We start from the raw sequence: 67,535 nt of genomic DNA, 5'->3' as shown, positions 1-67,535 counted from the left end.
ATGCATTTAGGATCTAGTGGAGTGCTAACACCCTTGAAAATGTTTTTGTGAAAATATGCTAACACATATGCACAAAGGTGATACACATTGTGTTTAGCACTTCGGAGCAAGGGTTCAAAACTTCACCGGCGGAGTGTCCGACGGTGCCACCAGCGCCCTGTACAGAAAATACAGGGTTTCACAGAGTGGACCGGACGCTGGCCTCAACTGGACCGACGCATCCGATCAATGGAAGCAGTGAAGACGCTGGTGTCGGTCTTCGACTGGACGCTGGGTCACTTCATGACCAGACGTGGAGTGGGTGCGTCCGGTCCCGCTGACATGGCAGCGCAGAGAAGAGGAGAAGGATCGGACGCTGTTGCTGCGTCCGATCATGACCGATCGGACGCGTCCAGTCGTAGTTGAGCAGCTTTGGGAGCTCTCTGGACTCGATCGAACGCTGCCCCTCCTATGTCCAATCATGATCGAACTGACGCATCCAGTCATGAGTGGTACCTTACTAGAAGTGACCGGACACTGGGATCCTGTGTCCGGTCCTACACTATAGAGCGTCCAGACATAACTTAAATGTACTGATGACCGTTGAGATTAGACGATCAGCATTTGAAGCAGGGGCCACATGTCGTGCATCGCGTGACTGAATGCTGGGGTCCTACATTTGGTCAATCTGACAGGTGCGTCTGGTTGCCCTGACTTTTCAGAGAACAGAGAGCCAACGACTCTATTCGTGGGGGCTCTCTATTTAAGCCCCATGGCTGGCTCAAGCTCACTCTCTTGATCATTTGCATTGACATAGAAACCTTGTGAGCTTAGCCAAAGTCCTCCCACTCATCTCCATCATTGATTCATCATCTTTGTGAGATTGGGAGAGAATCCAAGTGCATTGCTTGAGTGATTGCATCTAGAGGCACTTGGTGTTCGTGTTTCGCTGCCGGATTCGCTTGTTGCTCTTGGTGGTTACCACCACCTAGACGGCTTGGTGCAGTGAGGAGGATTGACACGAGTTGGTGATTGTTTGTGGCCATCTCCCAGTGATTGTGAGGGGACTTGTACCTTCCCCGGTGAAGCGCCGAAAGGTAACCCTAATGGATTGCTTGTGTCATTGAGTTACCTCACTTGTGGGTAGGTTCTTACGGTGTCCAATTGTGTGAAGGAGGTTCGTGCAACACCTCTTAGCTGCCAAACCACCAAGTGTTGATCGACACAATAGGGACGTAGCGTCTTGGCAAGCACGTAAACCTTGGGAGAAAATTGGTTGTCTCTTGCCCTTTGGTATTCTCCTAGAGATTGAGTTAGTATTCATCTTGTGATTGGTTCACTCCTCTACGTGGTAGTATAATCACTTTACTTACTCATTTACATACCCACAAACAACTAGTTGTAGTAAGCTCTTTAGTGTAGCTAGAATTGAGAGCTTGCTTTGTAGCTTAAGTTCATCTAGTGTAGCTCTTTAATGTAGCAAGTGTGAGAGCTCTTAGTGAGCAGTGACTTAGTAAATTGTGTGTCTAGTGATTATAGTAACTAGAATTGTTGGATAGGTGGCTTGCAACCATTGTAGAGCTAGAGTAAGTTTGTTTTTCGCTATTTGTCATACTAATCAAATTGCTTTAGTTGGTTTGTAGAATTTTAAATAGGCTATTCACCCCCCTCTAGCCATATTAGGACCTTTCACCTCCACGTCAGTGGTCGCCGTAGCCATTGACTACCCCTGCCACGCTGCCATGCATGGCTTGGCAGCGTGAATTAGCCACGCCGTGCAAACAGGTGCGTCAAAATTGTTAGTTTTGAAAAAAAATAATGTCAGTTTTAAAAATAGTTTTAAAAAGGGAGAATTGTCTGTTGGACATCCAGAGTGATGGTCCTTTACTGGTGGACACCCACTTTGGAGTATTTTGCCATAGAACACTCTGATTTGTTGAAACTAGGCCACATGACACCACAGCCCGGTTACAGCCGGTTGAGGAGAGAGAAAACTTTATTTTGGACATCCGGTGCCCCTAAACCACTCTTAGGTCCATGCCCAACCTGGTCTGGTTGGACCCATAAGAACTAGCCCTGACCCAGCCATTAGGGTTAGGTCACGCGCCGTCCCTAATCCCACACTCCATTCCTCGCCGCCCACTCGACTCCTGTGCTCATCGCGCCGTCGTCCACCCCAGTGTCCACCGCCACTGACACCTCCAGCCTCGGCCATCAACTGCTACCATGTGGGGCTGAGGATCTGGAGCACCTCCATGACCTAAAGATGAAGTCCCCCAGCAGGAAGAACGTAGAGTGCCCTGGTTCTCCACCTAGGGTTCCTCAATTGAAATGGATTCCAAAAGGGTGAGCTTTTTTGAACCCATACTCTTTGGATTTGTATGCCTGTGGATGCATTAGAAAGGTTGTGGTTTGAAATCGTTTAGTTTGGTTCTTTTTCCTTTGTTTTAATTTAGGATGGATCCGATGGTCGCGTGTAGGTTGGCGATTAGAGTACCTGCCTATGTAGAGCAAAGAACAGATGGGCTCGATGATTATCATGTAACTGCTAACTACATGCATGTGGTGGACAAGGATCTCTTCAATTGGATGGGTTTTCATGTGTTGCTTTGTCAGGAGATAGTTCATGGTTAGGATCAAGAACTACATGTTACTTTCTTTAACAAAACCAAGGATGAGAAAGTGCGCATAGATTCTGATTCTACTCTGTTACATGCATTTGATGTGTATTGGGACTATAGGAAGCTGCCACTGACTGTACAAGTTGTTGACATTGGTCCTCGTTTGTTACTGTCTCAGTTTTCCAGTGCCAATGCCTCTGTTGATAGTCAGTCTCTTATTAGCACACAACAGAGTTAGGTCAATTGTCTGCCACTAGCTATGATTTTGCCTAATGATATTCTAGTGCCTAATCCAGTAGATGATCATAATGCTGAAGTTGTTCATATTCCAGTGCCTAATCTAGTAGATGATCATAATGCTGAAGCTGTTCATATTCCAGAATGTGTTAGTAACCCTGATGTTGCTGCTAATATTGAGGTTGATAATCCTGATGTGGCTGCTAATTCTGATGTGGCTACTAATCTTGATGGAGATGGTAATCCTGAGGTTGATGCTAATCCTAAAGGTGATGATAATAATGAGGATGATACTAATGTTGATGATGACTAGGGAGAGTCTGATGAAATTGAGTATGTAGGAGTAGATGATGAGAAAGAGAAGTACAAGTATATGCTAAATGATGATGGTGATGATGACTGTGATTACTATCCTGACACTGACCTAGAAGATAATGACCCACTAGTCGTGGATGATGAGAGGGGCTATGAGGGTGTGGTGCATGTGACTGACATAGATAACCCTAAGATACCTGTTGGTATTACTTTTGAAGATGGTTTATGTTTTAAGAGGTGTATTAGGCAATATGTTGTGCTTAATGAAGTTGAACTTGTAGTTCCTTATAGTGAGTCACGGCGGTACAGAGCACATTGTAAGGCCAAGAGGTGTAGGTGGAGGATTCATGCATCTCAATGTCAAGATGGGAAGACATGGCAGGTATGTGTTGATTTCAGAGTTTGATTTAGTGTTTGATTCAGATCTTAATGAAGTTGTATACTCACTGTTCATATTGTTTCCTTGTTTTACTGAGGGGTGTAGATTAAGAAGTTATCACACAAGCATAACTATGCCAGCACACGTAAAGTCCAAAGGAATTGTATGGCTACCGATCACTGGGTCAAGGACAGAGTTATAAACTAGCTCAGGGAGGATCCAACTCTTAGGGCTAAAGTTTTGAAGGAGAAGTTGGAGAAGTATTGCATCCAATTGAGCTACTACATTGTTTGGGACGGCCGGCAAATGGCCTTAGATGAGGTAATGGGTGGCTAGGAGGATAGCTTTATACATGTGTTTTCTTGGAAGAGAGAGATTGAGAAGAGGAGTCCTAGCAGTGTTGTAGAGATTGAGTGAGAGGTTGTGGATAAGAAGAGAAGATTCAGTAGGATGTTTGTAGCACTGAAGCCATGCATTGATGGCTTCCTCCAAGGTTGTAGACCTTATCTAGGAATTGATTCCATAGTTTTGACAGCAAAGTGAAAGGGGCAGTTAGCAGCTATAGTAGGGATTGATGGCCACAACTAGATGTTCCCAGTGGCCTATGGGGTATTTGGCAGTGAGACCAACGAGAATTGGGAATGGTTCATGAAGATGTTGCACAAGGCTATTGGATCCCCACCTAGTCTTATTATTTCAACTGCAGGTATGTTTCCTTCATTATTTGATGCAGTGTTACATTCAGTGTTTCATCCTATGCAGCCTAAAATTGTTTCCTTTGTTACTAATTGTAGGTAAAGGAATAGACAAGGCTATTACCAAAGTCTTTAGAAATGGTGTTAAGCATAGAGAATGCATGAGGCATCTTGTCAAGAATTTCTAGAAGAGATTTAGGGGAGAAGTGTTTGAAAGAAACTTGTGGCCTGCATCAAGGTGCTATAGATAGACAACCCATGATAGACACTAGAATGAGATGCTCAAAGCATACCCAAAGGCAACAACATGGCTGTTGGAAAATCACAAACAACTATGGACAAGGTCCAAGTTTAGCACAACAAGCAAATGTGATTATGTCACCAACAACATAGCTGAGACCTTCAACTCATGGACAAGATAAGGCAGTTGATCATGGAGAGGTTTTGCACAAGGAGGCAGCTGGCCTCAAAGTTGTATGGGTTCAAGATTTTACCTCATGTCATGAAGGAACTGCACAACAAGAGTAGAAATCTGAAGTACACCATTCACAAGAGTGGCCCAATGGTGGAAGAAGTAGGAGTGAATAAGGACCTAGTCCCATGGAGGTTCATTGTTGATCTGGACAAGAAAGAGTACACTTGTAGAGGTTGGCAGTTAACTGGTCTGCCTTGTGTGCATGCCATAGCTTTCATTGGCACAAGAAGAGTTGAATTGGAGGACTTTGTTGACCATTACTACTCTGTAGAAATGTTCGAAGCAACTTATGCAACTGTTGTGCCTCCTATGCCAGGCAAGGAAAAATGGGAAAAGGTGGAAATTGTCTTCAAACTCCTTCCTCCTAAATGCAATAGAGCAGCAGGAAGGCCAAGGAAGAGAAAGATGGTTGGAGTTGAAGAGGGTGGGTCAACCAGCAAGGGCAAGAGAAGGTGTAAAAGGTGTGGTGGACTTGGCCACCTCCAGAAAACCTGCAATGAAACTGTCCTAGACCCTAATGCACCACCACCTGCACCACCAAAGAAGAAGAAAAGAACTTACAAGCCAAAAGTGGTTGAGATTATAGAAACCAGAGATGCTCCATCTAAGAAGAGGAAACTATGCAGTAAGAAGAAGAAGACAACTCAAACTGAGCCTACACCTCCTGATCAAACTATGCAGTAAGTGGTCCATCTCTTGGCACTATTTTCAGTTAGTTTAAAGGCATGACTAGTTTAAAACATGTTAACCACATGTTTTATCTTGCAGGGTTCCAAACTCCCCGGTCACTAGGAGTTAGGCTACCTCAACGCTGACATCCAATCCAAGCACATGCACTAGGAGCAAGAGGGCCCTGATGGATGTCTAGGCACTGCAAGCAACACAGGAAGAGAAGAAAGCTTTTGAATTCTGTGCTTTTGTGTGCTTTTAAGTCACCTGTGCCATATGAACTTGGCAGAACTTGGTATTGTAATGTATTAAATATGGTATTGTAATATGGCATGTGGACTTGGTAATGTAGTGAACTTGGTAATGTATTCTTGTGAACTTTAAGGCTTGGTAATATAGTGAATTCAAGGCTGTTGTTACTTGTTGTATATTGCTGACCTTATTCAAGTTGGTCATGTTGAAAATTTATTAACCTGGGCAATGTCTCATAACTGCATTTCTTTCATTTCACAAACATTACAAAAGCTAAGTTCATGCTTGGTTATACAATAACATGCACATGGCAACAAAGCATACAACTCCTATAAACACACTGGCCATATTCATCCACCTAAGAACTCTCTGCTCTCCAGCTATTCTACTCACATCAGTCCTCAGAGCTACTACAACATTGTTCAGGTTCAACATATAATTCTCCAAAGCCTTCAAGCCGGCCATCACTGCTGCAACATCCACGCCATCTCCTGCGCTCATTGGCTTCCACATGAAGAAACTGCACTACGCGTTGCCCTGATCACGCCGAAGAACACAACATTGGGATGAACCCTAGATCCGATTTGAAAATGCCAAAATGGACCAGCAAGAAATGCAAATAACTCACCCAGTCACGATTCCTGCAAGTGTAGAACTGCTTGTCTGGGTTGTTTTGGGTTCTAGACGTCCGCTCCACAACCATCGCCGTCCTGCAGAAAGGGCACTGCGGCTTAGCCTCTCTCGCTCCACGTGAACTTGTCGAGGATGAAGCGCCCGAGCTTGTCGCCATCTTCAACCGGCCTCTGCTTGCTTTTTCCTGTCGATGATGCTAGCTCGCCGCCGCCGCGCCCACGCGCCCGCCCGCCGCCGCCGCCGCTGCCTTTATCGTGGAGACGGGGAAGGAGAGTGAGACAGTTAACGGTCGGATAATGGACGGGTTCTTATGTTGGGGGCGGACCCAAGTATGGTTCAGGGGCACCGGATGTCCAAAGTGAAGTTTTCTATCTCCTTAACCGGCTGAAACAGGATCGCGGTGTCCGGTGGCCTAATTTCAACGAATCAGAGTGTCCTATGACAAAAATGCTCTAAAGTAGGCAGCGTTATCCTAAACGCTAAACGGTAAATAGTCGGTCACCTACCGTTTAGCCCATTATTCGAGCAAAACAGGTGTTTAAACAAAAAAAACGGCCATTTAAACGATCAAAACAACCGATTAAATAGAAATGATGTACCACCGTGTAGTATTTAAACGGTGTGTAAATGGGCTAAACAGCCGTTTAGCGAAGCAGTAGGAGGTCAGCAAAGAACCATCACTCTGTATGTATTAACGGACAGTTCTCCCTTTTAAAAAAGTGTAAAAAAAATGCTCGGAGGCAAGCCCAAAGGGGCCGGAACCCGGAAAGCTTGCAGCCGAAGGCGCGGCATTGCGTTGAGCCTCGGAAGGATCCTTAGCCGGCGGCCATGGCGCCGGGGGTGGTGGTAGCTGAGGAGGGGAACCAGCAGCAGGAGGATGCGCCGCCGCGGCCGCGGCCGCCGCTCGCCGTGGAGGCGCTTCGCGACAAGATCGTCGAGAAGGTGAAGGCGAACCGCGTCACGCTGATCGTGGGCGACACCGGATGCGGTAACTGCCGGGGTTTCCCTTCTCCCATTACCTTCTCGATCGGTTCTACTGTGTGTGTGCTCTGTGCTGTGATGAAGCCTTTTTACGCATTTGGGGTTTTGTTGAGGCCAGGAGATGGATTTTTTTCCTTACGATTTTACTTAGGTAAGTTTCATGGAATTTGTGTTGCTTTAGTCTTGTGCGATTTTCTTCTACTCGCTGTAATTTTAGGTCTGATTGGGTTTTGGACGCGGTTTCTGTTGGATTGGGAAGGAACTCGAAGGGTTTTAGCATGACGAACTTTCATTCAGTTGTCTCCTCTGTGCTCTCCTTATTGCAAGGGTTTCAGGGGAAGTGTAAATTGCAAGGGGGAGGTTCTACCTTTTAGTGCGGAAATGGGAAATTCACCATTTGAGATTCGCATTTCAGATTCCCAGAATGTCTTTGCCTGATGTACTTTTTGTGCGGAAATACACCCTATGGATTCACATTTCAGATTCCCGAATTTGTTGTTGCCTTACCGGATGCGCAGTGGAGCAAGATGCAATTTTCTTGAAACTCATTGGTTTTATTATATATTTAAAATTGCCACCCTATTCAGTTCTCTTTCCTTGCAGGGAAGAGTTCTCTGGTTCCCCAGTTCCTCGTAGAGGAAAATATGGAACCTATCCTGTGCACACAGCCTAGAAGGTTCGCAGTGGTAGCCATTGCTCGTGCGATAGCTGAATCTCGCAATTGGCAGCTTGGCGAGGAGGTTGGATATCATATAGGTCACTCAAATGTGTCGGATCTCAACTCTAAAAGGTACCTAACTCTGTTATGTGTTATCTAATGCCATTGTTTTAAGGGAAATTCGACTGCTCTCAGTTATCACACAATACTTAGCTTGTATATGCAGCTTTATTGAGTGGATTTATCCTTTTTTTGTGATCGTTCTGACTCGAGTAATTACCTGGAGTACCTTATTCTGCTGATGTGTCAGGGGCAAAAATGGTGTTCCAGAGTGCATTTTGCTTCTCTAGTTATCATCATGCTTGACAAATGCTTTCTTATCAGGCATGCATTAGCTTTGTCATAGTTTGTGCTCTGTTTGTTGGACCTGTGCACTTTGCTCCAAGACGCCATGCTGTTACACTGCTTTTAAAGTTCCATTAGGGAGCATACCCTGCACTTAAGCGTTTTGAATTAGTACCGGGTGCTTTGGTTGTGCATCATCCCGTAGGGATCATCCCTCAAGTGTCTTTCATGAATGCAAACTTGATTGAAGTCTTGTGGCTATGATTACAATCATTCCATTTTACCCTCCTATCCTTGTCAAGTGTTAAAAATTGTTCCTTGCTAGAACCCTGATCCTGAGAACCTTACATTTTGGGCTCACCAATTCTATGCCCAAGACTCTCCGAGTCGATCCCTATCTGCATGCCTCTCCTTGATTCCTTCGATTAGTCTTTTTGCAGCTTCTAATAGTATTTTTCCAATACCACAAATGGAACCCTATGTTTCCAAAATACCACCGAGCTATGTCAAAGATAAGTTCTTGGTCACACATGTGTTGAAACACTGGGTGCTATTTCTACAATTTGCAATTTCAGCGTCTATTATCTATGATTATTCTTGACATATCATTTTGTCAATGTGGATTCCACGTACACATTCACTAGTTTTACACAACATTGAACACCGCTATTCCTAGCTTCATTACTCTGAATCTCCAGTTATTTGCCTTATTATTCTCTTGGGTATTCGATTTACCTAAAGCTTACGGTCCATTTTTACCTACCTTTGATTCTGTCTTAAGTCCTGTTATGCTACATAATTTACTTTCTAAACTTATTTGACATGTGAATCAGGTCAAAAATTGTGTTCAAAACAGCCGGTGTAGTATTGGAGCAAATGTGTGATAGAGGAATTGCTGCATTGAGGTATAAGGTCATTATTCTTGATGAGGTACATGAAAGATCCGTGGAATCTGATCTTGTCCTTGCTAGTATCAAGCAGTTTTTGATGAAAAAGAGTGACTTAAGGTAAGCAATAGAGTAATGTCCACTAGTATGGTACACCATGTTTGTCTTTTAGCAGTAATTGTTCCCATCTTATCTTGTATAAATAAATAATTGTCTACCTGCTGTTGGTATGTCACCGTGTCACTCTTGGCAGGTTGGTTTTGATGTCTGCCACTGCTGACATTACTATTTATAAAGAATATTTTAGAGATCTAGGAAGAGGCGAAAGGGTTGAAGTGATTGCCATTCCCTGCAGTCCACGTACAAGCATTTTTCAGCGCAAAGTCTTATACCTGGAGCAGGTGAATATTTTGTTTAACTGCTTACTATATTTGTCCATCATATATTATTGAACTTACAATGAACCAATTTGCATGATGTGTCTTCAAATCTTTTATATGTCTGGTTGCACCACAGGATGTTGTTTGTTTGTGTATTTACAATTAATCATATTGCTGATCCAATGTAAAAGTAACCATTTCCACAAATTATATTGACCCACTAATTAAACATGTTCATTTATTCATGTTTGTGTAATTAATACCAGTTTCATTACTTTGACAACTTCATTAATGTTGCCACGGCACATTGGTTTCTGTTCCATCTCCCTGTTTGTGATTTTTAAATGGTACTATATATGCATCTCCTTAAGCTTTCTTCATCATGGTTAATCATTACATGTTGCAACAATGCTTTTCAGATTGTTGATATTCTCAAGATAAATTCCCAATCGCTTTCAACAAAATATTGCTCTGGTCTGGATGCTTCTGCTGATGCTGAAATAAACTATGATGTTTATGAACTTATCCACAAGTTATTGTTGCATATACACCAAAATGAACCAGACGTTAGCAAGAGTATTTTGGTTTTCCTCCCTACATACTATGCATTGGAGCAGCAATGGATCCGTCTATTTCCTTTTAGTTCAACCTTTAAGGTACATATTCTTCACCGGAGTATTGACACTGATGAAGCACTTCAGACTATGAAGATCTCAAAGTCTTGCCGAAAGGTACACACCCCTATATTTCTATCATACCATACGTTATTCTTTTTTCTTACCAATACTTGGTTCTATTTCTAGCTATGTGGTGCCAGTAGCGAGAAATAATGATAACAGTAATACATTGGATTATTTTATGGAATTTTTGTTTATGCTCCCTCCTCTTTTTATAAGGCACACACAGATATCAATATTCAAAATTAATGAACTTTGACAAAAAAAAATGCCCAAGAGTCTGTATATGGTGAGATATAAATTTAGAAATTCTATTCATATCTCCATTACTAAATATGATGTCGATTTTATGGTCATTGGCTTATATCACATAAAGAGAGATTAATGGTGAAAGTGTATCGTTGGAGACAAGAGACAACACTGGCTCAAATCACACCATACATTTTGAAATGGATGAAGTGTGGTTGTATCATTATTTTCTAATTGCAATAGCATGGTTGCTGAAATATCAAGCAGAAATACCTCTCTTTCTTGATCTCATTTATGCCTCAGTTACATGTCATTCCTGATTAGCTGTTGATGTTTCTTGTATATGTTAATTTATGCATCAGCATGATATGTGTTTCTTATCGCTGTATGAGTTATGGGGAATTACACTTCACCAAATATAAGATCATCAACAATTTCAAGGCTTCTTTTTTAGGAAAATACAGTAGGGAACACGCAAACTCTATTCATCAAGACACCTTTTATGCCATTTGAATTGCCTATTCAATAAAGTAAAAACCCCAACTACCTTAGTTATTACAACTATTGAGAGGTATCATAGCCATTGTACCATGCACCTTAATCACCATGAGTGCAAATGGATTTATATTTGAGATGTGAAGGGCTGCCTTTTAAAAAGGGGAATTAGTTCTGTGACTGGACTACTAGGATACCCCGTAACACTTGAAGGGATGTAACGTAATTAGTTGTAACAAATAACAATACATATGAACTTAGTTTGGGAGCGTTTTATATTTAGATTGTTGAAATGATCTGTTACCAATAAAGCACAATGGAAGTTTCTTTTTCCCTGCAGGTGATACTGGCTACAAACATTGCTGAATCATCAGTTACTATACCAGGAGTTGCATATGTTATTGATTCTTGTAGATCATTGCAAGTCTACTGGGACCCAATTAGGAAAACAGACGCAGCTGGGCTTGTTTGGATTTCCAAGTCTCAGGTAACTAAATCACAGATGTCCTAATCCTTTTCTTGTTCAAGTATACTTTTTAGCTTGAAACTTTTGTAACTATTCTTTAATCTTTTCCTAGGCTGAGCAGCGTAAAGGCAGGACAGGTCGAACCTGTGATGGTCAAATTTATCGTTTGGTAACTGGAACATTTTATAGCAGTTTAAATGATCATGAATATCCCGCCATTTTGAGATTATCCTTAAGGGAGCAAGTGCTCATGGTTTGTTGTGCAGAGCCCAGATTGATAAATGACCCTAGCGGTAATTCTTTTTCTCTGCAGCTCAGCCACCCTTAATCCTTAATTCATGCTTGTTTTGTGATTTATTTATGTTATACTCTCGTTCATTGTTTTTAATTGGAAGCAATCTATGATTGTCCCTGGTGAGTTTGTCGCTGTCCTCTTTTTTTTTTTTGACACCTTCAAAGTGCAAACCTTGACACTTAAATTTCATAATTCTATATTTTTTTTATCAAATTACACAAAAGATTTCACACAATGGAGGTACTTTTTTATGAAGAATACGTCGATACTATATTCATCACACAAGATATCACACAATGGAGGTACTTTTTTATGAAAAATACATCAATAGTATATTCATGTGATTAGTTCAAAAACTTATGTATATATTTGTGGTCAAGTTTTTTGCTACCTAGTTAGTTAGGTTAAGATAAACCTCTTACTATGTTTTTTCTTCAGCACTTCTGCAAAGAGTTCTTAATCCACCAGATCCAGATGCTATTGAAGACGCACTAGAATCACTTGTTCAAATTCATGCGTTGGAGATTACAAATTCTGGACGCTATGAGCCCACTTTTTATGGCTGTTTGCTCAATAGTTTGCCATTGTCATTTGATTCTTCTGTTCTTGCCCTTAAATTTTGTGAGCTTGGCGCTGTCCATGAAGGAATTCTAATAAGCATCATGTTGGACATCCAGCCACTTCCTATCGTGCAACCTTTTGGCTATCAAGCACTGGTATGTGGTATGTTTTAGTTGGGTTATGGACGATCCTTCATCTCCAGCTCCAAGTGTTGTGGTAGTTATTCCCTGTTATCTGTTTTACAGCGCCAGAAGTACAGAGATAATTATTTCAAGGGAAATGGCAGTGTACAAATTGGCAAAAAGGAAGCTACCACCATGGGAAATCTTTGTGCATTTCAATTTTGGGAGCGTGTTTTTAAGGTATATCCTATGTGTACTAATCCCTGTGCATACATTGGACATTTGATAGTTTTGTTTTGCAACATTGATAATTTGAAGTCTTAAACCATGACATGCCAACATTATTAGAACAAGGTTTTTGCTTCAGTTTTAAAATGCCCTTGAACTTTTTATTGTCTGCAATTCGGGATTAAATTCACCCTGTATTTCAGGACAAGCACCGTCTGGAATATCTAAAAGATGTGGCGAAAACTCAAGAACCAGAAGAATCACATACCTTCCTTACTAAACCTGAAGAGGAGTGGTGTGCAGTTCACAATCTCGTCCCTGCAGCGTTTAAGAACATCTCTGAAATTTGTATGTCCTCTGCCTGTACTCTTGCGATTTATGAGAGTATACGTACTCCTAGTACGTTACCCTAGAGTAGTGGCTTAGTACCATTGTTTTTGTCATGCATTTTTCCAATATATATTGGAAAACTGTGCAGGAGATATTTGAAAAAGGTAGCCTTCTTGGTCTGTGTAGAAGTAGCTTGGGTTCAAACAAGGCTTACTTGGTGTTAGGATCTACTCGTAGAAGTGCAAGATATTTTCATACAATTTGAGTAACACTTGTCAGCAGCTAACTCGTTCTTTTGACTAGATGATGATGTTATGATGCAACTGCACCGTTTTAGGCCAAGTTTTCTTGTCAAAATCAATCCTCCAAAGTTTCTTCAGCCTTCTGAATTCAACCACACGTGTCTCTTTCATAAAATACTGGATCTAGAGGTGGATATGGATCCACTCTCGTTAGAGGCCGAGAATTGTCACAGCGATTCACAGAAGCGATGTGCTGCAACTCCATATGTTTCGCCAACTGATTTTGGGACCAGTACCATTGTTGAATTGCTGAAGACACTTGTCAAGGAGGTGCGCTCTAGTCGATGAACTTAATGAGTATCTATGTTAAATGCAGTCCGATTAATTATCTGTGCTACCCATAATGATTCTTATTTGGTCCACAGATGAAAACACAACATGCTGTGGAGAAGACCCTTTCTTATAAGGGACAACTTGGTTCTCATGTGAAGCCAACCTTGGGAACTGAGGCGTGTGTGTTTTTTGCTAATGGATCATGCAATCTTGGGGCTGCATGCCGCTTTTCTCATTCATCCCTTGCTCCTAAACCAGTATGCAAGTTCTATCTCACACTACAGGTATGATTTTTCATATTTTATTTTATTTTATGTTATTGGTTGATCTTTCACATTTTGTTGGCTCATGTCTCCATTCAAGTTTGTAGCCCAAGCTGTTAATTTAGGCTGTTTTCCTGTGCTTCTAGTAGCAAGAATTTTTATTCATAATATTTCTGTATGGCCAAATTCAATGCAATACAATGAATAAATTACAAATGATGCTGTTTCACCTTGCATAGATTTTGTATTTTCTGAAATGCATGGGTACTGAGTTACCCCTCACATCTCTCTGTTTTGGTCTCTGATGTTATGTTCTCTCCAATCAGGGTTGTCGAAGTGGTAACTCTTGTCCATACTCACATGATTTTGGCTCCTTGGTTTCTGCACCTGTCACATCTGGAGTATGCTCTCAAGAAGGCGGAGCCACCTCATTGTGCTGTACAAGGTTGCTTCCTGCTGATGGAGATGGGTATATTCTTGTCATGAATGATAAAACCCTGGAGTTCTCTAGTAAGCTTAGCCAGTTTTATGATGCCTGTAAGATTGTTGCTGGTACACCTGGTCTTCAGTCTGCTGCATCTTATTCGGTTCCAAAGGGCCTCAAGATACTCGAAAAATTGCCTGATCCATCTAGTCTAATCACTGGGCTTGAGCATAAATTACCAGTTCCTTGGACACAACTTAAGCGAGTTTTTTGGTTCGCTGACTTTGATAATGATGAGTCAGACAGTGAGCAGGCTCTCTTGCATAAGTTCTTCGCGGATATTGCCATCAAGATTTTGTCAGAAAGGCTGTCTGACCTGCATGTCATCTTGATCATGAAAAACACAAGATATATTCAGTTACAGGTAAGCCATACCTCAAGGCTCATTTCAAATTCAATATCCAACACTTGACATTGTGCTCAACTTTGAAATAGCACTTGCGGCTGTTTTTTCAGGTGGAAAGATTGGCGAGAGAATGCTACTTTTTCCTCAGCGAATCGTTTATGTTTGATGAAGCAACTCTAGGATGGTTCTCAGATATCTCCAGGCACCCAAGAGGGATGCAAGTGGCAGCACCAGTCACCTACGTCTTCAACATGCATCATCCCTCCACTACTCAGTTTGGGGATTATCCAGCGGAACTTCGGGAGGCTTTACGCAGGGATTAGTTAGGCCAGGTTATCCACGTGAATAGCTAGTGTCCTCTGAATTTCTTAGTAGTGAAACTTGTTCGTGGTATTGGCACTGAAGCCCTTTCTGTTTGCGACTTGTGATCTTGCTCACACTGTCACACGTTTTAAGTTAGACACACGGGAATATTGCATAACTCCATTCAGGTGGTGTCGACTGTCATCTCTAGGACTGGTTATTGGGCTACTGCTTAGTGTAACAAACCGGTTTTTCGGAGAAGTCAAAAATACGAACTTTTTAAAAATTTTTCAGCAATGTGTGAAGCATGTAGATGCTAGGTCAAACTAAGCATGCATATAGAATTACTTGTAGGAGAAGCAAATCCTTTTGATCCCTTCTAGAATATCTTAAGAACCTCTTTTCATCTCTCTCAATTCACCTTCTTGCTTTTGAACCTCATTCGAATCCCTTATCTAATTCATAAAGTCAATCGACCTTCATTGTAAATCAATGCCCATCGATGCCAACCCTTGACATGGACCCCACTAACCCATAGATAACCCCTAAAGGACCCCACTAGGAGCTGTCCAGGTTGGCAACACATGTATACCAATTTAGGAGCTTTTGGAAGTAAATATAATAGAGGAATAAATAGATAAGGAATTAGAAAAGGGGAGAGGAAAATAGGGAAGCCAAACAGCCCAAAGCGCCAGCTCGCTCGTCCTCGGCCTCGGCCCAGCCTGCCCCGCCAACCCGCTCGCCCTCGGCCCGCTCGCGCGCCAATCTCTTCTCCTGGCCGCGTGGCCCAACCATCAACCGGCCGGCCCAGCATGGCCATAAGCCCAGTGGCGCTCGTAGGCCTCCTACGCAGCCGGCCCGCGTCGCCCCCGCACCAAACTGCCTTGGCCCAACCGCAAGCCGGCGCCCCACTCCAACCCTAGGCGGGAGCAGACGCTCCCAGCAGCCGCCGCCGCCCCACAAAGGCAAACCGGGAGCCGCCTCTGCACCAGCGCCCTCACCTGCTCCCTCTCGGCGTCCGTGCCGTTTGATGCGCGCCGCATGCCCCTTCTCCGCACGGAAGCCGAGGATTGCCGTCCACAGCGCCTGGAGCCCTAGCTGGCGCGCTATAAGTACCCCCGACGCCGCCCGCTCTGGAGCTTCCCCCCTGTAGCCGCCGCCGCTCCATCCCTCTCCCTCCCTCCTTGCTCCGCCCTGCCCTGCTGCACAGCCACGCCGGTCAGCCGTCGCTGGCCGTGGCCCTCCACTGCCTCCGCCGCAGCCTGGGCGCTTCGCCACTCCTCCAAGCCACCGTCGTCCTCGCCGGGGCGTCACCGCGATGCCGCAGCCATGGTCTGGCCATCCCAAGCCGTCCGAGATGCCACACTTCTCCGGACTCTGTCGCCGCCTCGACCCTGTCCACGACCTCGCCGTGCCCGAAGCCTTCTGTGCCACGACCGGCAACGGCCGCACGACCACGCCACCACCACACCAGAGGCCGGGACGCCGGAGCACACCGCGACGCCGCCACGGGGAGCCACCTCGCCAACAGCCGAAGCCACCACGGGAATGCCTTCTGCCACGCACTGACCACGGCCTCGTCAAACACCATGCCAGTGCACTGCCTGCACCAAGCCCTTCCGGCACCACGCCTTCTGCTGTCGTCAAGCCCTCCGGTGAGGACCTCAGCCTCAAAGCCTCACTTTTTGTGCGCTACCTGGCTGCCTGCCTGTGCGGCCTTCGAGCCGCGTCCACGGTCATGGGAGCATGCACCGCGGACACCACACGCACGCAGACACCGGTCCCAAGAAGACCATGGTGCGGCCTTTCATGGCCGCCCGTCGTCGTGACGACGCACCTGCACGAACCATCGCATGATGCCCTGGCACTAACGACGTCCTGGCCATGCACAGGCCCAAGCTTCCACCTTTCAGCCCTATTGACGCCGCCGCTGCTGATCATGAACTATCGCACGTGCCTCGGCCCGGCACCTGCACACACACATGCACGACGCAGCATGGCGCCCCGCGTGCCCGTGTTGCTCGCGCCAGCCATCGCCTTGCCGACCACCCAAGCCCTGGTCTTCCGTCGTCTAGCCGAATGGCCACGCCGCGGTTACCGATAGACTCGTCCGGTATCGCACCGAACACATAGCGGTCGCCCCTCTGCCCTCGCCTTCAGGGGACACAGAAGCCCAAGGTGCCGGCTTTCGAAGCCGCTTGCCGTCCTTCACCTTACACAGGCACGCCGCCACAGTCGCTTGCGTCGGCACGATCACGGACACCTGCACACGCCACCGCACGGCCCTATGCAGCCGAGGAACCACATCGAGCTCTCAGCCTAGCACGCCGTCCTGCACCTTCCGTGACCTTTGCCCAGCTTTGCTCCTCACCGATGCCTTGGGCGACTACAACCTGCCCTCTCTGTTCTGGTTACCCAAGCCAAGCCGTAGCCTTGCCACTGGCCTTGGCATTCGTAGCTCCTAGCTGCCGTCTCGATGCCACTGCACCACACCGAGCACGCATTGTCTCCATGCCCCGCCGCAGCTTGATCCTCGTGGCATGCACGCACGCACAGCACGACGGCCATCTTGGCCTTGCTGCCACCGCCCAAGCACACTTTGTGCATCCAAAGCTGAAGCCTTGGATGGTACACGGGCCACCACAAGCATGCCAACGCGCTCAGGCACAAGCACCGAACAGCGCGCGCTGCCGACAGCCACCCTGCGTCATGGACTGGCACATGGAGGCCCTGTCCTTGCCCTTCCTGTCTCTAGACCAAGAGGCCAGCCTTGGCCCAGATCGGCTGCGCAGATGGAGCCTGCGACCATGCCCAATCCGCCCTTCAGGCCTTTCCTTTCAGGCCCGAGTCCCATCCGATGGTGAACAAGCTCACGCAGCCCCTTCAGCAACCTTTGCCTCGGCCTTTAGGCCCTATTAGATCCACCGCCCGCCTAGCCCATCAGAGCACTCGAGGCCCAGCCAAATCCCCAGGCGTTCCCCTTTTATCTGTTTTCAGAAAACCTGTCCAACTTCCAAAATTCATATCAAATTCATCTTAGCTCCTAAAATTATGAAACTAGTTCCATAATTTTTCTAAAATCAAGCCCTACGTCATGGACCCATCCTTGAGTATTTCTGACCCCTCCAAATGGTAAGCCATCACAATGCTTGCGCTCACTCACGTTCGCGCAGCTCACAGACTAACTTTGGATTACCACCGTTGTCGAGACCACCGTTGCCGAGACCACCGTTGCCAAGACCACCGTTGCCGAGACCACCAAGACCCCGTCTACTGTGAGCCGTACCCTCTGGACCATGAACCCTAGTCGTATGTCTTACCGAGACCATGGAAAGCCCCATCTCGTATCTATCCGTATACGCATATCTACCTTATTGGGCCCTATTCTTACAACCTATCTGTCCATGACTGTCTTACAGGATCTATCCATCACCCAGCTATGGAAGGTGCTACTCCGCAGTCGTGACGAGTTGTTGCGTCTTTCGGTCATGTTTGGTTCTTATCGCTGGTTGTTGGTGTTGTTGCTTGTGTGCCGAGCCCTCGAGCCGGCTGAGGGATCGTACCTCGTTCGGACGTTACGGTCGCGGGATTCGTCTCGCCATGACCGTGATGCCGAGTGTAACTCGACCCCTCGCTTTCTAGTTGACTTCATAATACCACGAGTGTTAGCTCCTGTCTTCGGCCCTAGAACGTGGTCGTGATGGATTCAATATCGATGGCGATATCGATGCGGATATTACCCGCACATTTTGAGCCCTTCGTGACCAAATTCAGTGGGAGATAACCTGGGAGTAAACAATCGTGGAACAATGGATACCCACTCGTTGGCATAGCTTGTGGCCGCGAGTTCACCTCGCCATGACCATGGAGCTACGCCTCTCTTTCGCTTTTGTTTGCTTCTTCGTGCACAAGCCCTTGTATGCTTGTACCCCGTTCGACCATCGCGTTTCTTTGATTCTCGCGGTGACCACTGCACCGCTATGAATTAGAGAGATGACTTAGTGCTAGTGCACCCAGGTCGGGTACCCTACGAGTGGCTTACGCACTTGGTGTTCTTGAGTGTCGCTCCTTTCGATGCCCCGTCTTTGTCGTGGCGTGTGTGTTAGAAGAAGTGGACCTTGCTCTTGGTTGTTCTTGCTCTTATTGCCCTGATAGCCCGCTCTGTTCGATCCCGTCTTGCCCGTGATGATTGGATCAAAGACCGGACTATTCCCTTTTGTTAGCAAAGCAATGATCTATGTCGTACCTCGGACCCGTGCATGTCGACCCGATCGACCATCTAAAACCATCTTTCCCGAAGATGTGTCTGAGAACATGACATGGATATGCCTAGCTAACCCCCGCATCTTTTGCCGTGTTGAGCGACTCTCCTCTCGGCTCCCGACGTTATTGTGTCGTGTGGATCGAGGGGAACCATTGATGTCTAATCTCTTTGCGCCACCGCTTCCTACCATAGCGGGCGAGCTGAAGTACGTTGGAGCCAAGTAACAATAGTGTTATTCGTTCTTGTCTGCTTCTTGTATCCAATGGTGACCTGCGGGATAAGGCTATAAGAGCCGAACCCCGTCGTTCTTCTTTCTTGGGGCCCGACTTCCAATCCCCGTCAATTCAATGACATCGGATCGAAAGCTCGTGAGCCGTGGTGTTTGCTCTGGATAAGCTCTGGCTTAAACCGTTTATCGTAAAGCCATACTGGCTTGGCCATAACTTAAGCTTGTGCTCAGCAAACCACCACTCGTGTTTCTTTGGCCCGAGGAAATCGGACATCCACCGATAGGGCCAAGTCGTTTCCTCTTTGTGTTCATTCTGTGTCTTGTCGCCTTTTTGGAGTATTATTTGTTCTCTTGCCTTGAGTGTGTTTTGGGAGGTAATTGCCTCGAGGACAACGTTGGATCGGAACCCGATGGAGTAGGAGAATGTGATCGACGACAGGACCCTGCGAAGAGGAGACCTTGCTGATCAAGTACATCAACTAACGAAGATTTGTACCGCTACTACCTCGACATCGCAGGTGTCACGGCAGCACCCTCTTTTAGAGAATCCTATTAGACATTGCATAATATCTAGAATAGAACTGCTAGCGCTTTATATTAAATCATTTGCTAGTATATTGATGCATGCTACCACCTAAGCCATTATCACCCTGATGCAACCCACTCTACCACGTCACCCTGCCTTGCGCATTCGCTCACTTATATATGCTTACTTGTCTGTTTGCTTGCATATTACATCACTATACTTATTATTAACTCCACTTCGCATTATGTTGGGGATGTGATGCTGGTGGTGAACCCCTGAGAATGTTTTGGCTATGGGAGCCGGACTTGGTGGTGTGTGAGCGTGCTGCGTGTGTCTTGGGTGCGTGGAGAGTGAGGGTTGTGTCGACCGAGCTGGAATAACGACGAGCCTAGGGCGAGTCTTGCCATGTGGTGCTACCTGGGCACTTGGATATGGAATACCTGTGGCGGGTAAATGGTAATTGGAGGTGGCCTTGGGTGTGAACCTCGGAGAGGTGGAGCCCGGGATAGAGGTGCTGCGGTGGCACGTAAAATGGAAACCCTGATGAAGACATTCTAGCTTGGTCATCCCTAAGGACTTACTAGTACTCAGACTCACCGGGAATCCTTTACATCCCACTCGCCCTATATGGTGCGGGACGGTCGGACTACTTGGTAGAGCGATGCCACTACTGCTAGGCGAACGTGTGCAAGGAGGTACGGGGTGCGCGGTTTTTCCCCCCACACCCTTCCAAGACTTCAAAAGGCCTTGTGGACCGGCTCTTGACATCCGGTGGGCCCCGGTTCTGTCTACGACTCACAGTATCAGCCATCCCAGACTAGACTTGGGATGTTCCAGGGCTGAGAGGTAGGGTGGCATCGTTCTAGGCTAGCAAGCGGCCGGAATCTGCCTAGACGGGGCACCGTCGAGGATGGCTATCTTGTGGGTATGTGAAACCTCTGCAGATTGTGGGTATGTGAAACCTCTGCAGAGTGTTTGGTTGATCGATCGATACATATGCCGACTTGTCGGCTATGGACCTTTACTGGGTTTCGCTTAAACTAGATAGGAGATGAGTCATTCTATTCTCCCTCCAGGGTTTGGGGTATTTTCCGGTCGTGAGCCTTGGGGGCTGCGGGCCGTTGAGACAAGGCCGAGAGGGAGTTGGCCTGTCGACCTGAGTGTGTGAGATGAGATATGGTGTGGTGGTGTGGAGATGGTTTGGGATGGATGGATATGGATGGATATGGATGGTGTGGGGTGAATGTGTTAAAAATTGGATATTATTATTACTAATGTTATTTACTTCTCATGCGCTAAGGATGCAAACCACAGCCAAATATTAGGATCACCAGATCCCTTGTTTATCTTTTCCACTAAAGCTCATCGGTGCTGACCATGGCCTGCACACATCTGGCGGTGTGCAGATTTCCTGCTTCTCAGAGATGCTGACTTTAAAAGGATTAGGAGGTCTCGTGCCTACGCTCAAGTTTGGTTCGGAGATGGAATCTACGCTGCACTACACCAACTCCGATGAGGCCCGTGAAGGAGGAGCCTTCACTCAATAGTCTTCCGCTAGATTAACTCTGTAATAGGTGTGTTCCCCAGTGATGTAATATCTTGTATTCTTGTAACCTTACGATGTGTGACTGTGATATCGACTGATATAAGATAATATGATGGAATCGACTATTGGTTTCATCATATTATAATTCATTCTGTGGATTTTCCCTTCGCGGAAAATTGAGGATGTTTCACTTAGCCCTGGGCAAAATTAACCGATAATCGAAAACTGAACTGAAATACCCGGAATTGAAACCGAAAGAATTGGAACCGAAAAATTCGGTTCCTACTCTCGGGTAACCGAATTTACCGAAAGAACCGAATTATATTTGACCTACTATGTATTTATGTTACTATATTGCTATTGTTTTCTTATAAATTATTATTATTAAAAATTAATATAGTGTTGCATAAATTTGCCTTACAACATGTATATTTACTGTTGTCTTGAGGTCTTCTCAAAAATTTCGGTTAGTTCGGTTAGAACCAGAACCGAATCGAAAACCGAAATGGTCGATTCCGAGAATTTTTTTAGAACTGATTAGTTCCTATTTTCTGAGAACCGAATTTTTTTAAAAACCGAGAAACCAACCGAGAACCGAATGCCTAGGCTTACTACTGCTTGCAAATATATCATCATTTGTGGGCGTAAAATGCTTGACCTGGTAAGTTAGGAACGCTTGAGTGCTTTTGTTGACGGTGAAATTGTACGTTCACGATCTCATCTATAGCGTGCAGGCCAATGCATTCTGATCTAGGCTCAAACGAAATTTACCACTTTGCCAAATTTCGGCGCCTATAACAATATGTGGCCTCTGGAGAAAATCAATGTTTTTTGAGCAGTCGGGGAAATTCCCCACCTATTTTTTATTGATAAAAAGAAGTCTACATATGCACGAGAAGTACATGAGAAGGAGCTTACAAAGCTCAAATGAAAACACCAAGACAGCTAGGCCAGACTCTCCTTCCAAATCCTGAGGGGATCTTCGATGCTCGGCTTGGCTTTGGTACAACCATTCCAAGTTTTTGCTTGAAGAGCAGTTTCCAGTTATGAAAATTGCAAGGTTTGCTGTCGAAGATAAGCCCATTTCTCATGATCCAAATGGTCCAAGCATGCAGTGATAGCAATTTCTCTAAATATGTTGCTGCCAAAATCTACTCTGGATTACCATAGCTAAGGGTTGAAGATTCAGATTCCATTGAATTGCTAAGTAGTTCCAACATGAGGACCTGAATGGGCATTCAAAGAATAAATGGAAGCTTGTTTCTTCAAGCTGCAAATGGCACAACTGTAATCGTCCAGGGCTTTGTTCTTTCTCCTGAGCAAGTTCCTTGTGTTGAGCCTATCTTTGAGTAGGTGCCAGAAGATGAATTGATGTTTCCCAAGGTTACCTGAAGACCAAAGCCAGGAGAAGAGAGAAGAAGCTTCCTGTGATCCCTGTAAAAGAGAGTAGGCTTTCCTGGAGCTAAAAGAGTAAGAATTCCAAGTAGTCCATTTGTCTTCAGTTTCTGGGTCCCAAGTTCTTTCCTGCAGGAGCTCAAGAAGGGACTCAAGCTCACTAGAAGCCTGAACTGAAAGGGGCAAGGCAAAAGTTCAGGACAAAATCAATGTTCGTGTTGTGAAATACTTTAATGTGGAATAATGTAGTGATGCAGGTCAACAGGTGCCTTCTCGGCTTCTCGCCGTGCGCGGGGCTGCAAAAAACAATGAAGAAGCATCTCACTGGCTGCCTCGGTTACAAAAGAAGACCGGGAATTCCTTAGCCGTTCTACTCTACAAGGGAAAAAATAAAGAGCCTTTTTTTTGAAAGGCAATAAAGAGCTCTTTGTTTCTCTCTATTTATCTATTGTTTTATATTATGCCATGTACATCGATAGAGCGATTTCTTAACAGTCCAGACATCTTTTGGAAGACTGATTTTCGTGAAACAGATTTCCGGTGTTGTACGCATGGCCTAAAATAGTTTGGCCAAACAAGCATTCTAGATATTTGCCCTGTTCGCTTGGCTAACAAGCTGAAAGTACTGTCTGCTGATTTGTTGTAAGAGAAAAATATTGTTCGTTAGCTGATAAAGTACGGCTTATAAGCCAAGCGGACAGGACGATAATGTCTCACCCTCCACATACTAACAAGACTACATTTTAGAGAAAAAAAACCCGGCTTGCTAGCGTCCGGATGTCCGGACGGACGGGGAGTCTGAACGCATGCGCAAATAGCCGTTTCCCACACAGTTTCACACTGGTCTATGCAGGGCCGGGAGGAGAAGGAGACACCGAGGCTAGACAGCAGAAAAGCAAGGAGGAAGATACAACACCCGATATACTTTTAAAACATCCAGATGATACATTTTTGCAATATGCTTCTGAAGACAAATAAAACATTTAAAACGTGCGTATGAAACAGTTGCAAAAAATAGCGTGAAAACTCTTGAAAATACTTAAAAAAGACATTGCAAATATATACAACATCCAGATAAAATACTTGCAACATATATACGAAACATATGCAACATCAAATAAATACACTTAAAACAAACAGATGTATACGAATGGGCTCCGCCCAGGCTGCTGTGAGCTGCACGCGTGCGAACTCCACCCCGGCCGCGGCGAGCTGGGCAACCTCCAGCCCGCCCGAGATGAACGTGGGCAGCCGCGACGAGCATGCGGGCGGCCTCCACCCCGGCCAGCCGTCGCGAGTTCCACGAGTGTGCAGGTGATTATTTTTAGAAACTGCGATTACGGGCGAGTAACATTTGGGCCGGCCTCGTGGCCCACCAACGGAAGCATCCGGATGCCCTGTTCCAAGAATTATCGAAAAAAGGTAAATAAATCTGCAATGTGATTATATAAAATGGAGGTAATACTCGACCTCTGCGCCAGTAATAATATCATATCATCTATTTATACCTCCAATAATACTCCCTCTGACTAAATTATAAGTTATTCCATTTTTTTAGAGTCAAATCAACTCAAGACCAAATTATAAGTCAGTTTTAAATTATAAGCACACTGGAGCTGCTCTTTGGCACATGTGGTTCTGGATGGGCGCGACGGCCAAAAGTGAAAATCAAGGGGGCTCTGGAGGAGCCCAGGGACGAGGAGTTCAAGGAGGAATTTAATGGCCTACTATTTTTTGATGATTTGAGTAGAGGTTTTGTTGGAGTGAGTTTTTTATCCAACAACCCTTAAAATAATAGAATAGGGGCTGAATAGGCTCTATTGGAGTTGCTCAGCAAAACAAAATAATAAGAAATTGGCTGCATACCAAATGGTTGACCGAAATTGTCACACATTAAAACTTTGCGAGGGCTTGTTTGTTTTGATAGATTTAGAGTTGAATCCAACTTATTCTGAGTATATTATAATACTCCCTCCGTTCCTTAATATAAGTCATATAGATTTCTAAAGAAAATTCTAAAATATAGGTATGTATCAGCTCCCACGCCGATTAGTTTGGAAACCTTTCCACCGTACATAGCACATGTTCCAACCAATCCCTTAGATTTAGGAAGCAATCTGATTGGGATAGAAAAGATGGCCTGATTTCCCTTTTTTTCTCGGTCTTACATCATTCTTCAAACCGTGCGTTAATATTGGTGCTAAAAACTATATGTCTTATATTAAGGAACGGAAGGAGTATATATTATGCCAAATCTGCTTCATTTTTCATTTCCCACTTATCATATCATCTATAAACCGGCCCGGTCCATCCTAAAGCCCATAGCCCAAGCCACGATCGGCCCATTCTCCCACCACTAAACCCTAAACCCTTCCGTTAAAACCCCCTTTCTCCGTTGCCGCCACGCCGCCGCTCCCACCTTTACCCTCCGCCGCGAAAACCCTAGAACCTACCCACCCCCACGGCCCGCCGCCATGTCGTCCGCGACGCTGGCTGTCGCAGCACCCGCCTCTGAGCACTCCAAATCGAAGAAGAAGAAGCACAAATCGAAGGACGACCCCGCCGCCGCTGCCGCCGCCGACCCGCCGTCGCTCGCTGAGGCCGAGGAGAAGACTGATGGCTACCTCATCAAGCCGCAGTCCCTTGTGCCGTCCCTCGACACCTCCACCTGGCCGCTCCTCCTCAAGAACTACGACCGCCTCAACGTCCGCACCGGCCACTACACCCCGCTCCCCTCCGGCCACTCGCCGCTCAAGCGCCCCCTCGCCGAGCATCTCCGTTACGGCATCATCAACCTCGACAAGCCGTCGAACCCGTCTTCCCACGAGGTGGTCGCCTGGATCAAACGCATCCTCCGCTCCGAGAAGACCGGTCACAGCGGCACGCTCGACCCCAAGGTCACCGGCAACCTCATCGTCTGCATCGACCGCGCCACGCGCCTCGTCAAGTCGCAGCAGGGCGCCGGCAAGGAGTACGTCTGCGTCGCCCGCTTCCACGCCGCCGTGCCGGACACCGCGCGGGTGGCCCGCGCGCTAGAGGCGCTCACCGGCGCGGTGTTCCAGCGCCCGCCGCTTATCTCTGCTGTCAAGCGCCAGCTCAGGGTGCGGACTATCTACGAGAGCAAGCTCCTGGAGCACGACCCCGAGCGCCACCTTGCCGTGTTCTGGATCTCCTGCGAGGCAGGTACCTATGTCCGGACTCTCTGTGTGCACCTTGGGCTGCTCCTTGGTGTTGGTGCGCATATGCAGGAGCTGCGCCGTGTCAGGTCGGGGATCCTCGGGGAGCAGGACAACATGGTGACCATGCACGATGTGATGGACGCGATGTGGTCGCTGGACAACTACAAGGATGAGTCATACTTGAGGCGTGTCGTGATGCCACTAGAGGTACTGCTTACTAGCTACAAGAGGCTTGTTGTGAAGGACTCTGCTGTAAATGCTATCTGCTATGGTGCTAAGCTTATGATTCCCGGGTTGCTCCGATTTGAGAATGATATTGAGACCGGGGAGGAGGTGGTTCTCATGACAACAAAGGGTGAGGCTATCGCGATTGGTATTGCTGAGATGACTACTGCTGTGATGGCGACCTGTGACCATGGTGCAGTTGCAAAGATCAAGAGGGTGGTGATGGACAGAGATACATACCCGAGGAAGTGGGGGCTTGGCCCGGTAGCACTCAAGAAGAAAAAACTGATTGCTGAGGGTCTCCTTGACAAGCATGGGAAGCCAAATGAGAAGACACCAGCTGAGTGGCTTCGGAATGTGGTGCTTCCCACTGGTGGTGATGTTTCAATTGCCAGCATTGCAGCTGCTCCTGAGCCAGAGAAGGTGAAGGTGGAGCAGGACACAGCTGTGACTGAGGAGGTCAAGGAGAAGAAAAAAAAGAGGCAGAAGGATGATGAGGACAATGATGCTGATGCTTCTGTTCCTGCGAAGAAGATCAAGGTTGAGGAAGCTGCTGAAGCAGTGGAAGGGGAGAAGAGTGAGAAGAAGAAGAAGAAGAAGAAGAAAGACAAGGGCGAATCTGGATCAGCTGAGGCTGTGGAAGTCAAGGAGGAGGTTGATGCAGCTGATGAGAAGGGGACTGAGAAGAAAAAGAAGAAGAAAAGCAAGGAAGGAAGTGATGCTGCAGCTCCGGAGAGTGCTCAGAATGGAGATGGCACAGATGCTGAGAAGAGTGAGAAGAAAAAGGAGAAGAAAAAGAAGAAGAACCGGGATACAGAGGAGGCACAATAGGTGTAGTTTATGTTGGCTGGCTACTACCTTCGTTTAGAGTTGCTGGGGAAGATTGAAATGCCTTTCTTGCTTGCCTTGTAGCTCTTGCAACTGCTATGCCTAATGTACCATCCTTAGGTTATTACTATTCTATTGCTTTGAACTGCTATGCCAAGTGGTGGTATTTTCATTGGAACTCTTGAACAACGATGGCTGTATTGTTGTTTCGCTTATACCAGATAATGCAATGAGTTTTGCTCTCATCTTGGTTTTCAGGACGACCACTCAGTTGATATTTTTGAGCTTTCGCAGTCTGATCTTCCTGCTGTGATGATGTTCTTGAGCTAAAGTAGCAAATCTTGGTTATTATTGGATCTCAACATTTACACCACACTGGGAGTAGCTTATGATGTGGTAAAACTTTTAGTGATCTGAGAACCTATGTTACTTCCTCCTAAATTGTTATTCAATGCTTTGGTTCACTGATTTGGAGAAAATATAAATTGTGCTTTGCCTAATGTTTTCTTGGCTCTCAAGAGATGCATTTCTGTTTTGGTCCATGGTGCTAAGGGATGTTTAGGGCATATTTACTCTAGATCATTGCTTTTACCATTTTCTTCATAGTGTTCGTTGAGTTCTATTTTATGTCATTGTAGGTTGCCCCGCTGTACGTCACTTGAATTCCAGTTGTTTCTAAGGACTAACATTCTTGCCGTTCCTCGCATCATGGTTCTTTCAGACTGTAAGTATTGGTAGCTCTGTGCATTTGGGGTTTGGTTGAGATGTGGCAGGGACAAAATTTTGTGTTGCTAAGCACACGTTGCTTTTCTAGCTATCATTCTTTCATTCTTATCAGGTGTGCTGCCTAACTAACTCATTCTTATCAGGTGTGCATGAGGTTAGTCATAGGTATAGGCATAGCTTTTGCACCTGTTATCAGACTTTGGCACTTGGCTCCAACCTCCAGGGTGCTACTTCCGATTCTCCAGTGAACATACATTGCACTCAAGTATTTAGAATTAACACTGGGTGCTTTGGGTCTGCATCCGTCCCCTAGGGATCCCCTCTAAGAGGGTCTGATGCTCTACTTGGTGCAAAGGAACTTCAACATTTTTCATGTATCTCATGTGCCTGATTCAGACAACATTTAATTTTGTAATTGTTTGGCTATAGAAAAAAATTCTGAATTGTCTGTTTGGCTATAGAAAAAAGTTATGAATTGTCTCTTTTGTGAGTTGTCCTTTTAATTGTACTAGTTGATTGTGGAATAGAATGTTGTTATCTGGAAATTTCAAAAAATTCAGACACTAACTCCCGGACTTTAATTGTTAAATTCAGTTCGAGAGAATGCCTTGAATGAATGATAATGTGAAGTTTGAGGCAATTGTCCCTGCCAGGATCAAACCATAGCTTATACAGCGCCTTTTCTTTATCAGAAATCAGGTATCCATTTATAAGCTAATATAAAGATCAGAGAAGAAGTGCAGGAAAGCTGCTAAAATCGTGTCCATATATCTGGCCCACATCAATATGTGCATTGCTAGTATAAAATTGAAATCTAGCGGGATGATAAAATATATGCATGCAAACGTTAAGATTGAATGTCTTGTGGCCTTAATCTTGTCAGTTTACACCATTTCTTAATTTTTATCACAAACCTGATTGAACATCTCTGCTACAAATTTGTAGTGTAGTCGACAGGTGACATTGTTCTCAACTGCAAAGCATAATTTCTCTATTGATTTTGTTCAGGTGGGAAGAGTGGCAAGAGAGCTTTTTTCCTCAGTGAATCATTCATCAGTCACGTAGCTACGTTCTCGACATGCAACCTCCCACTATCACACTTTGGTGACTTGGTGAGTGCTGACCGCAGCAGTGTTATAAAACTCTCTTTCCGTCTCTCATAATTAATATAATAGATAAAACACATAGACACAAGAAATATGGAGACTATTCTTATTCCTCTCAATATTGATAATTACCGTATATATAGTCCTGCCAAGGTCCAAGAGTTTGATAAAAGCCCACATACAAACGGACTAGATTATGATTTCTCATTTTCCTTTTCTTCTAGGATAGAGTTTGTATGTTTTACAACACTTTCCCTTGGGCGATTACCATGATATGCACATGTCTCATTAAAAACTCCATCCGAAAATCCAGTGGAAAAAATGGTTCTTGAAGAAAAAAGTACAGCACATTCGTTAATTGCATTGCACTTGTTGTCTTATTAAAAACCTTATGTGAGAAACCTTCAAGTAAAAACTCACTTAGGGAAAAAGAGTACAATATTTAACCTTCTTAGTCATTCATTCCTCAGGATATTCTAATCTTCATGAATATATATTGATCTTCATAATTTATGCATAAACTTCAATGTTTTAGCATATATGATCTACTTGATCTTTGTAATTCTAGTGGTTTTAATTACCTTTAAGGTAGATTCAATTAAATTGCTCCCCCTCATAAAGCCATTCTTTGAACTTCATTGTTCAAACCACACTTTTCATAAATGTGTGCTTAATAATAGTATGCAGGACTACAATACTATATCCTTCAAAACGTTGGCTCAGAATTCTTCTATGAATTATAATATGAGTAAATAAGAGTGATATACTTCATGCATAAATGACTAAATAAAAATTATCCTTCAGGGTAATAAACTGTAACACCCTAAAATTTGCAAGATTTTAAAATAGGTTAAAATTTAATTATGCAATTTATGAGCATTTAAACTTAGAAAAAAGAAAAAATAACTTTGTCAAAAATTAAAATCCAATATAAGGTCTAGCTACATGTTTATGCATACATATTGTTGCATATTTATTTTGTGATGATTGGGTTTGATCAAAACTTTAAAAGGATTTAAATTTGAATTGAATTTGGATCTAAAAAATGTGTTTAAGAAAATAAAAAGGAATTTATTTTCCTCTCCTCTCCCTTCCCTGTCATTCGGTCCACTCTTTCTTCTTCTCCCGCAGCGGCCCACTTCTTCCCTTCTCCTCCGGCAGCCCAGCAAGCCGCAGCTTCCCTTCAGTTCTCCCACGCCTCCGCTCGTGGGCGGGCCCAGCAAGCCGGCCGGAAGCAGGTCGCCCTCTCCTCTCTCTCCTGTCACTGACGACCCGGGCCTGCGTGTCAGCCGCGCCATCGTCTTCCTCCTCCCGTCTCCGCGCTGGACTCTGCTTGGGAGTTCCCCTCCTCGCCGATTTCTCGCGGATTGGCGTGCGCGCCCACGCCGTTGTCCCATAAATATTGAGCCCCGCACCGTGCCGCCTCCCCACCAAGCCCTAGAGCAAGCCGCATCACCTCTACCCGAGTCGCCGCGCCATTTGAATCCTGCCGTAAAGCGCTCGCCGCCGCCACGCTTGTCTAGTCGCTCCGTTGCCACCATACGTTGCTACCGAGCTTCGTGTCAAGCTTTCGAATCCGCCGAGCCCCTTTCTCCTTTTCTCGCTCTAGCTCGCTCGCGTCGCGTCGCCGAACCTTCATCGGAGCTCACCGTCCGCCCCGCCGCGCTACCCGACGTTGTAGACCCGCCGTCGACCGCAAGAAGGCCCTAGGTGAGTTCGTTGTCTTCTCCTCTTGCTCCCTGTGCTCTCAGCTCGTCAAACCATGGCCTCTAGGGCCCTAACCGAGCGCTCCAGCGAGCTTCTCGTTGCCAATGATGGAGGATCGCCGCACCAGCGTTCAAATCCGGTCGTCGGCGTCTCTCTCTTATCCTTCCATATAATCCAAGCCGTCCAACTCATATCCAACGGTCCAGATCTCACCGTACCCCTTCGCCCGGTTTATTTGCAAAAGAGCCCCTACAATTTTTTTTATGTATAAACCCGCAGTCCATAGCGTAATTCCAAAATACGTTTTCTTATTTAGAAAGCGTAGTTTCTTTCTTGTAGATTCAAAATATGTTTTTTCTATTTACAGATTTGCCACTGATTTTGTTTTGCTCATAAAAACTTCGTTTTAACTCCGATTTGATCCGTTCAAGTTGCGTTAGATTTGTAATTGCGTAATCTACGTGTTCATACTACTGTTAAGTATGTTTTTAACTTTTAAAATTCGAGGTTAGATTTAATTTATTATTTTACTAAAGGAAATCTTATTTAATTTATAACTTTTTCGTTATAGCTTCGATTTTTGTGATCTTCGCATCTGTGTGTTCATAGCGGGATGTAGATTTGTTTTACAAACTTTTTATCTTGATTCTATGCTATTGGTGTACTGTTCTAATCGATAGTCTTTGTTTGCTATGCATGATTGACTCTAGATGCTTGTACGTTGTTGTGTTGATCGAGTATAGACGGTGAGCGATTCGTGGGTGATCAAGAATACTACTTTGACAACCAGGATCAGTAGGAACACTTTGATCAAGGCAAGTATAGCATAGGACTATCCTTGTTTCCTATTAATTTTAATCATTTAATTCATATTGCATGTGTCACCTTGGACTAAGGATTTCCTAGAATTGGACTTATATCTTGTCACCTATGGGAAATGCATTGGGTAGTTAATGCTAGTGCTCGACGAAACCATGATCTTGTAACCATGCGATGTCGACGTAGAGCTTTCCGTGCTGATAACGTGTTATAAAACATATTGCCAGCGATTCAGACATTTATCTCTCCGTCTCTCATGATCAACATAGTAGATGAAAGTAGAACACATAGACACAAGAGATAGGGAGACTATTCTTTATTCCTCTCAATATTGATAATTACAACATAGAGCTCTTACGTATATATATAGTCCTGCTAAGGTCTAAGAGTTTGGTAAGAGCCCACATACAAATGGATTAGGATTATGATTCATCTTCTCCTTTCCTTCTAGAAGGATGGAGTCTGTATGTTTTACAACCAGCAGAGCTTCACGAAGCCTCATGCAGGGATTAACACAGTTAGGCCAGGTTCTCCCTCCCTCGATTCCTCTTTTGCAGAAGTACCACCTGAATTCCTTGCTAGGGAGCCTTGTTCAATGTTCATGCCCTCAGCATTCTGCACTGTTGCTGTTACTAACTTGTAATGTTAGTCTTGTAAGGCAGGGTACGCATGCTTCACGGTTGATGTCCTGTTTCCAAATCTTCGTGGCTTTATGGGCCCCACAAGTCATGAGTCTCGATCCACTGAAATCATAAGAAATATAGCATTGTATGTTGGCATTGCTTGCCGATGATTATGCAACATCAGGTACCAATTCTACATTATGACTCGAATGGTCTGCGAAGAAGGAGCGCGCCATGGGAGCCATGGGAGATTCAACAATGGCTGATTGCGGCAAGCAGATACCACGGGCATATCTGAAAACCTGACATCACTAGCAACTCTTTGTATGTAGAGGAAAAAGAATGTGGGCCAGACGCAAAGCAATGTACTGTGGTTACCAGGCTGGACTATAGTTCGCTGTTGTTGAAAATTCAGGCTACTCTTCCAATCCCCAAGCCACATTTTTGCAGGTGATGACTTGTGGGGCTCAAAAGCCACGAAGATTTGGAAATACATGTGTTAGCAGTGACCGTTTGCAGGTGACGCCTTGTGGGGCTCAAAAGCCCCAAGTTACATATTTGCAGGTGACGCCTCATTTTTCCTGAATGAAAATCTCAATACATGTGTTAGCAGTGACCGTTGACTGCGTTGGAAGTACGAAAATAATTGAGGAAAACTGAGTTGAGATTTTCTTCTAATCACCAAACAACAGGTTGATCTGGAGTCTAGAGTTCTGGACCCTAGGATCCAAGTGAGACCATGTGTGGATCATGATAGTCTGATACTTAAAGAAATTTCAAATAAAAAAAGGTAATGAAGACAAGGGTCTGATTGGTACACAAATTTTATAAGAATTGTATAGCAACTAGAAAATAGACTAGGCAGGGTATCTGAAAGTAAGAAGGGCGGGCCTGGTGCAAACGGTAGAGTCTTACCGCCTGTGACCGGAAGGTCTCATCGCATTGCATAGGCGAGAGTAAGACTTGCCACTGACACTCTTTTTCAGCGGGAACTCTCTGCACTATGTACGTCTTTTTTAGGTATCTTAAAGTACAAAACAGGCTAAATTTATGAACGGCCCTACAGAATGATCCCCTTGACTCGAGCACCTGAAAATTTTGGGGGACGGCCAAATGGCTTAATTGATGATATATTATGCTTTAGCTAATAAGACCCTCCGCAATGGGCGAGTGATGCCATAAAAAAGGTACGTCCTGCAAACAGTATCAGGCATCGAGTAATTTATGGCTGCAGTATGAGGAACCCAAGCAATCTCTTGTGTGCTACCTCAAACAGTAGACGTTCAAATAAAATAGTGTTTGTGTTGGTTCAAATACGACGGACGCATGGACGTTCTGCCATTTTTGTACAAAGATTAATATTTTTTAATCAATCAAGCAGCGGCGCAACTACTTGCCTCGCTCCCACTTTTTCGGGCACCACTAGAAGTTGGCATCTCCTCCTGGAGTGTATTGAGTGACTCATAAATTTTCTCTTTCATCTCCTGGCATCACTTAGGCGACACGCTGTGGAAGGCCTAAGGGGACAAATTTTAAGTCACGTTCCATATACTTAGACTATTTTGTGATGCAGGTTTCATGATTTGTCCAAACGTTGCCACACAAAGCAGAGCAATTCTCTGTCTTTTGAAGCAATGGAGATGGGATCCGATGACAAAGTCAATGGTGTACAAAGGTCCAAGCTAACAACGAACCAGCGTACCTAGCGTCCTAGCCTGCAAATCGGCTCTATGGACCTATTTTTACGTGACATGTGTTTTTTATGCGAAAGTATTGTCATCACTTTTCAAATCATATATTATTTCTTCACATTTGGCAGGCAGTCATAAAATCCTTCTTCACGTTGGCAGCACAACGTGTGGTTGAATACTAAACTGGTTACATATGCAACGTGCGATAGAGTACTAAAGTGGTTACATATGTAGTGACCAAATTCACGCCAATCTATGAAGTTTTGAATTGCAAACTCCACGGAAAATAGGAGATATTCTTGCGTATGCTATTTGACACAACAACATTAAAAGAACCTTTTTTTCATAAATAACAATGCAAACCGCACAGACTTTTCCTCAGTTGAAAATCTTACTCCTTACTTTATAAACTGACAAATTTAGTAATTTTTTAACACTTCAAAGAGAACTTCTGATTTGAATTGTTTGGGCCGTCCAAAAGAAGAATCCAATTCCAACTTAGAACTATTTTAACAATTCAAAGAAAACTTCTTTTGATTCGTATTGTCAGGGCCCTCGCAAACAGAGATTACCCTCAAAATATTGGTCCAAATTTAGAAAAAAATTAACAATTCAAAGAAAACTTCTTTTGATTTGAATTGTTGGCTGAGTTGGGGGCCCTACAAAACGGAGTTAACCTCCAAAACTTCCCAAACAATTGGTAGGTACCAATTTAGAAATATTTTAAAATTACAACTTATTTGAATTGCTGGGGCCCTCCAAAAAGGAGATTACCCTCCAAATATTAGCCAAAACATGCCCTAAAAATTTTGCCCTCCAAAAATTAGCCATAACTTGCCCTAAAAAATTTGGCGTATGCTGCTATTTGCGGCGCACACACGGTATTCTTTAGTAAAAGGCGAAAGAATAGTTCGCACTGTGTGCACCGCGCAGCTGCGTGCCTTCAAAAGCTCGCCCCGTCCCTCCTTTATATGGCCTTCCTTGGACTACGGCGCTGCTAGTGAAGCGAGGTGGTACTAACTCTCCAGAAGTAACACTCATGCGCTCTTCTGCCGCGCGGCCGTGGCTGCGGAAGAATAATTGGGCCAGGCCCGTTGCTCCGTGAGAGTGTGAGTGTCACTCACTCCGCACAGCAATTGCTGATGGACCGGCCCAGCAGCGCATGGAACAGGCGAACAGCGATTTCTGTGTGCTTGCTCTCCTCTAGACCTTTGCACGTTGGCAGGCGAACAGGCGAACTAGACATTTGGACGTTCAAGAAAAATGCTGAGTAGTATGAGTTTTATACAGAACCGGTCTGGACAAAAAAAACTACTTAGTCACTAAAGCAGCATCACATATTCGCAGCAGCAATGCAGCATGCTGATGTGATGGTTGGAGAATAAATAATATTTTCTTATATATAGTACTCAGATATCTGATTTTTAGTTCAACACTTGCCTACGGAAAGTAGTAGGGGATTTGCTAGCCATAATAAGAATTTGAATTTAAATTACAAATGCAACTTTGCGTAGTACTACTCCGTACTGCTTTTCTTGTATTTCTTTTCTATATAGTAGGAGTAGCATTGATGTCGGCACTTATATTTTTTTTAAAAAAAAAGATGCAAGACGTTCTTGATCATGGGAGGAATGTGTGTAGCTCCTGCCAACTTGATAATAATTCAGCATTCTTGATCATGGTTGTGCTGGTTCCCTTGGCAGTTGTGTACAACCATGGCCCTATTCGCTTCTCTTATAATTCGTCTTTTTCAACTTATTTTTTCAGTCAGAACAGTGTTTTTTCTCTCACAACAAATCAACCGGAACAGTATTTCGGCTTGATTTTTCAGCGAAGCAAACAACGCCTATATTGCGTTCAACATTGAGAAACTTTGCCCAATTACATATTTTCATTGGGAAAAAGGTATGAGAATACAAAATTCACCACCGGTAAACATTCCACGATGAACCTATATACATTTTTTGTATGAGCGATCTCTTTATTTTGTTTATTGACAACCAACAACAACAAAAACATGATAATTATTTTATCTATAAAAGATAGCTAGAAATTCAACAAGAACCTCAAACCCTCGCTCTCAACGTACTCCCTCTACCTTAAAATAGTTTACACTTTAGCAATAATCCAGACAAATGTTTGTCTTGATTCATAGCTAAAGTGTTAATTATTTTTTGGAAGGAGGGTGTACACATTGTGATGGTCGGATGTGCAGATCCAATATCCAAATCCGTATGCCGGTACTATAAGGCTGTAGCAAGTAGTGTGGCTGGAAAACTAAAGATTCAATATGATTTCACAAAAAAAACATGATTTCAGAAAGAAAAAAAACTATATTCAAAATACAAATGACATAATATAATTTACAAACAAAAATGAAACACCACCAACTAGCCTACGAGCAAAGTCCCCTTATACTCCCTTCGTTTCTAATTACTTTAACTTTTTTTATACATCATTCTTATTATATACTATATATCTAGATATAACATACCAAATCAGTCAAACCGATTAATAATTTGGAATGAGAAATAGCAAACAAAGTTACCAACAAAACAGTTGGTGCACGTCTTCTAGTCCTTATCGCCTGTGCGACAGCCGATTTACTCCCATCATTTCTAAATAAATTAACTTTTATAATTTTAAGTCAACTTCTATACGCGTGAATAAATAAAGTTGTTAGAAAGAGCACTACGCTTAAAATGTATATCATTAAAATATATTTTGTGATATATTTAGTAATAATAATAATTTAGTATCATGTTTATTGGTGTTATTTTTTTATAAAATAAAGTCAAATTTTAAAATAGTTGAGTTAGAGATATGTCTAAACGTTGATTTAGGCCTTGTTTAGTTGGGTGAAATTGGGAATTCGGCTACGGTAGCACTTTCGTTTTTATTTGGCAATTAGTATTCAATCATGGACTAATTAGGCTCAAAACGTTCGTCTCGCGATTTCCAACCAAACTGTGCAATTAGTTTTTTTTCGTCTACATTTAATGCTCTATACATATATCGCAAGATTCGATATGATGGCTACTGTAGCATTTTTTGAAAAAACTTTTTGGAACTCAACGTGGCCTTATATATATTTAAAGAGGCAGGAATTACTTTGTCATCCACGTCTCACACCCACGACACGCGGCGAGTCGCGCCCGACTGCCGCCCGGCACCCACCAGGGCGCGCGTCACACTTGCATTCGCGGCTACCGACAGGTACGTCTCCTGTCCAGCCCCCGTCCCGGCGGATGACGCCGTCGGCGGTCGGCCAAAGGCGACCCAGGCAGATACGACCTGGCCAGCTGACGCCTTGCGCTTGCGCACCCCGTCGGCCGCCTCCACCAGTCGGCGCCTTCCCCCCGCGCCAAGGGACAACGGGAACGGGGCAACGGCGGCTTGCCCTTTCGGCGGAACCAGAGGCTGATCCGCGGGGCCCGGCGTGTCTGGGTGTTGGCCCGCCTGCTGGGCTGGCATTATTTTCACCCCCACCACTGCTTTCCTCGGAAAACCGAGGCGCGTCCGACGTTCGAGAGCGACGCGCAGACCCGCCGCGGGTGGAAAAGGCGACGCAGAGGAAGTATCTGCGACGCCGCCGCGTTCGAACTTCGAACGTGACGCAGTGACGCTCCCTCCCTCGAGGTCAAGGCAGATGCCATCCAAATTCCAAGTTTTTTCACTCTCTCTCCATCACATCAATTTTTAACCGCTTACATAGAGTATTAAATGTAGGTAAAAAAAATAACTAATTACACAGTTTAGTTGAAAATCACGAGATGAATCTTTTGAGCCTAGTTGGTCCACGATTGGACAATATTTACCAAATAAGACGAAAGTGGTACTATTCATCAGATTCACTTTTTTTCACAATCTAAACGAGGCCCAAGTCGCGCTCACTTGGCAAGTGACCTGCGAGGCGTCAGGCGAGGCTCGTGGCGGGCAGACGGCGCAATCGGTGCGTGTTTCGGTTTCTCAGGAAAAGGAGTACACTTTGAGTGAAAACGTTGGTCCTTCAATTAAAAAGAAAACTTTGAGCATGCATCAGCGGATCAGACTACCAGTTATCCCGCGGCGAGAACTGAGCGGTAGCTCAGATGGCTAGGATCGCTGGTGTGCGTCCTGCCCGCCAGCGTTCGAAGCCTGGCTTCCACGCTTGTGTCTCACTGGAACGGTAGTTCCCTGAATAATTTCAGTTGTCTCTCACGCAGATGTGCCACAATGGTCAAGTGACGTGCCCGCCATACTCGGAGTCTGGTGCTCTTCGAGGATCTCTCAGCTGCGTTCGTTGTTTAGGTATAGTTGTAGGTTTGTTCGTATACCATGTGTGTAAGGTGTGTGTGGTGGTATGTGTCTGTATCAAACAGATTCTATTTAAGATGAGAGAGAAAAAAAAATCCCGCGGCTGCCTGCTCAATCATCATCACTGAGCCACGAGTGGAGAATTAGGACTGCTCCACTGCCACCTTTCTTACAGTATTTTACAACTGAAAGGGCGTTTAGTTGGGTGAATTTTGGATTTTGGGTTACCGTAGCACTTTCGGTTTTATTTGATAATTAGTGTTTAATCATAGTCTAATTAGGCTCAAAACGTTCGTCTCGCGATTTTCAACTAAACTGTGCAATTAATTTTTTTTTCGCCTATATTTATGCACGTATCGTAAGATTCGATGTGATAGGTACTGTATCACTTTTTTGGAATTTGGCCTTGCCGCTAAACACGGGCTGAAACAGACGGCAGAGGAGAACAGGAGGAGTAGGCAACTTCGCTCGCTCTTCCCGGACCCGTCGGCGTCGTGCCGTCGTCCCTACGATACCGCGAGTCCGTGACACACCCAACGCTGAACGCCTCCACCAAACTTGCAGCGGCGAAACTTTCCACCGTATCAAATGGACGACGACGACGCAACCCAGCGGTGAACCCGCAGCGCCGTTTCCTGCTGCGCACGTGACCGCTTTGACGGCTCCGGGTCCCGAGGCCCGTCGCGATCCCGATCCAAGAAAAAGCGCAGGGAACCCGCCGGGAGGCCCGTTTGCCCGCCTCACGCGCCGCACCAGCCCACCACCAGCTCCCTCCTCCGCCTCCCAGCCTCTTTATAAACCCCGCCCGCTCCGGTCGTCTCCTCCACCACAACAGCAGCCGCAAAGCAGAGCACGGGAGAGAGAGAGAGCAGAGCGCCACCAGCCGGCCGTCCGATCCTTTGCCTGCCCAACAAGCAGCAGCTGGTCCGATGGTTCTCGTCGCTCTCTCCGTCTCCTCCTCCGCCCGCGCCGTCCTGGCGTCGCTGGCCCCCAGGGCAGCCAGCATGAGGGGCTACGCGGCGTCGGCGGCGTCCGGGGCCATGAGGCGCGCGGCGGAGGGCGCGGCTGGCGCGGGCGAGGCCAAGGAGGCCGGGCGCGCCGCCGCCGCAGAGATCTCGTGGGTGCCCGACCCCGTCACGGGCCACTACCGCCCCGCCAACTGGGCCGCCGCCGTCGACCCCGCCGACCTCCGCGCCGCGCACCTCGCCCGCTCCTACGCCCGGGCCTGAACGGGCCCGGCTCCCTGGCCTCGTCTCGTATAGCATACATACCGTACTATCAGGGTGGACAGGGGTGGGGGTGGGGGTTCGTCTGGCGAATGGCGTTCGTCGCGCCGCATGACGCCCGGCATGTTCGTTCTTGGAGAGCGGGAGGTCTTCTCTCGATCGGTCGCTGTGCGATGTGCTGTGAAGCTGGATCATCTTGCGTCCGATCGACCAACGGAGATGCCATTACAAACAAGAAGAGCGGCCTGTGGTCGCCGCCGTGTGTTTGGGTGCGTGCGTGTGTGGGCAGGATGCCTGCTCTGCTCTAGTGTGCTCCTATCAGATTCAGATCAGATGTGCTCCAAGGAGCAGGGTTTCGCTGCTGTTTTACTTTCTGCAGTTAGTACTACGTACGTAATAAATTTGCAGTTTCTTCCAATTCCTATGTATTACGAACTGAACTTGTATGCTGTCCTTTTTTTTCGTCTGACAAACCTTTGTGTCTATCTTTATTGGACATGAACACGAACGAACGGAACAACGCGGTTTGAACGCTTCGAATCAATCAGATGCAGTATGGCAAAAGTACTCCCTACTATGTGTACAGGCGGTCTGAGATACGAAACGGTGCATTTTGTCCGCCGCGAGAATCTCTACAAAATCTCTTTGTAGCAAATAGACGCGACGTACCTGGCCGGTGCAGAGAGCCCGGCCGGTCAGTATGGCGTGGTTCGTCAGCCCTCCCACGGTCCACCGCCTACCACTAGGCAATAGCATCCCCACCCCAGTACCACCACCGGTCACAGACTCACAGTTGCTCAGCGCCACTGACGGTAAAAATAATTAATGCTCCCTTTAAAAAAACGGTACAAATGATTTATGTGGACGACTGACCGAACTGCTCGAATGGCTAGTGCACAGTTTTTTTTTTCTTTCCCCTTCCATCCTGTCTTGCGTTCACACGCTTGGGTACGTTGCACGGGTGCTTGGAAAAAAAAAATTCGATGCGCTTTGCTTCAGCGCCCGGTGATCCAGTGATCCCGTTGCTCTCCAGCCGTCAGCCGATTATCACTGGCATTGGTTGTGCACTCGTGCTGCCTGCACTCGTCGCCTGCGTTGTGACTGCACAAGCCGCGTGCTCCCACGACAGGCCGGGGGTGAGGGCCACGGGCCACCTCAATAAATAACTAACCACCAGTAGCTATTAGTCTAGTCTCTAGGATTTTTTATAAATCTAATTACATTTAAAAGAATTCAAATTCTGCAAAAAAAAAAACGAGATGTCCATGCCCACGGGCACGAGGCACGTCGGCATGGGACGGAAGGATCGCGAAGAGAATTCTAGGGGCACTGGGGTCTGGTTTAGATTGCAATTTTTTGTAATCTTGACACTATAGCACGTTTCGTTTGTATTTGATAAACTTTGTCCGATCATGGACTAACTAGACTTAAAAGATTCGTCTCGTGATTTACAACCAAACTATGTAATTAGTTATTTTTTTATCTACATTTAATACTCCATACATATGTCAAGAATTGTTACGATGGAGACCGAGTGAAAAAACTTAGAATTTTGAGACAATCTAAACGAGGCCTGGGCCGGTCATGAGTGACGCGCTGGCAGTCTGGCACGCCAAGATACTCCAGCTGAAAGGAATGGACCACCTCAAGTGCACTCAATTCCCGAGAAGATAGATATCACGTGTTACCAGGACAAATATAGGGACAGTGGGTGATGGCTGATGGGTCGCATGACGCCATTCTCGGTTAAATTTATTTAGAGATATAAAGATATTATTTTTAATATGTCTATTTAAGGTCTGGTTTAGATTGCCTCAAAATTCTAAGTTTTTTTACTCTCTCCATCGTATCAATTTTTGGACGCATGCATGGAGCATTAAATGTAGGTAAAAAAAATAACTAATTACACAGTTTGATTGTAAATCACGAGACGAATCTTTTGAGCCTAGTTAGTCCATGATCGGACAAAGTTTACCAAATACAAACGAAACGTGCTATAGTGTCCAGATTGCAAAAATTTGCAATCTAAACAAGACCTAAATTTAAAAAGTTTGACTTTTTGCAAAATACAACGTATAATTATGTAGTGACTACAGAGGTCATTGCAATTTCTCTTCCGGCGTGCTCGTGCAAAAGGTGGGGTTGGTTGGTGATGCAGATCAGCATCTCTCACTTCACATTTCACGGATCAGCAACACAAATTTGCTTAAAAGGCTTATACTTGCGACTAGAGGAACCGAAGGAATTTCAAGTGTCTTCGACTATAGTGTTATCCTAAACGCTAAACAGTAAATAGTGGGTTACTTATCATTTAGCTATTATTCAAGCTAAGCAACGACTTAAACAGGCAAAGCAACCATTTTAACGAGACAAACGGTAGATAAAATAGAAACGGGATATCACCATGTAGAGTTTAAATGCGTGTAAATGGGCTAAACAACTTTTAGACGAACAATGTCTTCAACACATGCTTTCTTACGCCATAATCATAGTAGAAAGCCCGAGGTAACAGGAAACAACCTGGTGCACTCTCTGTCTTGTTTAGATCCACTAAACTAATAATTACTAGCTGGTAAAATTACCTAAGTTATTAGCTGGTAAAATTATTTAAGATGAATCCAAATGCATACAGCTAATACGATAACTAATTGCTAATTGGACTTGGACACACAACCAATAGCTACCTAGCTAGTTGGGCAAACCTAGCTAGCTAGCATCAGAGCAAGTATAATAGCAGGCTGTAAACCGACTAAATGCTGAGGTGGAGGAGAGAGGGGAGGAAAGAGAGGAGAAACGGGCTGTAAGCTTACAGTCGGCTTGGGCACAAGAACCAAGAAAGTCTGTGAGAGAGACAAGTGAGCCATGTATTAACTGTAAAGAGCTAACTACTGTATGAGTGAGCTGAGAGAAGGCTGCAAGGAACCTTACAGCCAGCAAGCCGGCTGTATTATTAGCCTTACTCTCAGCAAGTGATTGGCGAAATGACCAATTCTCTCTTTCACCAAAACAACCGTGTGGCCCTCTCTCTCTCTCTTTGTGCTAGCATCGTCAGCACCGTTGCCTCTTGCCTCCATCTACCTGCAACCTCTCTCCAAACCAACCTTCTACATGGTGCCGACGACGATGGGGCTGAAGTGTCTGGCGGTGGCGGCAATGAAGCAGACCACCATCACAATATCTACGGTGGTCGCACTACGTAGAAAAATATTTTTAGGGGCGGCTGGTAACCGTTTGTGAGGGCGGTTTTTTTCAGCCACCCTTATGAAAGGGTAGCTACAAATTATATATTTGTAGGGCGGTTTTCAGACCGTCTCTACAAATCGATTTGTAGAGGCGGCTGGTGTTATCAGCCGTCCCTATAAATCTATTTGTAGGGGCGGTTGGTACTGTAGCCACCCCTACAAATTAATTTATAAGAGCGGTCTGGGAACACCAGTCGTCCCTACAAATCAATTTGTAGGGACGGCTACAGTAACAACCGCCCCTACAAATCATTTTTCCATAAAAAAAATTAAATTTACAATTCATATTCAACCAGAACATATATTTTTCATCATGACTTATCTTCTTCTGCGATTGTACTGAAACTCAACGACAATACACATTTATTTATACCAGATTATAACAAATATTCCATGACATGTCTTCCAAATGCGAATTGTAGTAATACATATCAAATCAAATATAAAAAATATCAACTCAACTAAAAAATGCTAACTAGTATGCTCATCTCTCTTCCTCTACAAGTCAACAGGTTTCTGCCATTCCTGAGCAATAATTCCACACTTGCTGGAATCTAATCAGTCATAAGTTTGCTGGAATCACGCATATCTGAGCATTTACACTCTGGAAAAAAAAGCATGTTGCACATCTTGTATCCTTATTCACAAATAAAAAAATAATAAATCTCTAATTATGCTCCTCAGCCAGCAAACAACCAACATATCAAATAATGTTAGCAACATCTCCCACAGAATGGATCAGAAATGACTACCATCCTCCCACAATCAAGAAACCGATGCACCTTAATAATTGTAATAATCTACCCTGTCAGCGTTTTGCCATATTTTCTGGTAATCTCATATGAATTCAAAATTAAAAATTATCAATCCTAAAGACAAGTGACACATTCCAACACAAAAGCACTAGCCAGTTGACCTACTAATAACGAAACAAACAGGAACAACCTCTCGAGGTAGGTTCATCTCATCAGGAAACATTTGCACCACCTTTGTGGTGGAAGTTGAGATGTAGCACTGGCAGGTTCATCTCATCAATCAGCAAGAACCAGTTCATTAGGGTGGAAGAAAATAACCACATACATAACAAGATAACACTTGAACATAGAAGGTTTCTTTTTCTTAAGAATCGTTGACATTTTACATTTTTCCTTCCAAGTAGTCACTTGTAGTTGTATAAGTAAATCTATTAATCACTATAGCAACAGAGATGTCGTAAAGGAGACAAAAAAACACCACCTAGACTATGAAGGCCGTACATAATATATTTGAACCAATTCAAATTCCTCTCTTCACTTATTGTATACCCTAGTTAGCTTATCAGATCCACACTTGATCATGATAGAATCATAGTGAGCTAAACCTTCTAGATCATCCATAGTTTCATACATGATATAAAAAATCAGGTGGTGTTTATACAGGCAAAGAAAACTAGTATATTACAGAAAAAAGAAATCAGTGTGGCGAATTCGTTAAGGATGTATCAAGAAAATAGAGCTAAAGATAGGTGAAATAGATTGCATTGCTAATGAACTGCCAATAAGGCTCATATCACATACCATATGCATTGCCAATCTCATTTATGCTCCCAAATACTGCGACAAATGCCAAACAAGAAACCAGCAAGAACCAGTTCATCACCAGGAAATACCTGAACAGATTTAATAGAGAAGTAGCATAAATCAGCAAACATTGCCTCAGATCCTGTAAAAATATTAATCATGTAAAATGTCGCAATTGGTTCCTACAGAGTATAAATAAATTCACAAAGAATGAAACAACTATTTACCTATAATATTCATGGAGTAAAAGCATGACTGCAGAAAGAACAATTCATCCATAATTTCCATAAAATTAGCAATTAGATTTAAGCAATATGATCCTACATGTACCTTTCAAGACCATTCTCAATGAGCAGTTCCAAGCAGGACCGATAGCAGTGACTAAGTGCATTCTCTGCAGCTGTGTGATACTTGACAGCATATTTGGGGCCCACAGTATGGATGACCTTCCTGCATAATGAATTAATACATGCATCTTAGCATAACTAAGATTACAGACAACCATAGAACAACATGTTGGATATGAGTAAATCTGTGAGTGTTCAATAGCTAGCTGCAGCAAAGTTAGACTTTCACTAAAGCTTCAATTACTGGCCACTGGAGGATTGCTTGAAGTAACAAGTTATATGGGTTCAACAACACCGCTTGTTATATAAAGTGAATCAGGGTATGGATATGCGGTGTTTGTGAAACACAGGCACAGGGGGTATGCTTTGCTTAATCAGAAACAACCGTCACCTGCCACACCAAAATTAAGAGAACTCCAGCTGTACCTATGTTGAAAAGCCTTACCTGCCGCACCTGCACGGCACCACACTCATGCTGCTGGCTGCAAGATACTCCCTGCTTTCACCCCCCACTCCGCTAATAACAATCAAAGCTTGCTAATAACACTACCTATGTGAGTTGTGAGAGAAAAAAATATAATTTGTTAAAGCTTAAGAAGTATGATAAATTGTACATGAAAAACCCAAAGCATAGAAGTACTTGCCTGTAAAGAAAATAAACAAACAGAAATATTACACAAAAAAGATAATAAAAAGCACCACTTTGCCTGACAAATTAATTAAAATGTTTAAGTTAACAAAATGGTGAAACTCAAAAACCCTCTCTTTGACACAGGTCATCCAAACAAATTCCCTCATTCTATCTGCATTATAACTTTTTTAGCCATCTTAGCTCAGTGGTGAATTAGATTAACAAAGAATCATTTCACCATCTTCCTGAAAACAAAAGGAAAAAAGACACTAAGAATGAAAAGTCCATGTACACCTATGGAAAGGCAGACTATGTGGAAACTATTCTTAACAAGCTCTATTGGAACTAAGCATGGCCCCCATCTAACGCATACTGGAAAAGCATCCATCTGAAATCAAGCACAACATTAAATTGCCTTACTATCCAGCATCAATATGTAGTAAGAATTTTAAAAAATGCTAAGTTTAATACTTTACACCTTTTACAAGTACATATGCTATATCATTCTCCCTGGCCAATCTATTGTGTAGTTTAGTTGAAGATTATCTGTTAGTGATATCATAAGCAATTGCAATAATATCTGCCTCCAACAGGCTCTCAAGAGGCTCTGCACGACCTATCCACATGTCTGGTTGAGACTAGATATCGGACATCTCAATGCTTGAACTACCAGTGTCCACTGAAATATCATCGACTTCCCTACTTTCAAACCCACTTGACAAATAGGATTACCTCAATCTGGAATAGCACCTAGGAAGTCAGAATTATCCAATTCTACAACTCTGAACCAAATTGAAAGTCACACACAAAATCAAGAAGTTTTCTGCCAAAAAATCCGAAACCCAAGATGAAAGACAGGGTAAGGACCTCTACCAGGAACGGATAAACAAAATCCGTTTGTGGTAGGCATCTGACCTGGGGCTTTGACATCTTTGCGGCTCATGAGCATGGAGCTCGAGCAGTCGATGGAGCGGACGACCGCAATGGGGAGGGATGTCATAGGGGCGCATGGAAGGGTGGGCGTGGAGGCGCATGAGAGAGATGAGGGCGTGGACCGCAAAGCCACCATTCCAACCACTTCAGCAGCGGCACACGCGTACCTTGGGAGGCCTCGTCGTGGAGCAGCCAGTGTAGGCCAACCGGATTCGCTGCCCCCGAGCCCAGATCCGCTGACATCGAGGCCGGAGCCGACTGGATTCGCTCAGTGGGCATCATGAGGAGTTACTCCGTAAGTGGGATCGGTAGATGCCGGAGCAGCTCGACGTCACCATCGCGGATGCGTTGCTGGAGGCGACGGAGGAGCGATGGTGGCGATACGCGCGGCAGCAGGAGACGAGATGGGTGCCGGCCTGGGGGCCGGTGGGGCCAGGCGTAGGGGGCTCCGGCGGTGGCTCGACGTCACCCTCCCCAGCGTGCACCTCCGTGGTGGACAGGTCCACCAGATCCGGCGAACTCCGACCGGCCCGACAAGGGGATGCGATGCATCCCCGCCCACGGCTGCCGACTCACCGAGGGGCGAAGGAGGGGCGGTGCGCTCTAACTTTCGGTCACCGCCTCCGTGCGCTCATGCGGTCGCCGATCGGATTCGTCGGGCCTCCCTGTGCCTGGGCCCTGGAGCGGCTAGCTGCATGTAGATCTATGCGGTGTTAGCAACAACTCTCCGGCGGGGGTGGACCGGTCACCGGTGGGGTGGGGGAATGGAAGGAAGACAGAACCATAGAGGAGGGAGAGGAAGAGGCGACGACGGCGGGGAGGGAGAGGAAGAGGAGAGAGGACGGGGTAGGAGAGAGGAGAGAGGACGGAGCTCGGATAAAGTGCGGACCTGACCTCTTTGGTTCACCGGATTTGATAATTTTTTCGGGTCCGTGCTCATCCAGCAACTACACATTTGTAGGGGCGGCTCGTATTACCAGCCACCCCTACTGTTCTATTTGTAGGGGCGGCTCAATCACCAGCCGCTCCTACAAATAGCAATATCGAAGGCGGCTGGTGAGTGAGCCGCCCCTACAAATTCTACCCATTTGTAGGGGCGGCTCGTATCAACAGCCGCCCCTGCTGTTCCATTTGTAGGGGCGGCTGATCTTGTGAATCCTGAATACGCCACTGTAGGGGCGGTTTTATCATTAGCCGCTCCTAAAAATTTTTTATCCCATTGCTATAAATCGTTTTTCACGTAGTGTCGTACGGGATGCAGTGCCTGTCGCCGTGCGGGAGGCCAAGACCACGGCGAAGGCTACTATGCTACCACCGGGGTCCCGGCAACAACGGCATGTCGACAGAGATCACTAGGGATGGAGTGCCTGAGGAGGTCGATAGGAGGCGGTAGAGCTGTTTGGTCGATGCCGCCGCCGCCACGCTCAAGGCCAAGGAAAAGTCAACAGTTGGCGGCGCCTTTAAAAGTCGATCCTGCTCCACTTCCCTTGCTCGTTGAGGCGAGATATGTGAAACTCAAAGAGATGTCTAAGAATATTCGGATGCAAGGGCTAAAGTTACACTCTGCCACATTGAATACTTGGGATTAAAGAGAGGACGGAGAGAAGAGAGGGAGGAACAAAAGAGGCAATCCAATCAATTCACTGCCTATTAGCTAACGGATCCAAACAATCATAGGTAGAAATAGTTAAATAGCTAATGTTAGATAAGAGCCATAAGCCAGCTAACTATTAGCTACTAAGAGCATCTCCATATAACCGCACAATAACTCATCATATCTGCATAAAACTGTCATAAGGGATTATGCTTTTTCCTTACTCAAGGGATCTCTAATAGATACTCTCTTTTTTGTGGCTACCACTGCTAATATCTCTCTCATCTCTACTAAAATAAAACAGGCTTGCTTGCATCCGAACGTCCAGACGAACGGGACATCCGGACGCCTACACCTACAGTCGTTTCCCATGCCCACACAGGCCCACACCGCTCCCGAACGTCACCAGCATCGAGAAGAGGGGGAGGGGGCATGGCGGATGCTAGCTGGCGCCGGGAGGATGAGACACTGAGACGAGACAATAGAAAGAGAGGAGAGAGAGATGCAACACCCGATCTACTTTTGAAACATCCAGATACAACACTTGCAACATACGTCTGAAGACAGGTGAAACACTTGAAACATGCATCTGAAACACTTGCAAAACACATCTAAAACCACCTGAAAACTATTGCAAAACATACGCAACATCCAAATAAAACACTTACAACATATGTATGAAACATATGCAACATACAAATAAACACACTTGCAACAGACGTCTAAAAAAATAGGTGAAACATGGGAACAAAAGATTATAACATACGTGTACAACCATTGCAATATATGTAACATTTCGATCTACTTTTGTAACATACATATGAAACACTTGCAACATACCTCTCAAACATCCAAAACACTTAAAACGGATGCTTGCAACATGCGCTTGATGAAAATGGAGGCTTGTCGACACGGAGCTCGATGCCACAGAGGTCGCCGGTGTGGAGCTCGTCGGAAGCACGGACCTCGGCAAGGGCCACGGCAGGCGGATTCCGTGATAGGAGGCGCGAGTCTGAGCGGGAGCACGCGGCGTGAGTGGGGGCACGCGACGCAGGCGTGGTCCGTCCCATGAGAAGGGGCGCGCAGCGCGTAGATCGAGCGGGCGAAGGCGGCGCGGGCAAGGGCGGGGTTCATCCCACGAGCAAGGGCGCAGCGTGCATAGCGAGTGGGCAACGTGACTGGGTTACGTCTTGACAGACGGATGCCCTATAGCCTATAGAGAGCATTAACGAAAATAAAAAGAGAGTTATATCTCCCTTACCTGCCCGAGTTTCTAGCCTTCCTTTCTCCCATGTGAAAGGTCCTAATGGCTAGAGCGGGGTGAATAGCCTAACAAAATTTCTTCAACAACACTTAACAAAATAATTAGACAATTATGAGGCGAAGCAAGTGTTGCGCTAGCCTACTCAAAATGCAAGCCACCTACCACAATTCTAGTTTAGATAGTGTCAATTCACACAAGAGCTATGACACTACCCTAAGTTAGTGTGCTCTCAAAGGCTAACTAAAGAGCCACACCAACCAAGCAAGCAAGCTCTCACAACTAGCTACACTAAAGAGCTTGTCAACTAGTTTGCGGTAAAGTAAAGAGAGTGATCAAGAAGGTTATACTATCGTGTAGATGAAAGAACCAATCAATCACAAGGATGAATAACAATGAAGACCAATCACCTCGGAATCAATGATGAACACAATGATTTTTTACCGAGGTTCACTTGCTTGTCGGCAAGCTAGTCCTCGTTGTGGCGATTCACTCACTTGGAGGTTCACGCGCTAATTGGCTTCACATGCCAAACCCTCAATAAGGTGCCGCACAACCAACACAAGATGAGGATCACACAAACCACGAGCAATTCACTAGAGTACCTTTTGGCTCTCCGCCGGGGAAAGGTCAAGAACCCCTCACAATCACCACGATCGGAGCCGGAGACAATCACCCCCTTCCGCTCAACGATCCTCGCTGCTCCAAGCCGTCTAGGTGGCGGCAACCACCAAGAGTAACAAGCGAAATCCGCAGTAAAACACGAACACCAAGTGCCTCGAGATGCAAACACTCAAGCAATGCACTTGGATTCACTCCCAATCTCACTATGATGATGAATCAATAATGGAGATGAGTGGGTGGACTTTGGCTAGGCTCACAAGGTTGCTATGTCAATGAAAATGGCCAAAGATGTGAGCCATAGCTGGCCATGGGGCTTAAATAGAAGCTCCCACGAAATAGAGCCGTTATACCCCTTCACTGGGCATAACGCGGGCTGACCGGACGCTCTAGTCAGTTGACCGGACGCTAAGCCCCCAGCGTCCGGTCGCTCGTAGTCAGCCACATGTCCTGACTTCAACGGTCATCTGCCTTGACCGGACACTGACCCTGAGTTGACCGGACGTTGAACACCCAGCATTTGGTTGTTTACAGTAAGGTTCCAAAACTGAATTTTGCCGACCGGACGCGTCCGGTCATGCTTGACCGGACCCTGCAAGCGTTCGGTCACACTATGACTTCTTACTGTGCTGACCGACAACACGACCGGACGCAGCCCTTCAGCGTCCGGTCGTAGAGCGACCCAGCGTCCGGTCATTTGACCAACGCCAGCGTCTTCGCTGCTACACTTGACCGGACGCGCCGGTCCAACCGAGTCCAGCGTCCAGTCAGTTCCAGTGACCTCCGTCTTTTCTGTCTGTGGCAGAACCTCCTAAATTATAGGACCCACATACACTTGTCACTGTCCAACGACCTTTGACAACAATGCATATGTTCCTGGTAACTTAAGAAGTCTGTCGGGTGTCCTCGGGGAACCCCGAATCATCCACGATTTCCGAGCAGGATCACGTTACAGAGTCATTGCAGTATTACAACATTTATTCAAATATCAGCATCAGAGTAAAAACAGCGGAAGTCTTACCATAACATAATTTACAAAACAGTGGTTTCAAACCTCACAAACTAAGTTCGATAATTATTACAAACCATAGTAGTAGTGGAGTGGCATTATAATATAATACAAAACACACAAGGAGATTGCCCTGCCCAAGGGCCACACATTTACTTCTCAACGTCATCACAAGGTACAACTGTCATGCAGCACGATCCACAACAGATCTGCTCATGAGGCTCGCCTGCAACAAGGGTCAACGAACCCTGAGTACAAAAGTACTCAACAAGACTTAACCGAAATAAAACTGATAGAACTCAGGAATGCAGGCTCAAGGATTCAAGGTATGGTTTTAGCAATAATCAAAGTTATTTTGCGTAAAAGCTCTTTAACAAAATTCTTTATTTCAACAATTTAAACTTCATAAAATCATATACAAAGATGACACGATCCGTAATGAGATCATGAAACTTCATATCCAACACCTTCATCAACCATTCTCAAATTCCAGTTATTAATACTACGATGATGAACAGTGAGTTGAGTCTCCATAACCGAGGAGCAACGACGATTCGAACCGATTATAAACCCAGCTGGGACTTCCAGACCACACGACATATGCAGGTCCCTGACCTACATATACCAACCTACCCTCGGATCCTCTAAAACAAGAACGGGTCCGCGCCACCCGAGAATACAGCACACCTCAAATCCGGCCACATTCCAGCCACGAGGGTACACGCTATTCCCGCCATCTCTCCACTCCCAGTGCGCGAGTAGCCATTCTCGTAATAGAATAGCCAAGTTAAGGCTTACCGGAGTATGTGGTTAGTACTACAAATTCTCACCTCATGCAATTCAACAACGGACGTGCCTTAATCGACACAGGCGGAAAGAACCCGCTCACAAGACCTCCATGTCTTGTGGCTCACACCCACCGAGTCCGCCCGGTCTAGATTTATTACTCCACATTCCCATATCACATGATACATAAGTAACCAAGGTTCCATTTAAAACTTGCAGGTGGCAGATAGTCACCCGACTTCATCGTTCTACTCATAGCTAAGCAGAATTAGGCATATACGATTTCAAAATTGGTAATATGGTAAATATGGAATAACAAGGTTGGTAATGCACCAATTGGGCTTTTTCTTAACTCCTAATCACTTAATGCAGTAACGGAAAGCAAAAGCGAAATTAATTTGTAAAACACAAGGTAGGGTTGTATGCATCCGGGGCTTGCCTTCGTTGACGGAAAAGTCCGGCTCCTGCGACGTTACACAAGTATTCGATCCGACCTCAACCGATGGATTAACCTCCTCAACAACTTGATTAACTACCTCGTTTTCACCTTCGTTCACTACACGTAATAACAATGCCATGTTTAACATGATGCGGAATACGAAACATGATGATCGATGATGGATACAAAAATTAACAAGTTGAATACAACTTTCCTTCGCGGTACAGTTGCAAGTCAAACTAATCAAACCTTTTTCGCAACACCCAATCAATTGCCAAGAATCATTATCAACTAATGATCCAAGGACATCACCCAATCAAAAATTCAATCAAAACCTAAATCATTAAAGGTTACTATTTGCTTTTATGAATTAATTATTTAATTAAGAATTATGAAATAAATCAACTTATTCCAATTGGGCTAAAAATTTTAGTAAATGTTCATTACATGATAACTAAGTGGCAAAACAAATTTCATAATTTTTGGACAAGTAAATAAGCCTAGAAAAATCATGGAAAGTCATTTATTAATTAATTGAGCAATTTTTATCATACCCCAAAAATACTGAAAATCAATATTTCAAATTTTTGTCATATAATATACATCATAGAGAATTCACACAAAAATTTTCATAATTTTTGGAGCTCTAAATAATTCTACACAAAAATAACAAATTCCAGCACTATTCATATAAATCTGAAAAACAGAAAACTCATTTGAACGCTGAGTCACTGACATCGGACCCCACATGTCATCTTCAACCTTCGCGCGTTGACTACGACGACGACGGCGCTGACCGGCGCAAACTCGCCAACGGTGAATCCAAAGGCGACGGTCAAGGTACCAAAATGACCACATCATCACGGCGCATCGATTGAAGGCACTAGCTAGACGAATTACTACGAGCTACGAGCTTGGCATCGGCCATGGCGGACGCGGCGGCTCGGCGGCACTACGCCGGCGACAGGAGCTCGGTAGCGATTAAATAAACGGTACAGGAAGCACCAGTAGCTCACCACGAACACGACAGAGCAGAGAGCAAGGCTGGAGAAGCAGCGTAGACGCGGGTCGACGTGCACAGCAACGGTGGCGGAGCAAGGATCGTCGGTGATGGTGTGCCGGTGACTGTGGTGATCAAAATGAGCAAGCAACAACGGATTAAGCATCACAGCATCGAGACGAAGCTGGAGCTACGCTAATCAGAAGCAACAGCTCACCGGAGGGCCCTGACCACGGTGAAACGGGATCACCGAAGCTGTTGCCGGCCGCGAAGAAGAAGTACGTTGCGCGGCGTTTCCCGGCGAAATCAGACTAAATTGAGGGGTTAGCTGGATGCGCAAGGAGTAGGCGGAGCTGGAGCTAGCTTATCAGCGATGGCGGAGCACGACAGTGACGGCACGGGCTCGCCGGAGATGAGCAAGGGTGACGGGAAGAAAACAGAGCAAAGGAAAAGAAGAACGGCGACGACTCCAGAGCTTTATAGGGCAGCCAAGGAAGCGCAAGGAAGCCACGACGAAGCCCTCAGCGCGCCAACGCGACGCCCGGACGGCCACGCGCGCGACTGGAAGCAAATCGAAGTTCGCCGGCATGTAGCAAGAGCGGTGAACACTGTTCACACAATTTACAGAAATGCCATTCGCCAAAATTCACAAATTACTCTCAAATTTTCATAACAACTCAAAAATCTCCAAAAACAAAAGTTGTTCAAAATCAAAAGTTCTACAACTTTGCTTTTGAAACCATATCCAAATTCATTTTACATTTTGAAATTCAAATTTGAATTCAAAAGGGGACACTTTAAAGAATTAAGCCTTTTCAAATTACTTCAAATTTTACTAAACAACTTTGAAAACTCCAAACACCAACTTTGTACAACTTGACAAGATCTACACTTTTGCTTTTAAGCTCAACCCCAAAATATGCTTAGATTTTGAAATGAGTTTTCAGGGTAGAATTTAAATACTGAAATTAAGGTTTTCGGAATTTCAAAACAATACAGGTATTTCAAACTTGATTCAAACAATACAATTCAACACTTATACATGAATGTAAACTTGTTTTAGTGAATGCATATCAACGTTTGCAATATGACCAAATGCTTTGCAATGCATATGATGACATGACAGTTTTAGTATTTAAAACACCCGGGGTGTTACAATCCTTCCCCCTAAAAGAAATCTCGTCCCGAGATTCAAAGCCATAGGTAAGTAATGGAAAAGGAAATGTGTCAATCCAAAAACATCCAGAACTTCTCCATAAAACAGCTGAGGTTCTTTTACAAAACACAATTTGTAGCAACTGAGCTCAACTAACATTATTCTATTCTATAATGACGCTAGAAACTCTGGAAACTTTTCTAACAAGTAATCTTCTGATTCCCAGGTAGCTTCCTCTTCTGAATGTTGATTCCATTGTATTTTATAGAACTTGATTGTCCGTCTTCGAGTAACACGATCTTTCTGATCTAACACTCGGATAGGATATTCGGAATAAGTTAAATCCGGTTCTAGTTCTACTCCTTCAACTTCAACATTCTGTTCAGGCACTCGGAGACACTTCTTCAATTGAGAAACATGGAACACATCATGCACAGCTGTGAGATGTTCAGGTAATTGCAAGCGATATGCCACTTTTCCATACCTTTCCAAAATTTGATATGGTCCAATATATCGAGGTGCCAACTTTCCTTTAACACCAAAACGGTTAACTCCCTTCATTGGTGATACTTTCAGATATACAAAATCTCCTTTGTTAAATACTAATGGTCTCCGTCTTCTATCCGCATAACTCTTTTGACGAGATTGAGCTATCTTCAAATTATTCTGTATTTGCCTAACCTTGTCTTCTGTTTCTTTCACAAGGTCAACTCCAAAGAATCTTCTTTCTCCAGGCTCAGACCAACTCAATGATGTTCTGCATCTACGACCATAGAGTGCTTCAAATGGAGCCATTCTAATGCTTTCCTGATAACTATTGTTGTATGAGAACTCGGCCAAAGGTAAGCACTCATCCCACTTATTGGAATAGTTAAGGACACAACACCTTAACATGTCTTCAAGTACTTGATTGACTCTTTCAGTCTGCCCATCAGTCTGCGGATGATAAGCTGTACTATACAGAAGTTTGGTACCCAATGAAGAATGCAATTGTTTCCAAAAGTTGGAGACAAATTGTGTACCCCTATCTGACACAATAGTCTTGGGTATTCCATGGAGACTCATGATTCTTGCTAAATACATTTTGGCATATTGGATCGTAGGATATATTGTCTTGACTGGAAGAAAATGTGCTGACTTAGTGAGTCGATCTACAATAACCCATACTGAGTCAAATCCCTTTGATGTCTTGGGTAGACCAACAATAAAATCCATACTTATATCCTCCCACTTCCAAGATGGAATAGGTAATGGTTGTAATTCACCAGCAGACCTCAAATGTATAGCTTTCACCTTTTGACAAGTATCACACTTTGCTATATATCTAGCAATCTCTATTTTCATTTTAGTCCACCAGAATCTTTGCTTCAAGTCATGGTACATCTTGTTGCTTCCTGGATGGATTGATAACCTAGTAGCATGTGCCTCATCTAGAATTGACTGCCGCAACTCAGGAACTTTTGGTACCACCAGGCGATCTTTGAACCATAACACATCTTCATCATCTATGCTAAAACATTCTGCTCTTCCATCCCTGACTCTTTCCTTGATATGGACTATACCCTTGTTTTCCTTTTGAGCAGCAATAACTTGATCTCGAATAGTAGCTTCAACAATTATGTTGGTCAAACTTCCTTGTTGAATTACTTCTACCTTCAACTTCTCCATTTCTTGGCATAGCGTCAAACCCATTGTTCTCACGGCCAGACAATTGCAATAACTTTTGCGACTAAGGGCATCTGCAACCACATTTGCTTTGCCTGGATGATAATGTACTTCCAAATCATAATCCTTAATCAGTTCTAACCATCTTCTTTGTCGCATGTTCAACTCTGACTGAGTAAAGATATACTTTAAGCTCTTGTGGTCTGTATACATATGGCACGTATTACCAAGCAGGTAATGCCGCCAAATCTTCAGAGCATGAACCACTGCTGCTAACTCCAAATCATGAGTAGGATAGTGTTCTTCATGTTGCTTAAGTTGCCTGGACGCATAGGCAATAACTCGGCCTTCTTGCATCAACACACATCCAATACCAATACCTGAAGCATCACAATAAACATCAAACGGCTTCTCGATATCAGGTTGAGCTAACACTGGTGCAGTAGTCAACAGCCTTTTTAAAGTCTGGAAAGCCTTTTCACAATCTGATGACCAGACAAACTTGACTTGGTTCTTCAACAATTCAGTTATAGGTTTTGATACTTTAGAGAATTCTGGTATAAACCGACGGTAATACCCCGCCAATCCAAGAAAACTCCGAACTTGATGAACTGTGGTTGGCGGATTCCAATCAAGCACATCCCTTACTTTGCTGGGATCAACTGCAACTCCTTCGGCTGACAAGACATGTCCAAGAAATTGCACTTCCCTAAGCCAAAAATCACACTTGCTGAACTTGGCATACAATTGATGTTCTCTCAAACGAGTCAGAACAATTCTGAGGTGTCCTGCATGTTCTGTCTTATTCTTGGAATACACTAGAATGTCATCAATAAACACCACTACAAACTTATCTAGCTCAGGCATGAATACTGAGTTCATTAGGTACATGAAATGAGCTGGAGCATTTGTCAAACCAAAAGACATTACCAAGTATTCATATAATCCATATCTTGTGGTAAATGCCGTTTTGGGAATATCTTCAGACTTTATCTTAATTTGGTGATACCCTGATCTCAAATCTATCTTGGAGAAAACTTTGGCTCCGGCCAATTGATCAAAAAGCAAATCTATCCGAGGTAATGGATACTTATTCTTGATGGTCACTTCATTCAACGGACGATAGTCAACACATAACCTCAGGGTCTCATCTTTCTTTTTCACAAAAATTGCCGGACATCCCCAAGGTGATGAACTAGGTTGGATAAACCCCTTCTCAATCAATTCTTATAACTGAGTCTTCAACTCGGCCAATTCCTTAGGTGGCATCCTATAAGCTCTCCGAGAAATCGGAGCTGTTCCAGGTTGTAACTCTATATTGAACTGTACATCTCTATCGGGTGGTAGACCGGGTAAATCTTCTGGAAACACATCCGGAAATTCACACACTACCGGAATATCTCTAATCTCTTTGACAGCAGTTGCACAAATCTTGCCCACTGATCTTCTTAGGGTTGGAAGTTGGATAAGAAGTTGAGAATTACTATCAGGCAAATTTACTCTTAAAGTCCTATTCAAAGCATCTATAATAGCCTTATGCTGATACATCCAATTCATTCCCAAGATTACATCTATATCCTGATCCTTAAGGATAATCATGGTAGTGGGAAAAATATGCCCACCCAGGTTTACGGGTACCTGGTATACCATTTCCTTAGTACACAGACGTCCCCCGGGCGACTGTATAAAGAAACTTTCCTTTGTTCCCCCAATTGAAATTTCATGCTTCACGACAAATGTTCTATTGATGAATGAATGCGATGCGCCAGAATCAAAAAGTATAACTGCAGGGTGATTGGCGACAGGAAACATACCCATCATCACTGGTTCTCCTTCAGGAATTTCCCCGGCTTGAATATAGAAAACCCTTCCTGTCTTCCTCTCATCTTTGCCCTTCTGAGCATTCTGATTGTGATTCTTGTTTGGTGCTTGACCCTGTTGTTGATTGGCAGTAACCTTCTGATAATTTTGATTAGCCTGCCTAGGATATGGACATTCCCTGGAGAAATGACCAGTCCTTCCACAATTGTAACACGGATAGTTGTGACCCTGGGATGTTGGAGCATTACCACCAGGAACATTGGTTGACTGTGAATTCGGATAGGTTATAGCAGGACGGACATTTGACTGTTGCCCGGCTTGGAACTGCGGCGGACGATAAGGAGGACGATAATGGTTTACTGGATGATAAATCACTCTCTGCCTCTTTTGGTTTCCACCAAAAGGTCCAGACGGCACATTCTTTTTCTTCTTGAGCTCCTTATGCTGCCGATACTTTGCCTCTGAAGCAATTGCAATATTTACTGCCTCATGATAAGTGATATTGGTACATGCTGTCATCATTGTCTGCAGTTTGGTATTCAGACCTCTCATGAACCATTTCTTTTTCTTGGCATCCGTATTGACATGTTCGGATGCATACTGCGACAAATGATTAAATCTTCCCACATACTGCATAACCGTTTGATCCCCTTGCCTCAAAGCAAGGAATTCATCCAGCTTCATAGCCATCACTCCTTCTGGGATATAATGGGCTCTGAAAGCAGTGCGAAATTCTGTCCAAGTTAACGGAACGCCTGCGGGTTGCATGGCCATCAGATTTGCATACCAAGCACCAGCTGCACCTCTAAGTTGCTGGGCAGCAAACACCGGTTTTTGAAACTCTGTGCAGTGAATAAGATCAAATTTCTGCTCCATGGTCCTAAGCCAGTCATCAGCCTCCAGTGGTTCATCTGCCTTGGTGAACACCGGGGGTTTTGTATCCGTGAAATCCACATAGGTAGCCTCATGCCTATTATGATTGCGGCCACGGTTTCCATGCATCTGATTCTGATTACTTTGAGCCATCTCATGAAGCAAGCGAGAATTTTCCACAGTTACATTGACTAATGCAGCGATAGCATCAGCCAGATTGGTCGGCATTGGTGGCGGGTTGGGGATATCATCATCATCTTGTGAAGTACCAGGAATATGCGATCCCCGCGTACGACGCATCTGCTCATAACAAACCAAACTTTATTCACAAGCCTTTATTGGATTGCACAAAAGCTTACTCCAGACACATTATATAGGGTTTACTACTATAAACACCAGACCATATAAGTACCAAAACAAGATACATAGCCTAACCATAATTAACTATTATACAACTCTACTCTTTTCCGTGATTACTTCAAACTTCAGGCTCGGTATCCATTCCGGAATTATTACCGCCTTCATCATCACTTTCATTGATCATTACTAATTCTTCAGGATCTTCTTCTTCTTCCTCTTCTGATTCACTTTCATCGGCAAGGATGACACCTGGGTTCATGGCATCAGCTTGAGGCTCATAATTTGGGTTTAGTAGATTACTAAGCCTATGAACTTCCTCATGTAGATAAGTATTATGTTCTTCTAAATCTTCCACATAGAATTCTAGCTCATGAGTTCTAGCTCTAGCTACATTTTCCCTATGCCAAGCCTCATTTCGTCCCTCCACCGTACGAACTAACATGCTTTCGCAGTTCCTGTGTGCAGTGGTGAGACGCCTCAATTGATCCTGTAATTCTCCTACCTGTATAGCATCCAAAGCCCTATCTTTAGTAGCTTGTGCTAACTCTGCAGAAATCCTATGTATCTCTGCCTGAGGATCAGGCCTAGAACTACTACTGCTAGCACCATCATTTCTAGGGGCAAGTTGGTGACGAGGAACTCCTTTGGGTCCAGTGGACTTACGGGGCGTCATCTTGGCACGAGCCATACTGTAGGAAACCAATTTAATCCAAGTAAGACCATTTGATCAAAGTCTAAAGAGCAGCTATGATGGATTACATTACTCAAACCAGTCTCACTACTCAACTCCAGACTAAGAGGTGAAGGAAGTAACGAGTGAATTATTCATGATGCATGAATCGTTCTTATGAACAGAAACATCAAAGTTTATAATGCACATAAACAGCATTTATTTTTATATAGGGCATAGTAAGATTACTACTCCACCACACAAGACCCTTTTAATCAAATAAGGAATGGTGAGAAAGAAATAAGATAAGTCAGAAGCAATTTGGACCAAACTATCAAGTTAAATTTAGTCATCCAAATCATTTTGAAGTTTTTGTAAAACAATACAACAAAAACCTTGTAACGATCGCTCTGATACCATTCTGTGGCAGAACCTCCTAAATTATAGGACCCACATACACTTGTCACTGTCCAACGACCTTTGACAACAATGCATATGTTCCTGGTAACTTAAGAAGTCTGTCGGGTGTCCTCGGGGAACCCCGAATCATCCACGATTTCCGAGCAGGATCACGTTACAGAGTCATTGCAGTATTACAACATTTATTCAAATATCAGCATCAGAGTAAAAACAGCGGAAGTCTTACCATAACATAATTTACAAAACAGTGGTTTCAAACCTCACAAACTAAGTTCGATAATTATTACAAACCATAGTAGTAGTGGAGTGGCATTATAATATAATACAAAACACACAAGGAGATTGCCCTGCCCAAGGGCCACACATTTACTTCTCAACGTCATCACAAGGTACAACTGTCATGCAGCACGATCCACAACAGATCTGCTCATGAGGCTCGCCTGCAACAAGGGTCAACGAACCCTGAGTACAAAAGTACTCAACAAGACTTAACCGAAATAAAACTGATAGAACTCAGGAATGCAGGCTCAAGGATTCAAGGTATGGTTTTAGCAATAATCAAAGTTATTTTGCGTAAAAGCTCTTTAACAAAATTCTTTATTTCAACAATTTAAACTTCATAAAATCATATACAAAGATGACACGATCCGTAATGAGATCATGAAACTTCATATCCAACACCTTCATCAACCATTCTCAAATTCCAGTTATTAATACTACGATGATGAACAGTGAGTTGAGTCTCCATAACCGAGGAGCAACGACGATTCGAACCGATTATAAACCCAGCTGGGACTTCCAGACCACACGACATATGCAGGTCCCTGACCTACATATACCAACCTACCCTCGGATCCTCTAAAACAAGAACGGGTCCGCGCCACCCGAGAATACAGCACACCTCAAATCCGGCCACATTCCAGCCACGAGGGTACACGCTATTCCCGCCATCTCTCCACTCCCAGTGCGCGAGTAGCCATTCTCGTAATAGAATAGCCAAGTTAAGGCTTACCGGAGTATGTGGTTAGTACTACAAATTCTCACCTCATGCAATTCAACAACGGACGTGCCTTAATCGACACAGGCGGAAAGAACCCGCTCACAAGACCTCCATGTCTTGTGGCTCACACCCACCGAGTCCGCCCGGTCTAGATTTATTACTCCACATTCCCATATCACATGATACATAAGTAACCAAGGTTCCATTTAAAACTTGCAGGTGGCAGATAGTCACCCGACTTCATCGTTCTACTCATAGCTAAGCAGAATTAGGCATATACGATTTCAAAATTGGTAATATGGTAAATATGGAATAACAAGGTTGGTAATGCACCAATTGGGCTTTTTCTTAACTCCTAATCACTTAATGCAGTAACGGAAAGCAAAAGCGAAATTAATTTGTAAAACACAAGGTAGGGTTGTATGCATCCGGGGCTTGCCTTCGTTGACGGAAAAGTCCGGCTCCTGCGACGTTACACAAGTATTCGATCCGACCTCAACCGATGGATTAACCTCCTCAACAACTTGATTAACTACCTCGTTTTCACCTTCGTTCACTACACGTAATAACAATGCCATGTTTAACATGATGCGGAATACGAAACATGATGATCGATGATGGATACAAAAATTAACAAGTTGAATACAACTTTCCTTCGCGGTACAGTTGCAAGTCAAACTAATCAAACCTTTTTCGCAACACCCAATCAATTGCCAAGAATCATTATCAACTAATGATCCAAGGACATCACCCAATCAAAAATTCAATCAAAACCTAAATCATTAAAGGTTACTATTTGCTTTTATGAATTAATTATTTAATTAAGAATTATGAAATAAATCAACTTATTCCAATTGGGCTAAAAATTTTAGTAAATGTTCATTACATGATAACTAAGTGGCAAAACAAATTTCATAATTTTTGGACAAGTAAATAAGCCTAGAAAAATCATGGAAAGTCATTTATTAATTAATTGAGCAATTTTTATCATACCCCAAAAATACTGAAAATCAATATTTCAAATTTTTGTCATATAATATACATCATAGAGAATTCACACAAAAATTTTCATAATTTTTGGAGCTCTAAATAATTCTACACAAAAATAACAAATTCCAGCACTATTCATATAAATCTGAAAAACAGAAAACTCATTTGAACGCTGAGTCACTGACATCGGACCCCACATGTCATCTTCAACCTTCGCGCGTTGACTACGACGACGACGGCGCTGACCGGCGCAAACTCGCCAACGGTGAATCCAAAGGCGACGGTCAAGGTACCAAAATGACCACATCATCACGGCGCATCGATTGAAGGCACTAGCTAGACGAATTACTACGAGCTACGAGCTTGGCATCGGCCATGGCGGACGCGGCGGCTCGGCGGCACTACGCCGGCGACAGGAGCTCGGTAGCGATTAAATAAACGGTACAGGAAGCACCAGTAGCTCACCACGAACACGACAGAGCAGAGAGCAAGGCTGGAGAAGCAGCGTAGACGCGGGTCGACGTGCACAGCAACGGTGGCGGAGCAAGGATCGTCGGTGATGGTGTGCCGGTGACTGTGGTGATCAAAATGAGCAAGCAACAACGGATTAAGCATCACAGCATCGAGACGAAGCTGGAGCTACGCTAATCAGAAGCAACAGCTCACCGGAGGGCCCTGACCACGGTGAAACGGGATCACCGAAGCTGTTGCCGGCCGCGAAGAAGAAGTACGTTGCGCGGCGTTTCCCGGCGAAATCAGACTAAATTGAGGGGTTAGCTGGATGCGCAAGGAGTAGGCGGAGCTGGAGCTAGCTTATCAGCGATGGCGGAGCACGACAGTGACGGCACGGGCTCGCCGGAGATGAGCAAGGTGACGGGAAGAAAACAGAGCAAAGGAAAAGAAGAACGGCGACGACTCCAGAGCTTTATAGGGCAGCCAAGGAAGCGCAAGGAAGCCACGACGAAGCCCTCAGCGCGCCAACGCGACGCCCGGACGGCCACGCGCGCGACTGGAAGCAAATCGAAGTTCGCCGGCATGTAGCAAGAGCGGTGAACACTGTTCACACAATTTACAGAAATGCCATTCGCCAAAATTCACAAATTACTCTCAAATTTTCATAACAACTCAAAAATCTCCAAAAACAAAAGTTGTTCAAAATCAAAAGTTCTACAACTTTGCTTTTGAAACCATATCCAAATTCATTTTACATTTTGAAATTCAAATTTGAATTCAAAAGGGGACACTTTAAAGAATTAATCCTTTTCAAATTACTTCAAATTTTACTAAACAACTTTGAAAACTCCAAACACCAACTTTGTACAACTTGACAAGATCTACACTTTTGCTTTTAAGCTCAACCCCAAAATATGCTTAGATTTTGAAATGAGTTTTCAGGGTAGAATTTAAATACTGAAATTAAGGTTTTCGGAATTTCAAAACAATACAGGTATTTCAAACTTGATTCAAACAATACAATTCAACACTTATACATGAATGTAAACTTGTTTTAGTGAATGCATATCAACGTTTGCAATATGACCAAATGCTTTGCAATGCATATGATGACATGACAGTTTTAGTATTTAAAACACCCGGGGTGTTACACTGTCTAGGGCGCCGGTGGCACCGTCGGACTGTCCACACTCTATGGGCAGACACTCCGCCGGTGGAGTTACTTACCCTTGCACCTAAACTTCACCACCCTTGATCAAATGTGCCAACCACCAAGTGTATCACCTTGTGCACATGTGTTAGCGTATTTTCACAAACATTTTCAAGGGTGTTAGCACTCCACTAGATCCTAAATGCATATGCAATGAGTTAGAGCATCTGAAAGGTCCTAATATGGCTAGAGGGGGGTGAATAGCCTATTTAAAAATCTATAAATCAACTAGAGCAATTTGATTAGTATGACAAATAGCGTAATGTAAACTTGCTCTAGCTCTACAAGGGTTGCAAGCCACCTATCCAACAATTCTAGTTGCAATGATTACTTAGGCACACAAACTTGCTATGTAATTACTCACTAAGAGCTCTCAACCTTGCTACTCTAAAGAGCTCAACTAGATGAATGTAAATAATAAAGCAAGCTCTCAATTCTAATTACACTAAAGAGCTTGTGTCAACTAGTTTGCAAGAATGTAAATAAGTGAGTAGGGTGATTATACCGACGTGTAGGGGATGAACCAATCACAAGATGAATATATAGCCAATCACCGGGAGAATGCCAAAGACAAGAGACAATCGATTTTCTCCCGAGGTTCACGTGCTTGCCAACACGCTACGTCCCCGTTGTGTCGACCAACACTTGGTGGTTCGGCGGCTAAGAGGTGTTTCACAAACCTCATCCACACAATTGGACACCGCAAGAACCGACCCACAAGTGAGGTAACTCAATGACACGAGCAATTCACTAGAGTTACCTTTCGGCGCTCCGCCGGGGAAGGTACAACTCCCCTCACAATCACCAGAGATGGCCATGAACAATCACCAACTCATGCCGATCCTCCACCACTGCACCGAGCCATCTAGGTGGTGGCAACCACCAAGAGTAACAAGCAAAATCCGCAGCGCAACACGAATACCAAGTGCCTCTAAATGCAATCACTCAAGTAATGCACTTGGATTCTCTCCCAATCTCACAAAGATGATGAATCAATGATGGAGATGAGTGGGAGGACTTTGGCTAAGCTCACAAGGTTGCTATGTCAATGAAAATGTGCAAGAGAGTGAGCTTGAGCTGGCCATGGGGCTTAAATAGAAGCCTCCACAAAATAGAGCCATTGTACCCCTTCACTGGGCACACTGCGGGCTGACCGGACGCTCTGGTCAGACTGGCCAGACTCTAGACCCAGCGTTCGGTCAACCGATGTAAGCCACGTGTCATTCTGAGTTAAACTTGAGCCGCCAGATCACAACGGCTATTAACTGACCGGACGCTCCGGCAAAACTGACCGGACCCTAAACCACCAGTGTCTGGTCGTTTACAGTAAGGGTCCAAATCTGGTTTTCTTTGATCGGACGCGTCCGGTCCACCTTGACCGGACACAGACCAGCATCCGGTGCTAAACCCTAGTCACTGTGTTGCTATGTTAGTTTGACTGGACACAGAAACCAGCGTCCGGTGCATCTCAGGTCCAGCATCCGGTGCAACACCGAAACTGGCGATCTCTCTGCCACACCTGACCGGACGCGCCGGACCTCCCAAGATCAGTGTCCGATCACTCATAGTGACCTCCAATTTTTCTGTCTAGGGTGCCGGTGGCACCGTCGGACTATCCGCACTCTATGGGCGGACACTCCGCCGGTGGAGTTTCTTGCCCTTGCACCTAAACTTCACCACCATTGATCAAATGTGCCAACCACCAAGTGTATCACCTTGTGCACATGTCTTAGCGTATTTTCACAAACATTTTCAAGGATGTTAGCACTCCACTAGATCCTAAATGCATATGCAATGAGTTAGAGCATCTAGTGGCACTTTGATAACCGTATTCTGATACGAGTTTCACCCCTCTTAATAGTACGGCTATCAATCCTAAATGTGATCACACTCACTAAGTGTCTTGATCACCAAAACAAAATGGCTCCTATATTTTATACCTTTGCCTTGAGCCTTTTATTTTTCTCTTTCTTCTTTTCCAAGTTTAAGCATTTGACCATCACCATGCCATCACTATTGTCATGATCTTCGTCATTGCTCCACCACTTGGAGTAGTGCTACCTATCTCATAATCATCTTGATAAACTAGGTTAGCACTTAGGGTTTCATCAATTAACCAAAATCAAACTAGAGCTTTCAGCATCTAGTGGCACTTTGATAACCATATTCCGATACGAGTTTCACTCCTCTTAATAGTACGGCTATCAAACCTAAATGTGATCACACTCTCTAAGTGTCTTGATCACCAAAACAAAATAGCCCCTATGGTTTATGAAAGCATCTAGGCCCCTAGTTGGGTTTTGGTGATTAATGACAATACAAGATTACTATGACTAACGTATGTTTTGCAGAGGCAATTAAGTAAGGTCATGGTAATGAAGATTGATTGGGCAATCAAAGTTGTCATGGCCCTACGATGGAAATCGTTTCGGTTTTCAAAGGATGGACGATAAGGTTAAGGATGACTAGTTCTAAGTGTCGATTGGAGTTGGAGTGACACTTAGAGTAGTTTAGGACTTTGTTTTTTCTTTGGCCATACTATTAAGGGGGTATGGACGGGTAGTTTGACCTAGTTGAGTCTAGTGAGTTAGGTGTGGTGCACACTTGTTAAAACTAGCTCTAGGTAGCTCCTATGAATGCCTAAGATCCTTTGGAGCAAACTTCATTCACATATGATCGAGAGTTGGAAGTGAATGGAGGGTCAAATGCTGACCGGACGCTGGCCCCAGTGCGACCGAACGCTGGCCGCAGGGTCCGGTCAGTTCATTTGATCAGCAGACAGCGTTCGGTGCGACCGGACGCTGGAGAGGTCATGTGACCGGACGCTGAAAGGCAGCGTCCGGTCGACTCCAGTAAGGTTCCAGAGAAGGGAATCTGCGACCGGACACGTCCGATCAGTACTGACCGGACCCTGAGGGTTCAGCGTCCGGTCGAGTCCAGTAAGGGTCCAGTAAGGATTTCATGCGACCGGACGTGTTCGGTCAGTGCTGACCGGACCCTGCCAGCATTCGGCCAACACAATCTCACTGGCTCACGGGTTGAACTGACCAGAGCGTCTGGTCAACACGACCGGAGCGTCCGATCACCCCGTAGAAGCTCATAACGGTTCGTTTTTCAGGCTGCCTTATAAATAGAAGCTCCACTCGTGTGTGGAGTGACTTTTGCTCATTCCAATAGCTGAGAAACACGTTTGTGAGTGTCAAGAAGAGCAAGGTCCTAGTGAGGTGATTGAGATTTGAGAATCCAAGAGAGTAACCTCATTAGTGAATCAAGAGTAGTCAAGTGTGCATCCATCTTCTCATTAGGCTTCGCGTGGTCAAGTGAGAGTTCGTGCTTGTTACTCTTGGTGATCGCCATCACCTAGACGGCTTGGTGGTGGTTGGGAGCTTGGTGATCACCCGGCGGAGCTTGTGGGTGACCCAACCCAAGTTGTGAGCGGCTTTGGGTGATTCGCCACGACGGAGTGTCGAAGAATCAACCCATAGAGAGCACTTGATCCTTGCGTGGATCAAGGGAGAGCTACACCCTTGCGTGGGTGCTCCAACGAGGACTAGTGGGGAGTGGCGACTCTCCGATACCTCGGCAAAACATCGCCGTGTTCCTCTCTCTCTCGATTTACTTTGAGCATTTACTTTGAGCAATTCAATACTTGTCTTTACATTCATAGAATTGCCATGCTAGAGTAAGTTTAGAACATTGGTTGTAAGTCCTTTGTGCATTAGTTTGATAGAAACACTTTTTTAGGCATAAGGGGTTAATTGGGCTATCCGTAGGATTTGATTATTGCAAGAAAATTTAGAATTAGCCCAATTCACCCCCCCTCTTGGGCATCTTGATCCTTTCAATTGGTATCGGAGCCTCGTGCTCACATTTTAAGCCTAACCGCTTAGAGCAAGATGTCTCACGGGGATGGGCCTCCTCCTATCTTTGAGGGAGATGACTTTCCTTATTGGAAAATTCGCATGGAGGCATACTTAGAAGCTCTAGATGTTGGTATTCTTAGAGCCGCCTCTCAAGGCTTCCCAAAACCTCGGGATGCTACTAACTTACAAGGCGATGAGGTTAACTATGAAAAATGGAATGCAAAGGCTCGAAACACCATCTTTAGAGGCCTTTGCAAAGATGTGTTTAACCGTGTAAGGAACCACAAAGACGTCCATGCACTATGGTCGGACGTTTGTGCGCTCCATAAGGGAACCAAGAGTGAGC

At 44.6% G+C, this 67,535-nt stretch overlaps 3 protein-coding genes, 1 long non-coding RNA gene and 1 other non-coding gene across 6 annotated transcripts; 3 read left to right on the top strand and 2 right to left on the bottom strand.

The window, feature by feature from the left end:
* Positions 1-6,986: 6,986 nt before the first annotated feature.
* Positions 6,987-15,096, top strand: LOC136451877 (zinc finger CCCH domain-containing protein 4-like). The gene is made up of 14 exons (XM_066452559.1): positions 6,987-7,243; positions 7,840-8,026; positions 9,073-9,246; positions 9,380-9,527; positions 9,926-10,237; positions 11,268-11,414; positions 11,506-11,686; positions 12,127-12,404; positions 12,495-12,611; positions 12,803-12,947; positions 13,233-13,501; positions 13,597-13,788; positions 14,094-14,615; positions 14,708-15,096. The coding sequence occupies exons 1-14, from the start codon at positions 7,084-7,086 to the stop codon at positions 14,918-14,920; spliced, it is 3,045 nt and encodes a 1,014-aa protein (XP_066308656.1). The 5' UTR covers positions 6,987-7,083; the 3' UTR covers positions 14,921-15,096.
* A 10,177-nt stretch (positions 15,097-25,273) lies between these two features.
* On the top strand, positions 25,274-27,337 carry LOC136451875 (H/ACA ribonucleoprotein complex subunit 4-like). Its single transcript, XM_066452558.1, has one exon. It carries the CDS (start codon positions 25,335-25,337, stop codon positions 27,093-27,095), a length of 1,761 nt encoding a protein of 586 aa, XP_066308655.1. The 5' UTR covers positions 25,274-25,334; the 3' UTR covers positions 27,096-27,337.
* Positions 27,338-34,583: 7,246 nt separating this feature from the next.
* LOC136455714 (U5 spliceosomal RNA) lies at positions 34,584-34,699 on the bottom strand. Its single transcript, XR_010759191.1, has one exon. It is a non-coding gene; the product is annotated as a U5 spliceosomal RNA (small nuclear RNA).
* Positions 34,700-38,879: 4,180 nt separating this feature from the next.
* LOC136451874 (late embryogenis abundant protein 2-like) lies at positions 38,880-39,704 on the top strand. Its single transcript, XM_066452557.1, has one exon. It carries the CDS (start codon positions 38,990-38,992, stop codon positions 39,287-39,289), a length of 300 nt encoding a protein of 99 aa, XP_066308654.1. The 5' UTR covers positions 38,880-38,989; the 3' UTR covers positions 39,290-39,704.
* A 4,471-nt stretch (positions 39,705-44,175) lies between these two features.
* On the bottom strand, positions 44,176-45,917 carry LOC136451873 (uncharacterized). 2 transcript variants are annotated; one of them, XR_010758665.1, is made up of 3 exons: positions 44,880-45,409; positions 44,315-44,537; positions 44,176-44,229 (listed from the first exon to the last, which is right to left on the bottom strand). It is a non-coding gene; the product is annotated as an uncharacterized lncRNA (long non-coding RNA). The 2 variants fall into 2 exon arrangements; XR_010758664.1 differs by lacking the exon at positions 44,176-44,229 and adding an exon at positions 45,798-45,917 and having other exon boundaries at positions 44,240-44,537; positions 44,880-44,984.
* Positions 45,918-67,535: the final 21,618 nt, after the last annotated feature.

This window comes from Miscanthus floridulus, chromosome 5 (genome assembly GCF_019320115.1).
Source record: "Miscanthus floridulus cultivar M001 chromosome 5, ASM1932011v1, whole genome shotgun sequence".
NCBI classification, from domain to species: domain Eukaryota; kingdom Viridiplantae; phylum Streptophyta; class Magnoliopsida; order Poales; family Poaceae; genus Miscanthus; species Miscanthus floridulus.
Note: the sequence above shows the minus strand (reverse complement) of the source record. Positions and strands in the feature narration are given on the sequence as shown.

Excerpts from the sequence above, each read along its gene's own strand:
- LOC136451877 (XM_066452559.1), top strand. The coding sequence starts at position 7,084 with ATGGCGCCGGGGGTGGTGGTAGCTGAGGAGGGGAACCAGCAGCAGGAG. Across the intron at positions 10,238-11,267 it reads TCTCAAAGTCTTGCCGAAAG|GTGATACTGGCTACAAACAT; the intron begins GTACACACCCCT and ends TTTTCCCTGCAG. Across the intron at positions 11,415-11,505 it reads TTTGGATTTCCAAGTCTCAG|GCTGAGCAGCGTAAAGGCAG; the intron begins GTAACTAAATCA and ends ATCTTTTCCTAG.
- LOC136451875 (XM_066452558.1), top strand. The coding sequence starts at position 25,335 with ATGTCGTCCGCGACGCTGGCTGTCGCAGCACCCGCCTCTGAGCACTCC.
- LOC136451874 (XM_066452557.1), top strand. The coding sequence starts at position 38,990 with ATGGTTCTCGTCGCTCTCTCCGTCTCCTCCTCCGCCCGCGCCGTCCTG.